Below are 72,089 nucleotides of genomic sequence, written 5' to 3'. Positions count from 1 at the left end.
AGGTGAGGGACAACCAGAAGAAAAAGTGGCTACCTTTTACAGGATATCCAAAGCTAAAACATCCTGGTTGACTAAGGATATTGATCAGAAAATAAGGAGAGAAAGGAGGCAATGACGCATACCGGAATAATAAAAGCAATAGAAATCAGGAAGAGAATTTCAAATACAGGAGAGTGGCTAAGGCTGGAATAAGGAAGATAAAGAGGAAGCATGAAGAAAGGATGGCAGGCTGCACTAAAACAAACAATAAAGTGTTCTTCAAACACTGATAGTAAAAAAATTGGTGAATGCTAGCGTGGGGCCCATAAGGAACAAGCAAGTTAAGCTGATCACTGAAGCAAAGGTACTCATAAAAACTTTTATTCTGTCTTTATCAAATTGGAAGATGGTGACAATGGCCTGGTTGAAAGTATGGGTATTGCACACCTGAACAGTAGGTAATAGATAAAGAAGAGATCCCATGAAGGCTGGCAATACTTCAAATAGAGAAGTCACAATGTCTGGATGGGTTACATCCTAGATTGCTCAGCGAAGTAAGGGAGCAAATAATAGAGCCATTGACAGAAATTTTCCAGACCTGACTGAACACAGGATTAATCCCAAGGGTCTGGAGGATTGTAGATGTGACACCATTATTTAAGAGCGAGGCAAAGGATAGCCCAGGAAACTACAGACCCATCAGCTTCACACCAAAAGTGGGAAAACTGATGGAGGCCGTAAAACAGGATAAGATAAATATACACTTAGAGAAAAATAAATTAGTACTAGACAGTCAACATAGCTTTGTCAAGGGCAGGTAATATTTGACAAATTTAATTGATTTCTTTGACAGCGTGACACAGGCAATGGTTAAGGGTAGTGCTGTGGATGCTGTGTGTTTGGACTTTCAGCAAGCATTTGATACGGTGCCACATGGCAGATTGGTTAAAAAATTTGAAGTTCTTAGGATTGATGGATCCTTGGCAGCGTGGATCAGAAGTTAGCTAAAAGATAGGAAGCTAAGTGTAGGTATAGATGGGCAATTTTCAGATTGGAGATGAGGTGAAAGTGGTGTTCCCCAGGGATGTATGTTGGGACCCTCAGTTTTTCTGATCTATATGAATGATGTGAGTTGGATGTTGACAGAAAAGTCTCAAAATTTGTATATGATACTAAGCTAAGGAGAATAGTGCATTGTGATAAAGATGCCAAGCGACTTCAGAAAGATGTTGACAAGTTGGCCAAATGGACAGACACTTGATCAATGAATCCTATGCAACAGCAGAATGTCTCTGACAGCAGCTTCAAGATTTCTAGATTTCTGTGTACTGCTGTAAATGTACAAATGCCAGCAATTTCAGTTTTATGCTGTTATAATGTTATTCATTGATGTTCTTGCCTTACTTAAAGCAAAAATCTGGTCACAATTTCTTTCCCATTCTGAAAATATCAGTCATAGTGTGGGATGGCAACCTCACGGAGGCTAGATCAGGTAAGTGGTGCCAGATTGTTTTTATCTGTATGATATCAGTAAACAAGTTGGGTATTCATGACAATCTGACAGTTAATGTTATTTGGTCTTACATTAGTGCATAATTGGTAAATTTGTTTAAATTGACAACTTAGCATGTCAGGAGTTAATGGAAGTAGGCCATTCAGCCCCTTGAGCCTGTTCTGCCATTTAGTGAGATCATGGCTGGTCTGCGACCTAAGCCGATATACCCTGCCTTTGGTCTATACCGTTAATACTTCTGCTTAACAAAAAAATTATTTATCTAAGGTTTAAAAATCAACAACTGATCCAGCAGCAACTGTCATTTGTGGAAAAATTTCAAATTTCTATATACTTTATTTGTAAAAATGCTTCCTAACATCTCTCCTGAACTGCCCTAATTTTTAGACAATGCCCTTGAGTTCTAGAATTTCCAGACAGTGGCAGCAGTTTATTTCCCTGTCTTCTCCTGAACTCTCAACTTTGGCCTAATGAATTGACTGGCTGGATTAATGGCTCATATGCTGACTTGACTCACAAGATGTATGTTTTGTGATTAAGCATAGAACATAGAACATTACAGCACAGAACAGGCGCTTCGGCCCTCGATGTTGTGCCGACCTGTCATACTGATCTGAAGCATGAGCTGCCTTTGTTAACCTTGTCACATAGAAGCTCTTAAAGTAGAATTTCCCTGCTCTAAGCAACTCCCCATGCCAATCATCATCTTTGGGCTGGATTCAATTGAAAGTTTTTTTTTAAATCTTGTCAAGAACAGCAGAATGCAGCACAGGCACATTTTCTCCCCACCTAGCTGCCATTGTGTCTGGTGATGCAGAGGTGTCCTATTGAGGTCTGGTGGAACTCTGCTGGAATAGATCAGAATTCATATGACACCAAGTTATGGTCCAACAGGTTTATTTGAAATCACAAGCTTTCGGAACGTTGCTCCCTCATCAGGTGAATTTGTTGGACTATAACCTGGTGATGTGTGACTTCTGACCTTATCCACTCCAGTCCAACACTGGCACCTCCACATTATGCTGGAATATTCAAGGAATATTGAGGCCACTGTATTCCAAGCAATTGTTGCCAGTCCTCCTCAGTTATAGTCACTATGTCAGTCTTGTGCCAAAGTTCTAAAACATTAGAATACTTAATTTCTTTACTTCTAATATTTCCTTATGTGACTTAATATCAAATTTTCCTGCACAATGTTCCTATGTCTCTTGGTATGTCCAGCATGTCATACAAATAAAATGTGTTATTTTCAAGTTTTATGAGCTCCTAGATTGTTGGCGACCAATGTATCTCATTATTGGTAATGTAAAATATTTATACCTTGCCTCCAATGTGATTTTTAAAACAGATTTCCTGTAGAACAAGAGGCCCCTGACTTATAAATATCTGACTTATGAATGCTCATATTTACAAACACAATCTCATGCAGGAGTATAATTTTACAGACCTAACATACAAACATTTACATGTACTGACAGATTGTTCCATTACATTGTTCTGCATTGTGTTCTGACCTCTGTACAAATCAACATGTGAACAGATTCCAGATGGAACCTTTCACTGACTGGGGACTACCCCTACTAACAGTTGCCACATAGGATTTTTTTTTAAATTACCCAAACATTAACTAGTTTAACAACATGTAAAATAAGCCTGTTGGATTTGCCAGTGTTAGTGTTTGGGATTCAGTTATTTATAATCTATGTTAAAGCTTCTGTGCTGTAGATTGTGAACTCGCCATGGAAAGACCCCATGTAATCCAAACACTATCCTGACCTGGAACCTTCATTGTCATCAGGTCAAAATCCTGGAATTCCCTTCCTAACAATACTGGGGGTTTACCTACACCCCAGGGACTGCACCTATTAGGGGGAACCTGATCATCACTGGCTTCTCAAGGATAATTGGTGATGAGCAATAAACGCTGGTCTAACCTGTGACACCCACTTCCTGATTCTGTATTATTGCTGGTCAATGGATGGGGCAATTCAGCAATGGTAATGCAATTGAATGCCATAGGGAGATGGTTAGGTTTTCTGGATGTGAGTTTGCTCGCTGAGCTGGAAGGTTCATTTTCAAACGTTTCGTCACCATTCTAGGTAACATCATTAGTGAGCCTCTGACGAAGTGCTGGTGTTATGTCCCGCTTTCTATTTATCTGGTTAGGTTTCCTTGGGTTGGTGATGTCATTTCCTGTTCTTTTTCTCAGGGGATGGTAGATTGGCTCCAAATCAATGTGTTTGTTGATGGAGTTCCGGTTGGAATGCCATGCTTCTAGGAATTCTCGTGCGTGTCTCTGTTTGGCTTGTCCTAGGATGGATGTGTTGTCCCAATCAAAGTGGTGTCCTTCCTCATCTGTGTGTAAGGATACGAGTGATAGTGGGTCATGTCGTTTTGTTGCTAGTTGATGTTCATGTATTCTGGTGGCTAGCTTTCTGCCAGTTTGTTCAATGTAGTGTTCGTCACAGTTCTTGTAAGGTATTTTGTAGATGATGTTTGTTTTGTTTGTTGTCTGTATAGGGTCTTTTAAGTTCATTAGCTGTTGTTTTAGTGTGTTGGTGGGTTTGTGGGCTACGCTGATGCCAAGAGATCCGAGTAGTCTGGCAGTCATTTCAGAAATGTCTTTGATGTAGAGGAGAGCGGTTATGGTTTCTGAGCCCGTTTTGTCTGTTTGTTTGGGTTTATTGCTGAGGAATCGGCGGACTGTGTTCATAGGGTACCCATTCTTTTTGAATACGCTGTGTAGGTGATTTTTCTCTGCTCTGCGTAGTCCCTCTGTGCTGCAGTGTGTGGTGGCTCAGGAAAACAACACACACAGACCAAATACGCCACCACACACTGCAGCACAGAGGGACTACGCAGAGCAGAGAAAAATCACCTACACAGCGTATTCAAAAAGAATGGGTACCCTATGAACACAGTCCGCCGATTCCTCAGCAATAAACCCAAACAAACAGACAAAACGGGCTCAGAAACCATAACCGCTCTCCTCTACATCAAAGACATTTCTGAAATGACTGCCAGACTACTCGGATCTCTTGGCATCAGCGTAGCCCACAAACCCACCAACACACTAAAACAACAGCTAATGAACTTAAAAGACCCTATACAGACAACAAACAAAACAAACATCATCTACAAAATACCTTACAAGAACTGTGACGAACACTACATTGAACAAACTGGCAGAAAGCTAGCCACCAGAATACATGAACATCAACTAGCAACAAAACGACATGACCCACTATCACTCGTATCCTTACACACAGATGAGGAAGGACACCACTTTGATTGGGACAACACATCCATCCTAGGACAAGCCAAACAGAGACACACACGAGAATTCCTAGAAGCATGGCATTCCAACCGGAACTCCATCAACAAACACATTGATTTGGAGCCAATCTACCATTCCCTGAGGAAAAGAACAGGAAATGACATCACCAACCCAAGGAAACCTAACCAGATAAATAGAAAGCGGGACATAACACCAGCGCTTCGTCAGAGGCTCACTGATGATGTTACCTAGAATGGTGACGAAACGTTTGAAAATTAACCTTCCAGCTCAGCGAGCAAACTCACATCCAGAACCTCAACCTGAGCTACAAATCTTCTCAAAACTGGTTAGGTTTTCTCTTGTTGGAAATGGTGATTGCCTGTTATTAATTGAACATGAGTATAATTTGCTATTCTGTGTCCAAGTCTGAATTTTATCTAGGTTCTGCTGCATGTGGCACAAACTCTTTCTGACGAGGTGCAATTTGTACTGAATACTGCAATGCTCTGCCAACATCCCTACACATGACTTTATGTTGGAGGAAAGATCATTTTTATGTAGGAAGCATAAAAGGAATGATGCCAGGAAGAATTTCTTTCCAGAATTCTCCCCATACTTTTTTTTTATTATTCACTGTGGGACCTGGGTGTGCCTGCCTGGGCAGCATTTATTTACTATCCATTGTTGCTGTTGAGAAGGTGATAGTGAGCTGCCTTCTTGAACCACTGTAATCCATTTGCTATAGGCAAACCCACAATCTCCTCAGGGAAGGATTTCTAGGATTTTGACCCATCAATACTGAAGGATTGACAAGATATTTCCAAGCCAGAAAATTGAGTGACTTGGAAGGGAACCTGCAGGTGGTAGTCTTCCCATGTATCTTCTGCCAAAGTCATTCTATATGGAAGTAGTTGTGGGTTTGCAAGGTGCTGTCTAAGGATTTTGACGAAATTTAATAGTGCATCTTATAGATAGTACATATAGATAGCTGCTGCTCTGCATTGGTGGTGGAGTGTGTGGATGCTTGTGAATACATTGCCAATCAAATGGGCTGTTTTCTGCTGGATGGTGTCAAGCTTCTTGAGCATTGTTCAAGCTGCATCTGTTCTGGCAAGTGTGGAGTATTCCATCATACTTCTGAAGTGTGTCTTGTATGGTGGACAGGCTTTGGGATGTCAGGAGGTAAGCTACTAGCCACAGTACTCCTAGCCTCTGACCTGCTCTTCTAGCTACTGTGTTGGCATGGTGAATCCCCATGATGTTGGTAGTGAAGGATTCAGTGATGTTAACACCATTGAATGTCAAAAAGTGGTAGTCAGATTGTCTCTCATTGGAGATGATCATAGCCTGGCATTTGTGTGATATGAATGAGACTTGCCGCTTGTCAGCCCAAGCCTGGATATTGTCCAGGTTTTGTTGCATTTGAATATGGACTGCTTCAGTATCTGAGGAGTTGTGAATTGTGCTGAACATTATCCAATCATTGATCAACATCCCCATTCTGACCTCATGTTGGAGAGAAGGTCATTGATGAAGCAGCTGAAGATGGTTGGACTCAGGACACTACCCCAAGGAACTCCTGTGGAGATGTCTGGACCTGAGATGACTGACCTCTGACAACCGCAACCATTTTACTATATGCAAGGTATGACTCCAGCCAGTGGAGAGTTTGCCTATAGATTCCACTTTTGCAAGGTCTCCTTGATGCCACATTTGATCAAATGAGATCATGATGTCAAGGGCTGTCACTCTCACCACTGCAATTCAGCTCTTTTGTCCATGTTTTAACCAAGACTGTAATGAGGTTAGGAGCTGGATGGCCCTGGCGAAACCCAAACTGGGTTTCAGTGAGCTGACTGTTGTTAAGCATGAGCCCCTTGATAGCATTATTGATGACAACAACTAACACGTTATTGATGGTCAAGAGGAGATTGCTGGAGCGGTAATTGGCCAGGTTGGATTTGTCCAGCTTATTGTGTACAGGACATATCTGGACAGTTTTCTGCAGTCAGGTAAATGCCTGTGTTATAGCTGTATTGGAATTGCTTGACTATGGGTGTAGCAAGTTCTGGAGGACAAGTACGGTTGCTGAAATGGTTTCAGGGCCTAGAGCTTTAGGAGTATCCAATGACTCCAACCACTTCTTGATATCACATGGAGTGAATTAAATTGACTGAAGACTGGTAGCTGTGATTGTGTGACCACTGGAGAAGGCCAAGATGGATCAATTACTCAGCATTTCTGGCTGAAGATTGTTATGAATACTACATTTCTTTCGCACTTATGATCTGGACTCTTCAATCATTGGAGATATTTGTGAAACGCCTTCCTCTGATGAGTTGTTTAATTGTCGACCACCATTCACCACTGCAGACCTTAGATCTGACCTGTTGGTTGTGGGATCACTTGACTCTGTCTGTCACTTGCTGCTTATGCTGTTTGGCACACAGGTGTTTTGTACCTTCACCATGTTGACACCTCATTTTCAGGTATGCCTGGTTCTACTCCTGGGCTCCCTCTTGCACTTTTCAGTGTATCAGGTTGGCTTGAAACAATTATATATTCAAGAGACTTTTTAAAGACATGGCATTTCTTTTTACTGTACCTGTCTGGGTCAAAATTTGTCTTGCTCCCTTGGTATCTATTCTATATTGATGGCTTTTAATTGGGTTTCTCCCATACGAGGAAACAGTTTTTCTGTATGCACTCTAGCAAATGCTTATGCAATTTTAAAAACAATGAGATCTTCTCCCAGCCTTCAGTTTTAAAGAGATGTACCCTCTGACAAACCAAATGATTTTTTGCTGCAACTTGCCTTTTCTGTTTGCTAAGGGAAAATATTTTGCCTCCTATTTGAAGTCAGGGAGTGGAAGATATATAGCAACCTTGCCACATGCAGCAAATCATGTAAATTCTTTTTCAATTGGGATATCTGATGTATGAGAATATGCATAGACATCTTTAAGTTGGAAATACAGATTAGGTTTCCTGATGTTCATAACATGGCTGGATCATTTGTATTAGGCAACCCCCATGTTTTATGCCCATCCAATGAAATTGGCATGGGGAAATATGGAGGGGTTCTGGAGTTTAATTGACTGCAATTTTTTTTTGGTGCTTACTTCCCAGCTTGTGTTACTATCAATATAGTGTAGGGCTTCAAATCTGGCTGTAAGTTTCACTGCAGTTTTGCAGCTTGTTTTGAGGATCAACATTACTTACAGCACTGTTGAAATTTACCTGTGGTCTTCTTTGATAATTATTGAATTCCCTACAGTGTGGAAGCAGGCATTCAGCCCATCTGAAGAACATCCCTCATCGACCCACCCCTTTCCATAACCATGGAACCTTACATTTCCCGTGGCTAATCCACCTGGCCTGCATACCCCTGGACACTATAAGCAATTTCATGGCCAATCCACCTGCCCTGCATATTTTGAATAGTGGGAGGAAACCCATGCAGACATGGGGAATATGTACAGACTCCAAACAGACAGTCACCCAAGGGTGGAATTAAATCCGGGAGCCTGGGTGCTTTGAGGCAGTAGTGCTAACCACTGAGCCATCATGTCATCCATAGAATAGAATTCTATAATTTTCTTCTGTGAGTATGTAGATGAGAAGAATTTTTTTTCCTGAGAAGGCAATGAGTCTTTGGTGTTCTGATCCCTTGGGTATGGTGGAGGGACAGTTGTTGAATATTTTTAAGACAGATATAATGAATTCTTGACTAAAAGGGAATCCATAGTTATTGGGAGTAGGCAGGAATGTGGTGTTGAGGCTGCAATCAGATCAGCCATGATCTTATTGAATGATGGAGCAAAGATGAAGAGCTAAATGTCTAAATCCTGCTCTTAATTTGTATGTTTGTACCACATGAATTTTTGTCTGAAAATGGACCATAAAGGCTATGTCCGTAAACTAAACAAACTGTATGGAAAAACAGATGTGATTAAAGATTTAGAATAGGAATCACTACAGCATAAAGGGAGAAAATTGACAGACTGTGTTCTATAAAATACAGAATGGACCTGCAGGAAGTGACAGAAAGAAGTAACCGTGTGGCCTCTGTAAAGCACAAAATCCGATATGGCCATCTGCACAAACTAAAAAGAACATTGGTTTCCAAGACTGTATCAACAGGAAGGTAGACAAACAGGAGGCCAGAAGATCACAACAAACCAGGCAGCATCCGGAGGAAATGAGCAGTCAATGTTTTAGGTATTATGCTTCTTCAGGACTGGATGTGGGGTAGGGGGATCTGCAGATAAGAAGGTGTGGAGGGGTGGAGGTGGAATGGTGGTGATAGGTAGACATTGGTAGTAGGTACAAACTGGGTTGGTCGATGGGAGATTTGAAACCAGTTGGTGGCTGGAAGGGAGGGTCAAAAGGCAGAATGGAAGAGAGGAGGTGGGGCTGGAAGGGAAGCCGGGGAATGGGTGGGAAGGCTATTTGAATTTGGAGAATTTAATGTGAGCTCTCCAGGCTGTAGGCCAGGCAGAGGATAAGGCTTTAAAACAAAGAACAAAGAAAATTACAGCACAGGAACACGCCCTTCGGCCCTCCAAGCCTGCGCTGATCGAGATCCTAGGTCGAAACCTGTCATCTGTTTTCTAAGGGTCTGTATCCCTTTGCTCCCTGCCCATCCATGTACCTGTCCAGATACATTTTAAAAGACACTATCATGTCTGCGTCTACCACCTCCACTGGCAACGCATTCCAGGCACCCACACCCTCTGCGTAAAGAACTTTCCTCCTCTCACTTTGACTCATGACCCCTAGTAATTGAGTCCCCCACTCTGGGAAAAAGCTTCTTGCTATCCACATTGTCTATACCCCTCATGATTTTGTAGACCTCAATCGGAACCCACTCAATCTCCATCTTTCTAATGAAAATAATCCTAATCTCCTCAATCTTTCTTCATAGCTAGCACCCCCCATACGGCAACATCCTGGTGAACCTCCTCTGCACCGTCTCCAAAGCATCCACATCCTTTTGGTAATGTGGCGACCAGAACTGTATGCAGTACTCTAAATGCGGCCAAACAAAAATCTTATACATGACCTGTAACATGACCTGCCTACTCTTGTACTCAATACCCCGTCCAATGAAAGAAAGCAGGTCGAATGCCTTCTTGGCCACTCTAAAGACCTGCTTTGCTACCTTAGGGAACAATGGACCTGAACACCCAGATCTCTCTGTACATCAATTTTCCCCAGGACCTTTCCATTTACTGTAAAGTTTACTCTTCTTCCAAAATGCATCACCTTGCATTTTCCCGGATTGACTTCCATCTGCCATTTATCTGCCCGACTTTCCAACCTATCTATATTCTGCTGTAATCTCTGACAGTCCCGTTCACTCTTTGCTACTCCACCAATCTTCGTGTCAGCTGCAAACTTGCTAATCAAACCACCTATACCATCCTCCAAGATAATAAAATGTGAGGCTGGATGAACACAGCAGGCCAAGCAGCATCTCAGGAGCACAAAAGCTGACGTTTCGAACTGTTCGCAACAAACAACTGCACCTCCCAGTCGCAAACCATTTCCACTCCCCCTCCCATTCTCTTGATGACATGTCCATCATGGGCCTCCTGCACTGCCACAATGATGCCACCCGAAGGTTGCAGGAACAGCAACTCATATTCCGCCTGGGAACCCTGCAGCCATATGGTATCAATGTGGACTTCACCAGTTTCAAAATCTCCCCTTCCCCTACTGCATCCCTAAACCAGCCCAGTTCATCCCCTCCCCCCACTGCACCACACAACCAGCCCAGTTCTTCCCCCCCACCCACTGCATCCCAAAACCAGTCCAACCTGTCTCTGCCTCCCTAACCGGTTCTTCCTCTCACCCATCCCTTCCTCCCACCCCAAGCCGCACCCCCAGCTACCTACTAACCTCATCCCACCTCCTTGACCTGTCCGTCTTCCCTGGACTGACCTATCCCCTCCCTACCTCCCCACCTACACCCTCTCCACCTATCTTCTTTACTCTCCATCCTCGGTCCGCCTCCCCCTCTCTCCCTATTTATTCCAGTTCCCTCCCCCCATCCCCCTCTCTGATGAAGGGTCTAGGCCCGAAACGTCAGCTTTTGTGCTCCTGAGATGCTGCTTGGCCTGCTGTGTTCATCCAGCCTCACATTTTATTATCTTGGAATCTCCAGCATCTGCAGTTCCCATTATCTCTTATACCATCCTCCAACTCATTTACGTATATCACAAACAGTGGTCCCAGCACAAATCCCTGTGGAACACCACTGGTCACAGGTCTCCAATTTGAGAAACCCCCTTCCACTGCAACTTTTTGCTTCCTGTTGCCTAGCTAGTTTTTTTTATCCATTTAGCTAGAAAACCCTGGACCCCATGCAACTTTACTTTCTCCATCAGCCTGCCATGGGGAACATTATCAAACACCTTACTGAAGGTGACATTTACAGCCTTTCCCTCATCAATCAATCTTGTCATGTCCTCAAAGAATTCTATTAAGTTGGTAAGACAAGACCTTCCCTGCACAAAACCATGTTGTCTATCACTGATAAACTCATTTTCTTCCAAATGGGAATAGATCCTAAGCCTCAGCATCTTCTCCAGCAGCTTCCCTACCACTGACGTCAGGCTCACCGGTCGATAATTACCTGGATTATCCCTGCTACCCTTCTTAAACAAGGGGACATTTAAGCATGCTGCAAAGATATCTGTTAAGGCTCTGGCTATTTCATCTCTCACTTCCTTCAAAAACCTGGGATAGATCCCATCCGGACCTGGGGACTTGTCCAGCTCAATGCCTTTTAGGATACCCAACACTTCCTCCTTACTTATACCAACTTGACCTAATCAAACATCTGTTCCTAACCTCAACATCCATCATGCCCTGCTCCTTGGTGATTACTGATGCAAAGTACTCGTTAAGAACGTCACCCATTCTTTGTCCTGAAGTGGGCCAATCCTTTCTCTGGTTATCCTCTTGCTCTTTATATATGAATAAAAGGCTTTGGGATTTTCCTTAACCATGTTTGCGAAAGATATCTCATGTCCCCTTTTGATGTCTTTGCAAGTTTCAGCAATACTGGAAGAGGCCAAGGATATTGGAGGGGGGAGTGGGATAGGGAGTTGAAATGGGCGATGACTGGGAGGTTAGATTGGCTGTTACGGGCCAGGTGAAGATACTCAGCAAAATGGTCATTTAGTCTACGGTTGGTCTCACTGATGTAGAGAACAATCTTTCTACCCAAGGACAATTCCACAATGAAACAAACTGCCAAATAAAACAGTCATAGTTCCATCTCTAGATTATTTCCAGTTTAAAATTTTTCATCATCAACTCTACCTGTTTGTAGGTCATCTGTGATGCTAATTGTATTCTGGACATGCAAATGCAGAGGGCTGCTTGAGCTGCTGCTGAAAATGAAGGTTGCTGTCACCATCCACTTTTGATGTAGTGCCTGGTCGATGTCATGTAGTAGAGGAAAATCACTTCCAAATCTTGTAGCTAACAACGTGCAATTTATTGCACATTAGCATTGAATTACAGATTTATTGGTAAGAAAAACACTGTTACAGAGACTTTGGGAGGACCAGATGTTAGTTCTCACGTCTTTGAGAACCTGAGCTGTTCTACCACAAAAGTCCACAAAACCTAAGTATCGTGGTTGAGGCACTCCTCAGTGTTAACCCTTCCAGGCCCATATACATTTAGCCCTGTGCCATTTTTCCTTATTATTATTAAGTATCTGTGTTTATAAATATATTTTCCACTATCCAAACCCCTCCCCTGCCATGTTTCTGACATTGCAAATTCAGGTGGTCTGGAAATCTCACCATTTTGCAGGAATATATTCTTTTCAGACTTGGAAGACTAGAGGTTTGTTGGATGGAAGACCATTGCCTTTAATGCCAAGGATGCGTAGACATGACCATAGATGTGCAGGTCAGGTGGATTGATGATGCTAAATTGTCCTATAGTGTCCAGGGATGTGTAGATTAGGTGAATTAGCCATGGAAAATCAGGTTTACACGGATAGGGTAGGGGGTGTGTCTGTGTGGGATGCTTGTCAGGGGGAGTCAGTGGACTCGATAGGACAAATGGGTCTGCGTTCACACTGTAAGGATTCTATGATTTCTATGATTAATATTCTTCCTGACATTTTGAGGTCTGTAGGTCCCTCTAAACTGGATGACATTTAATCCCTGGGATTTCCTTCATGAAAGAAGTTTTTTCCACTGAAGTAGGCAATTTCTCTTTCGTGGTATTAGATATTAGCTATTTGATGTTCCTCCTCAGTGATGGCTTCCACGCAGTTGTAGGCACCGAATTTTCAATCTATTTCAGTGGATTTTAATTTTCAATCCTCGTGAAGAATTATGCTGAAGCATTTAAACTTACTCTCTCTGTTATATTCAACAATATCATTATTGGCGTTCACCTCTTCAGGTCTGCTACTTGAATATTGCTTCTGGCTTGGTAAAATCTCTGTTATAATTACTGAAAATTCTAATTGAGAGGATAAGGAAGTCAAATAGTCTGCATCTGTGTCTTTTACAAGATACCTCAGCAGCTTTCATTGGACTTGAATCTATCATAGGTATTTGTTCAGCAACTGTATTCTAGTCTGATTTACATCAGTTTTAGATTCATTAATCGACTCAGTCTTCTGCTGCCTGATCACTGACCACTTGTTTCTTGACTGCCTGTTCCTTAATTTTATGTAGTCTAACTCATTTCATTGTTTGAAGTAGATTGTGGTCAAGATTTATCTTCCTATTCAAAAAGGAAGACTTTTGATTTATCATTGAATATATTATCATATTATATTATCATATTATCATTGAATGTCACAGCAGACTTGATAGGTTCAATGGCCAGCTTCTGCTCCAATACCTCATGGTCTAAATCCATAAGACCATAAGACATCGGAGTGGAAGTAAGGCCATTCGGCCCATCAGGTCCCCTCCGCCATTTAAATCATGGCTGATGGGCATTTCAACTCCACTTCCCTGCACTCTCCCTGTAGCCCTTGATTCCTTGTGAGATCAAGAATTTGTCGATCTCTGCCTTGGAGGCATCTAATGTCCCGACCTCCACTGCACTCCGTGGCAATGAATTCCATAAGCCCACAACTCTCTGGCTGAAGAAATGTCACCTCATTTCCATTTTAAATTTACCCCCAGTAATTTTAAGGCTGTGCCCACGGGTCCTAGTCTCCCCGCCTAATGGAAACAACTTCCTAGCGTCCACCCCTTCTAAGCCATACATTATCTTGTAAGTTTCTATTAGATCTCCCCTCAACCTTCTAAACTCTAATGAGTACAATCCCAGGATCCTTAGCCGTTCATCATACGTTAAACCTAACATTCCAGGGATCATCCGTGTGAATGTGAATCTCCTCTGGACACGCTCCAGGGCTAGTATGTCCTTCCTGAGGTGTGTGGCACAAATTGGACACAGTATTTTAAGTGGGGCCTAACTGGAGCTTTATAAAGTCTCAGAAGCACATCACTGCTTTTATATTCCAACCCTCTTGAGATAAATAACAACATTACATTCGCTTTCTTAATCACGGACTCTACCTGCAAGTTAACTTTTAGAGAATCCTGGACCAACACTCCCAGATCCCTTTGTACTTCTGCTTTATGAATTTTCTCACCATTTAGAAAATAGTCCATGCCTGTATTCGTTTTTCCAAAGTGTAAAACCTCACATTTATTCACATTGAATTTCATCAGCCATTTCCTGGACCACGCTCCTAAACTGTCTAAATCTTTCTGCAGCTTCCCCACCTCCTCAGCACTACCTGCCTGTCCACCTATGTTCATATCATCAGCAAACTTCACCAGAATGCCCCCAGTCTTTTGGATGGCATGGTGGCTCAGTGGTTAGCACTGCAGCCTCAGAGCGCCAGGGACCCTGGTTCGATTCCAGCCTCAGTTAACTGTCTGTGTGGAGTTTGCACATTCTCCCCGTGTCTGCGTGGCTTTCCTCTGGTTTCCTCCCACAGTCCAAAGATGTGCAGGCTAGGTGGATTGGCCATGCTAAATTGCCTGTTGTGTTCAGGGGTGTGTGTGGGTTATAGGGGGATGGGTCTGGGTGGGATGCTGCAAGGAGCAGTGTGGACTTGTTGGGCCAAAGGGCCTGTTTCCACACTGCAGGAAATCTAGTCTAATCTAATCTAGGTCCAGCAGATGGGATTGGTGCTGCTTGTCAGGCCTACAAATGGTTAGAAGAGAGGACAGTGGCAGAGAAGTGCAACATTCAGGACCTTCACTACTTTTGCATCAGCCACCAAATGCTTTGTTTAATTTGTTGCAAAGGATTGGAATGCTGTCACTAATAAAACTATAAGACAGTTACTTATGAAATTATCAACTGCATCAGAAAACATTCTCTATACCAGTAGTTCAATGGACAGATATTCAGTTTGCTCCGACTAGCATTATTCTTCTATTGAGGACAGTAGGGCTCATAATACAGTACTGGTTGCACTGAAATATCTCTTCAAAATTTTGAAGTGTTATTTAAACTTATTTCAGATACTGGAGATAATGATAAATAAGAGGGATATCATTGTGTAATAAAAAATTTCACTATGTTGCACAATGATTAGACTCTTTCATTTGTGTTTTCTTTTAGTTCATTCAGGGATGTGGGCTTCACTGGGCAGAATTTATTGCCCATTCCTTGTTATCCATGAGAAGGTGATGGTAACCTGCCTTCTTCAACCAATGTAGCCAATTTGGTGTACATATACCCACAGTGCTGTCAGGGAAGAAGTTCCAGAATTTTAACCTCGTGATGTTGAAGGAATGGTGATATAGATCGAAGTCAGGATGGTAAGTGTGTAGCTATGAACCTAAAATTTGCTGGGTTAGCTGAAATAAAATAAAATGAAATTGATGGAATGAGAAGGAGAATGACCTAATGATAAGAAAGGTCACCGGTTTAAAGTGTATTCGTATTATGCATACCCTGTTTAAACCAACCAAATGCAACATCAGAAACAAAAGGCATTTATACTCACCACTCACTACTATTGAGCCCAATAATATTAAACCTAGTCAAGGATTAGAGAGTTTGATCCCTACAAAAGCTGCAAATTTGATGTGGACCTGACTAGACCCCTTCCACCTATATAAAGAAGGTAAACTTGACCTTAATGTTTTCTTAGTTTTATAGGTAAATGTCAGGTGCTGTGGTCTAGATGCAATTTTATTGGTCAAACTATTCAATGTTAAGCAAAACACAATTTAATCAAACACAGTAGTTAAAATACAACAAAAGAAAAAACTTGAAATCACTCAACTCAATTAGAAAACTTAAAAGAATAATCGATTATTTTACTACTAAATAGTAACCATTCCAATGTAGTAACATCCCATAAACACACCTTTGACAAAAAAGGCACAGTCAGAAAACAGATCTGTCTCACATGCAGTTCTCCAATCCAGGAAGAAAGAGCATCAAGAGACAATTCTGAGACAAAACTCAGAGAAAGTATAACAGCCAGGAAAGATTTACTCCTTCCAACCCTGCTGAAACCCCAGCAACAACTGTCAAAAGCAAACTAAAAATGTTGGATCTGTGAAAGCTTGACCACAACCACTTGGGCTGCTTTTATTGTTCCAATTTTTTTTAAAAAAACAAGGCCTCAAGAAGGATCTAGGCCCGAAATGTCAGCTTTCCTGCTCCTCTGATGCTGCTTGACCTGCTGTGTTCATCCAGCTCTACACCTTGTTACCTCACAAGTTGTTTATCTTGTTGCACATTGCTCATCACCTGTTCCCTAATCTCTCTATAAAAGAAACCAGGTCCAAACACGCCTCTTAAAGCCACAGTATCATCACAGTATTTTGGCTTGTGTTTTCTTTACTCGCAAATGACATCTTACTGATAATTCATGTGCTACCCACAATATCTCTTTTTACAACCCACTGGGAATACAACTTGATGAACTTCTGCCCAGTTTTCATTTGCCTGAATATGTGTTGATCTTCATTTCCATTCTGGGATACACTCAGATTCCTCTTCAATGTATGCTTCTCGATACAATTGCATTTTGTTTTCATCTTTTTGTTACAATTCAACTAACCTTTCTGAGTTAAAATTACCCACTGTGTCCTCCACCTGTTCTTCCTTTTTTTCAAGCATTTGATCGTAGTTTCTGATAAATTGGACTTCAGCTTCTTTATCTTCATTCTTGGATTTATACTTCCGTTTCGACCTGTACCTTTGTGGCCCTGTTACTGCACAGTCAGGAAAAATCTCAGGGTATACTTCCTTTAACATGTCAGTTGCCTGATTTTCCACTGATCTTTTCCACCACAGTACGCACCACTCTCAACTATGATCCAGCTACATCATTACCAAAGATAAACTGTGTCCTATGAACACAGAATTTCCCTATTACCCCTTTCACCACTTCACCACTTTTCTCCAGACTCTCCAACCTTACCTTATATATTGGAATACTCCTCCTCTCACCATGAATTCGACATAGTACCACCTTTTCTGGCAGTACTCCTACTAAGTACTGACCTCCTCATCTTTCACCGTCAAAGATTGACTTGCTTTTGTATCTCTTAAAATTTTTATCTGTTTACCTACTTTTCCTGTTACACATGAGTAAATCTTAACCACATGAGTAAATTATTCAAAGAGATCTGGTACCAGGCTGTACATTCTTTTGCAGCTGTTTAGCATTCACTGGGAACTCCTTTACCATTTTAATACGCCTCACAGGCCTATCCTGTTTTACCACATCCATCCTCCCAATGCTTTTCTTAAACCACCAAATATTGAGACTTCATGTATCCTACTTTGTTATGTAAAAACACCTGATATTTTTTACTTCTTTTCCCCCTTTTAGGTTTCCATTTTTTAATTTATTCATTTTGTGGGATGTGGGCGTCACTGGCTGGCCAGCGTTAATTGCTTGCTCCTAATTGCCCTTAAGAAGATGGTGGCCTTCTTGAGCCACTTCGGCCCATGTGCTGTGGATTGACAATGCCATTTGGAAGGGAATACCACGATTTTGATCCACTGACAGTGAAGGAATGATGATATATTTCCAAGTCAGGTTGGTGAGCGGATTGGAGAGAAACTTGAAGGTGGTGGTGTTTCCATACATCTGCTGCCTTTGTCCTTCTAGATGGAAGTGGTCACGTGTTTGGAAGGTGCTGTCTGAGGATCTTTGGTGAATTTTCCACTCTGGTAAACTATGTTTATTATCTTCAATGAGATCTCCTTGTCCTTTCCTTCCTGAGGATTTCTCTTTTCTTCAATTTCTATCCCTCACAGATTGAAATGGATATCGGAAATCAAACTTTGATTTATAAATGAACTCATAATCATCTGCCATTTCTGCTGCTAATCTTGCAGTTTTGACTCTCTTGTTCTTCCACATGAGTTCTCACTACTTCAGGAAGTAAATTTTTGAATTCCTCCAAAATAACAGTCTCTGTAAGAATAACATGTGTCTGATCTATTTTCAGTGCCCTTATCTACCTATCAAAGTTGCTTTGTTTGATCCTTTTAGACTCTATATCCATTTGACCGTGTTCCATTTTTAAATTCTTAAAACATTGTATGTAGGCTTCTGGCACTAGTTCTTAAGATGGCATTTTTCACTTCATTACTCCCCCAACATACCTCCTCCAAGAGTGATGCAAATACCTCATCACCTCTGCCGACCGATTTAGTTTGAATCAACAATAGCCACATCGTCACTGACATTTTCATTTGTTTAACTTCGTTCTTGAACGAAATGAAAACTATTTCTACATCCTTCTCATCAAACTTTGGCAGGCTTGGACATATTTAAACAGATCCCCATTGGGCATTTGGTTACAATGGGTTTATTCTTCATCACTTCTTGATCGCTATATGTATCTTCTACCTTCACTTCACCATTTTAAGTTGGCTTTCCTCTTTCATTTCTATCTCAGTAGTTTGAAAAGTCTTCCTCTCTTGCTTTTAATCATAACTCAAACTGTTTCATTTCCTTTACATAGTCAAGCTGTTTTAATTCTTTTGCTCTTTGTTCCATTGTATTTATCTCTCTCTCTCTATTGCTTTCACCTCTCTTTTTGTTCAGCCAGGGCTTTTCTCTTTTTTTCGCTTTTTCCCTTGCTATTGCTTCTAATTCATGCTACTTCATTTACAACTGAATTTTAGCTATTTCAATGATTCTGAATGCAGTCCTGGCAATTGTAAATGTACAGCAATGGCTGTAAATATTTTACCTTTTGTCAGGCACAGGCAACTCCAACTTCAGCTTGTTCGCCAGTTCCAAAGATTACTCACTTTGTGTAAACTACCCAAAATAACTTTCTCCACCCCCAGCGTAACTCTAAGTGACTGAAAAAGCTAGTATTACAGAAGGCACACCCTGATTTTTTTCCCCTGTATTCATTCACAGGAAGAGGGTGTTGCTGGCTAGGCAGCATTTATTGCCCATCACTAATTACCAAGAGAGCAGTTAAGAGTCAACCACATTGCTGTGGAACTGGAGTCACATGTAGGCCAGACTAGGTAAGGATGACAGTTTCGTTCCCTAAAGGTCATTAGTGAACCACATGGGTTTTTCTGACAATCAACAATGGATTCATGGTCATCATTAGATTCTTAATTCCAGATATTTAATGAATTTAAATTCCACCATCTGCTGGGGAGGGAACCCAAGTCTCCAGAATGTTATCTGGGTCTCTGAATCAACAGTCAAGCAATAATACCACTAGGCCATCGCCTCACCAGTTTAAGCAATGCCCAAAAAAAACCCAGCTGCACTCACCACTCACTGTCTTTGAGTACAATACCCTAAACTTAAACTGAAATTCGATATTTTCTTCCTGACAAGCACCCTCAATTTGTTAGGAATTAGACCAAATCCTTGCAAATATATCAAGGAGATGGCCTACACCCTAACTTTTATCTTATTTTTACGCAAATATAACATGATATATTCCAGATGTAATTTGATTGGACACACTTGTCCGCTTTAAGCAAAACACTTTATTCTCAGACCGAGTTAAAATACAAACAAAAAAAAATAAGAACCACTACAACTTAACGGTATTGGAACACAATAGAATAGTAGATTATTTAACAACTAAACACCAACTGTTCCAACACAGTAGCATCCCATAAACACCACTTTGTCAAAGACAAAAGCAGTAAAACAGATTGTATCACATGCAGGGTGTACAGCTGGATGAACACCGCAGGCCAAGCAGCATCAGAGGAGCAGGAAAGGTGATGTTTCGGGCCTAGACCCTTCTTCAGAAATGGGGGAGGGGAAGGAGATTCTGAAATAAATAGGGAGAGATGGAGAGGTGGATAAAAGATGGATAAAGGAGAGGATAGGTAGAGAGGAGTCAGACAGGTCAAAGAGGCAGGGGTGGAGCTAGTAAAGGTAAGTGCAGGTGGGGAGTTAGGGAGGGGATAGGTCAGTCCAGGGAGGATGGAAAGGTCAAGGGGGCAGGATGAGGCTAGTAGGTAGGAGATGGGTGTGGGGCTTGAGGTGAGAGGAGGGAATAGGTGGAAGGAAGGACAGTTTAGGGAGACAGGGATAAGCTGGGCTGGTTTTGGGATGCAGTTGGGGGAGTGGGATGATTTTGAAGCTTGTGAAGTCCACATTGATACCATTGGGCTGCCGGGTTCCCAAGTGAAATATGAGGTGCTGTTCCTGCAACTTTTGGGTGGCATTGTTGTGGCACTGCAGGAGGCCCAGGATGGACATGTTATCGAAGGAGTGGGAGGTGGAGTTGAAATGGTTCGCAAATGGGAGGTGCAGTTGTTTGTTGCGAACCAAGGTGTAGGTGTTCCACAAAGCGGTCCTCAAGCCTCCACTTGGCTTCCCCAGTGTAGAGGAGGCCACATCTGGAACAGTCGATATGGTATACCGCATTAGAAAATGTGCAGGTGAATATGTTTGATGTGTAGGGTCTTCTTGGACCCTGGGATGGGGGTGAGGGAGGAGGTGTAGGAGCAGGTGTAGCCCCACCTACTAGCCTCACTGCCCCCTTGACTTGTCCATCCTCCCTAGACTGGTCTATCCCCTCCCTAACTCCCCACCTACATGCATCTTTAGTGCCTCCACCCCGCCTCCTCGACCTGTGTGTCTCCTCGCCACCTATCCTCTCCTTTATCCATCTTCTGTCCGCCTCCCCCTCTCTGTCTATTTACTTCAGAATCCCCTTTCCCTCCTCTACTTCTGAAGAAGGGTCTAGGCCTAAAACGTCAGCTTTCCTGCTCCTCTGATACTGCTTAGCCTGCTGTGTTCATCCAGCTCTACACCTTGCTGTCTCAGATTCCTCAGCATCTGCAGTTCCTACTATCTCTATATCACATGCAGTCCTGATAGCAGAGAAGACTTCAGCTTTTTGCTGTAGCTGAGAGAGAGATGTAACAGCTTCCGCCGCCAATTTCAAAATCCAACAACTGCTGAAAGCTTAAGTAAAGCCTTGTTTCTGTGGGAACCTGCCTCCATCCTTTCATACTGCTTCTTTTGTTTTAAATTTTAAAAAAACACAAGACCTCACAAGCCGTTTAATTTATTGGCTTGGACAAGACAGCTCGGTACCTATGGCTCAAAACTTCTCTTCAAAAACAAGAACAAAACACTTAAAACCATAGTAACTTCACAAAATATATGATTAATTAGATGATGTAAAAGTTGTGAAGAGCAAATGCAAACTAAAGTGTGAAGTCAGAGTTCATTAAAGGGAATAGATAAGCATTTGTCCAGGGAGAAACAAGCAAGTCTTAGTACTGCAACTGATTAAGCCGACATGGAAGACGTAACACGTGTGCAATGTTTACGAGTAGCCAATCTGATCACTTGCTTGAGACAGAAAATGCACAGAGCATGCATGCATAGCATTTTTGTATGGAAGGATACAAAACAAGTCTGCATCACAGCCAAATTAGTTAGCGCAGGGGAGAGTTTAACTGATCAACAGTTAGAAATTGAGAAAGAGCAGGCTGATCATCTGTTCTGATCTGATCTGATCTTCAGACAAGCCCACGTAAAAGTATTCACTTGTGATTTTAGGCATGGTGTGGTAAAAGTTTTGCAATAATTTTTTACAGTGTACTTTGTTTTAATAGAACATAGAACAGTACAGCACAGAACAGGCCCTTCAGCCCACGATGTTGTGCCGACCATTGATCCTCATGTATGCACCCTCAAATTTCTGTGACCATATGCATGTCCAGCAGTCCCTTAAATGTCCCCAATGACCTTGCTTCCACAACTGCTGCTGGCAATGCATTCCATGCTCTCACAACTCTCTGTGTAAAGAACCCGCCTCTGACATCCCCTCTATACTTTCCTCCAACCAGCTTAAAACTATGACCCCTCTTGTTAGCCATTTCTGCCCTGGGAAACAGTCTCTGGCTATCAACTCTATCTATGCTTCTCATTATATTGTATACCTCAATTAGGTCCCCTCCTCCTCCTTTTCTCCAATGAAGAAAGTCCGAGCTCAGCCTCTCCCTTTCAACCTCTCTTCACAAGATAAGCCCTCCAGTCCAGGCAGCATCCTGGTAAACCTCCTCTGAACCCTCTCCAAAGCATCCACATCTTTCCTATAATAGGGCGACCAGAACTGGATGCAGTATTCCAAGTGCGGTCTAACCAAAGTTTTATAGAGCTGCAACAAGATCTCACGACTCTTAAACTCAATCCCCCTGCTAATGAAAGCCAAAACACCATATGCTTTCTTAACAACACTGTCCACTTGGGTGGCCATTTTAAGGGATCTATGTATCTGCACACCAAGATCTCTCTGTTCCTCCACACTGCCAAGAATCCTATCCTTAATCCAGTACTCAGCTTTCAAATTCGACCTTCCAAAATGCATCACCTCGCATTTATCCAGGTTGTACTCCATCTGCCACCTTTCAGAAAATATATGATATATTCTATTGTTAGAACTGCTTTAGGTTATTCGTATCCAGAGTAAACCTTATAGACCAGGAAAAGTAGACTTAAAAGCCTGAGGGGGTTTGGGGGAGAAATTTCAGGCGGACCTGTTCGCATGTTTCTGTTACGCTTATCCTTGTAGGAGGTAGTGGTGATGCAATTGGAATGTGCTGTCTGAGTTGCTTTGGTGAATTTATACAATACATCTTGCAGATGGTTCACATTGCTGCTACTCAGTGTCAGTGGTAGAGGGAGTGAAGCCAAATCCACATTTGCTTCCATCTATGAGGACACGGGAACACTACCACCTCCAAGTTACCCACTAAGCCACTCACCATCTTGACCATCTTGACTTACCATTCCTTCACTGTTGCTGAGTCAAAATCCTAGAATTCCCTCTCCATTGTGATTCTACCTACAGCACAAGCAGTTCTTTTGGTTTTTACAAGGACTGTAGCTGTTCAGGTTGGCAGCTCACCATCAACTTTTCGAAGGCAACTATAGACGAGTAATAAATACCAGCCAACCAGCAATGCCCACATCCTATGAGTTGAAAAAAATGTTCTATCACATTCCCAACTTGTGGCTTGTAGATGATTAACAGCCTTCGTGGAGTGTGAGGGTAAGCCACTTGCTTCCTCTGACGTGAGCTTTGACCTGCTCTTGTAGCCACAGATATGTATATTGCCAATCCAGTTCAGCTTCTGGCCAATGGTAATCATCTTGATACTGATAATTGAGGATTGAGTGATGGCAATGTCATTGAATGTCAAGGGGTAATAGTTAAATTCTGTCCTATTGGAAGCACTCATTGCCTGGCATTTATGTGGTGTGAATGTGAGTTGCTGTTTGTCAGTGCAAGCCTGGACATCATCCAGGTCTTGCTGTATTTGAATATGGACTACTTCAGTATCAGAGGCTTTGGGAATTGGGAGTTGGAGCTGAATATTATGCAATTATCGATGAATATCCCCTCTTCTGATCTTATGATAGAAGGAAGATCATTGATGAAGCAGTTGAAGATGGTTGGAGCTAAGAAAATACCCTGACTACAGTGATGTCATAGGGCTGAAATCACTGACCTTTTTCTGTTGTGCTAGAAGAGACATCGATTAATGGATAGCTTTCACCAAAAATTGATTTTCTAGGATTCATTGATGTTTTGCATGGTGAAGTGCAGCCTTGATGTCAAGGGCAGTCACTCTAATCTCACCTGCGGAGTTCAGTGCTTTTGTGACATTTGAAGGAGAGCTGAAATTAGGTCAGCAAAACAGGAACAGAGCACGAGTGAATATATATTGCTAAGTAAGTGCTGCGTGATAGCATTGTTGATGATCCTTTTCATTATTTTGTTGATGATCAAGAGCTGCTGATGGGACAATGATTATCCAGTTTTGAATTTTTCCTGCTTTTTGTGCACAGAATATTCATGGCAATTTTTCACATTGTTCAGTAGATGCCAGCGTTGTAGCTGTGCCAGAACATCTTGGCTACATCTCCAGGTGTGGCAACTTCTGGAGGTAACATCTTCAATGCTGTTGCTAGAATATTGTCAGGAAACATGGCTTTTGCTGTATTGAGTGTCTCCAATGTTGACACGTCGATATCACACAGAGTGAATTGAATTGACTGAACACTGTCATCAGTGATGGTAACTTCTCTGGAAGGGGCTGAAATGAATATTCCACTTGGCATATCTGGCTGAGGATTGTTGTACTTGCTTCAGCCTTATGTTTCACCATGTGCTGAGTCCTTCCATCATTGGGAATGGGGATATTTGTAGATCCTTCTCCTCCAATGAATTGTTTGTTTGACCGCCACCATTAGCAACTGGATGTGTCAGTACTGCAGAATTTAGGAGGCTTAGATCTTAGTACTGATCTGTTGGTTGTGGAATTGTTTAGTCCTGTCTAATTCCCACTGCTAATGCTGTTTGGCATGCAAGCAGTCCAGTGTCGCAACTTTGCCAGGTTGACACTTCATTTATGCTTGGTACTGCTCCTGGCGTGCACTCTTCATTGAACCAGGATTTGTCCCGAGGCTTGATGGTAATAGTAGAGTGTTGGATATACCAAGCCACAGGGTTTGTAGATTGTTTGAGGACAGTTCTGCTGCTGACTACAATGCCTTATGGATGCCCCATCTTGAGTTGCTAGATCTGTTTGAAATCTATCCTAGTTAGCATAGTGATAGTGCCACACAACAGAATGGAGAATATTCTCAATATGAAGTGTGATTTCATCTCCACAAGGATTGTCTCAGAATTTTCAACAAGTTCATAACTGGAGAATAGAGAGAGCAAAGTCAAAATATAGTCCAGTCATGGAGCTTCTAAAGCAAAACATCTGCTGCCCAAAGCCCAGTCAGAGCTAGCTCACTTTGTTTTTTCCTTCTGTTTTTCAATATTCTCTGTGATTGACAACCTGCAGCAGCCTTCTTTTGATTCCAGGCAGTTCTCAACAGCAAACACCTATATTTTGTTCTCTCCTTTAAAAAAAATAGGCTGCTATCTCAAATTCAAAGTTCAGTTCACAACTTCAATTCATAGTTCCACACCAAAAATGAGAAAAATAGAAGAAAAAATAGTGATTGTCTCAACAGTCCCAAATAACTAGTCCCTCAGCCAGAGACTGTGCTAATGTACTTTAGATTTCCAGAGCAGTAAAAACAGTGGGCCAAATTTTCTGAGGAGTCAGAATCTCAACATTTTGGCTCTTCTTGTTTCTCAAAGAAGGCAGTTCCACATTTCTGAGAGGAGATTCTGTTGTAAGATTCAAGGGTATAGGCCAAGTGTGAGAAAGTGGCACTAGTATAGGTAATAGCGTACTCTTGGTGGTACAGATTTGATGGTCAAAAGGGCCCCTTCTGTATGATGCTGTGAAGAGCCCATTCAGAAATGCAGAACTTTCAATGTGCAGAATTGTCAGAGGAAGGAAAACAACCTTTTGATTCTTCCCTTTTGACAGCAGTCAGCTGCCATTTTCTTAAATTTGAATTTCCAGACACCACTTATACAGCTGCTATCAAAAGGTAAGTACATATGGGAAGTATTGTTTGGGAGCAGGAGCTTAGTGTGTCAAATGGCAAGGGTGTGGCTATGTAGGGTGCTGGTTGACAGGTCTTGGAGCCATCAGGTAAGTAGGGTGCAAAGTAAATTGGAAGACGAGTGGGAAGGAAGTAGGTTGCCAAGTGGGTAAGGTGCAAGTTAGCAAGTGGCCAGATAAGTAACATAGCTTTTAGTGTAATTTGGTTCAATAGGATTGGTTAGAAAAAACAGGTCCAGCAGGGTTAGGGTTAGGGTATGTTTCAGCTCAAGGGTGGATGTTGGTCTGCTGGTAGCGGGTTAGGCGATGGGGTTTGGGTGCTATTGCAGTAAAATACAGGTCAGGAATCAGTTCTGGCAGTGAGGGAGGTCAGGAGGTCACATCTAGTGTGACAATGGAGTGGTGGGGGTGTTTAGGGGTTGGGGCCCAGCAGTGAGAGTAGGGCTTGGTGTTGGATTTGGCGTCAGAGGCGGATGTTTGGGGGTTGTGTCTGGTGGCGACACAGCAATCGTTGTTGAGGTGCAGTGGGGGATAAGACATCATATCAGTGGCAGCAGAAGGTGTTGGGAGCGAGGAACAAAAACAAAATTGCTAGAAAAGTTCAGCAGGTCTAGCAGCATATGTTTCGGATTCTGGAGGGAGTCCAAAATTGAGAGTCAGGACTGACTCTGATGCCAAGGGGCGATGTGCTCAGGTATCAGGTCTGTTGACGTCAGGATTGGGCGTGAGGTATGGATCAGTGACAGCTGCCCGAGCAGGATGGGTGGAATCGAGTGAGAGGGTCCAGGGATGTGTGAGGCCGGAGGGAGCTGAGGTTCACAGAGTGTCGAGTCAGGGTCTGGGGGGTTTCAATGGACTGGGGGAGGCGTTTTTGTGTGTGTGTGAGGTAAGTGTGGAATCTGCTAAATAGTTACTTAGGAGCTAGATTTGTAGTCTAACTTGTCCTGAATATCTGTTTTACTTAATTTCATTAGAACCCTCCGAATTATTTTAGTGGGTTCCAGGCCTAGAAGAATTGCCCAGACATAGAAGAATCTTCACTTACTTTGGAGTATGCTACAATGGGGATTCCACAAGTGTTCCCATCTGCAACTGCACTGGCTTAACAACTATCTCACCATTGCAAAATCCAGGCCAAACCTCTCAGTGTCTACCCTACTAAGCCCCTTCAGAATCTTTATGCCTCAGTAAGACTATGTTTCAATATTCTCTAAGAATATATACTTTGGCTGCTTCATTATCTGAAGAATTTCAAATGTGGTTGGATGCTCCACAAAACACACGATTAAAAACCAACTACATCTCTGATATGTGTGGACCAGTCTAGTGTTCTAGTGCTAATGTGTAGTCTAATGTGCTAGTGTGGTATTTTAGTGCCACTGAGCAAGAGTGTGTTGTGAATGTTATAGCTGAGAATATTTTCTTGACACCCTTGCATTTGTAGGTAAGAAGAAAAAAAAGATGAAATCTCTCTCTGTCTGATTGCTGGAAGTAAATTACCAGTCAGAAGCCATAATCAAACAAGAAACTAGATAACTCATGTTGGCTAATTTTCAGAATGCAGAATCTCTAAACGAACAGCTCATCTACCAGAGTCAACACCACTGGCAGCTACCACCTTCTCAAGTGTAACTAGGGCAGTAAACGCTCATCCAGCGACATCACATGAGTGAATTAAAAAAAATTGATTTCCTAATTCTTCTTAACCATTATCTTTCACTTCTCATTTCTGATCTGTGATTATGTATATTGCATGTTATTTTCTCTTAGAATTTATTTAAATACCAAAACGTTTCTTTCATTAACTCAAGAAAGCCTCGGGAAATGGGCTCTTTTTAAAACAGAAATAAATTAGAAAGATACTGGGAAGGCATCGCTTGTTTTAAGTTAACTTTGTTGCAACCAACTGAATGATTGGTGGGTTTTGAATCATGAAAAGGAACTAGTTCCTCCATCCGGCTCATAACAGATTGTGGGCTCTTGCCGTTGACCAGTCAGAATAGTACCAAGATTGTGCAGCTAAGTTTATGATTTGCAGGAGGATATCTTCAATGGAATCCTGAAATGACTTTAGTATATGGCTTGAATTGTTGACATCCCCTAAACTACATCAACCTATGACCTGTGGTTTCTGAAACAAGTAAATCATGTAAATTTTGAACACTGATTTCGCTAATAATTTGTAAGAATGCATTATTTTCTTCAAGTGTTCATTCCTTGACAGTGTTTATGTAAAAGAATAAGTGTCATAGTGTTAGACTTCACAGTAGGTATCAAATAAATAATCATCTTTATTTAAACCCGTGAATAGCTTATTGCTGGTTATTCAATTGGTCAACAAGGGTTAAAAATTACATACATCTTCGTCTCAAAAGGTTACTGACTGCAGACAGTTGGGAAGGGAGCAGGGATTTCAGATGTCCTCTCATCCAAAAGAACTGCAGATGCTGTAAATCAGGAACTAAAACAGAGGTTGCTGGGAAAGCTCAGCAGATCTTGCAGCATCTCCCAAGAAAAATCAGAGTTAACCATTTCAGGTTTGGTGACCCTTCCTCAGAATTTCTCCAATCTGAGGAAGGGTCACTGGGCCAGAAATGTTAACTCTGATTTTTCTTCTCAGATGCTGCCAGACCTGCTGAGCTTTTCCAGCAGCCTGTGTTTTTGTTCTTTCTTACCTGTTCCTTAATGTCAGGAAAGGACAGGTGCAATAAGAAGTCTGCTAGGCAGAAGTTGCTTTAAGATACATCAAATCCACAACAAAATGAAAGCATGATATTGTCACTGAATAATTAACCTGCATTAAGTCTCCTCTCCTCAAATGTATAGCTCAAAACTTTGACATTGGAAATTTATAGTTTTGAAACCTGACTAGGTCAGGTGTAATTATAATAGTTTCACCAAGCCCCTAAGCAAATTGTATTAGCTCTTTGGAGGGGAACAAAGTTTTGAAGCAAACATTTTAAATATAATAGAAATTAGTTCTGATGTATAAACATGGGAATAAATTGTTCAAAGAATGTAAGGCACAAAAAGTCTTTTATTCATGAGCAATGAGCTGTGAGTTTACCTGGCAAACTCTTGTATCTGATGCACGGACATGTTACATCAACAGTAAGTACTAGATATCAAATTTTATTTTGGAGTAAATCATATTAGGAACTTTAGATATTGGGATATTTTGCTATGGTATCCATTCTCATGAGAAATGTAAATGTTAGCCAAACCTATTTTCAGAGTAACTGCTGCCATCAAATGAGAAATGCAGTTTCTGCATTCAAATTGGTTCGCAGATAACAAAACACTCTAAATAGTTTGAGAACAATTTAGCTTTCTTTTATCTGATTATTATTATCCAAAAAGTAGATTATTTTCCTACATTGCATAATTGATTTTTGTTTTAATTTAAAGACCTTACATTACAAGAATGGTTGCACTGGTACTCAATTAGTTGCACCATGCTCAGGAATATGCTGAAGTTCAGGGAAGTACTTTCTAAAAAAAGATCTTTTTCTTAATTACCGTAAGTGTGTGACATGGAAATTGCAGGTGGTGCTGTTCCCATGTGTCTGTTGCCCTTGTTTTTTGATATGGTAGGGGCTCACAAGTTTGGCAGATGCTCTCTCAGGAGTCTTGGTGAATTGTTGCAGTGCTTCTCTAAATTATATACACTGAAGCCTTTTACTCCAACTTGGGAGAGTTGCTGTTTTGTATTTAAATAATCTTTTGTTCTGCTAAGTTTTCCAATAGGGTTAAAGTTATACCAATTGTTCTTTCTGTTGTTTTTAGTTCAACTGGGTGTAAGATTAAAGTGTCAGAGATAATGGGAACTGCAGATGCTGGAGCATTCCAAGATAATAAAATGTGAGGCTGGATGAACACAGCAGGCCAAGCAGCATCTCAGGAGCACAAAAGCTGACATTTCGGGCCTAGACCCTTCATCAGAGAGGGGTATGGGGAGAGGGAACTGGAATAAATAGGGAGAGAGGGGGAGGCGGACCGAAGATGGAGAGTAAAGAAGATAGGTGGAGAGAGTATAGGTGGGGAGGTAGGGAGGGGATAGGTCAGTCCAGGGAAGACGGACAGGTCAAGGAGTTGGGATGAGGTTAGTAGGTAGATGGGGGTGCAGCTTCGGGTGGGAACCAGCCCAGTTCGTCCCCTCCCCCCACTGCACCACACAACCAGCCCAGCTCTTCCTCCCCACCCACTGCATCCCAAAACCAGTCCAACCTGTCTCTGCCTCCCTAACCGGTTCTTCCTCTCACCCATCCCTTCCTCCCACCCCAAGCCGCACCCCCATCTACCTACTAACCTCATCCCACCTCCTTGACCTGCCCGTCTTCCCTGGACTGACCTATCCCCTCCCTACCTCCCCACCTACACCCTCTCCACCTATCTTCTTTACTCTCCATCTTCGGTCCGCCTCCCCCTCTCTCCCTATTTATTCCAGTTCCCTCTCCCCATCCCCCTCTCTGATGAAGGGTCTAGGCCCGAAACGTCAGCTTTTGTGCTCCTGAGATGCTGCTTGGCCTGCTGTGTTCATCCAGCCTCACATTTTATTATCTTGTAAGATTAAAGTGTGTTTTGCTTAAAGCCAAGTGGCATGGCCGATTAAATTAGATCTGAAACACGGCACTTTACACCTGCCTTTAAGTAAAATAAATGTTCAAGTCTAGGCTATCTCCTTGATATATTTAAAGGGGGTTTGGTCTGTTCCATAACACTATTTATGATAATCTCTGATCCCTTTGGATTGAGACATGATGGGAAAAGACAACAGGGGCATGTTACTGCATATGGTTTGTAGTTAATAAATATTAATAATTTTCATGAACCTCAATTTCGCTTCTGTTCTCACCCAAGCTCTTAGAAACTGCTAATGACATTTCCACATGGTGACCGTGCCCAAAAAATGGCAATAAGTGGCATCTAAAGCCAAGCCCAGCGGCAGTGGAGAGCAGCAGTGAATTTCTTCGAGACCAGCCCAGCAGTCAGACCACCCAGGGTAATTTCTATTATATTTAAGCTGCTAAGAAAATCCAGCGACAACATCTGGAGAGACATCGACTTCAACTTTAAGAGCAATAAACTCCACCCTATCCCACTCAGGAACGTTCCAGAATTTAGACAATCACAGAGATGTTACAAAACTGACTGTTGAAGATTGATCTGAACTCCTGTGGCATAAATGAGAGTAGTTAAATGCTGATTAACTGCTGCTCTGGTACAGAATCAAAACTCCTTGAATTTGGTAAGGGGGAATTTGGTGAAATGAGGAGGAATGTGTTCATTTCTGTTTTTCCTTCTCTATCTTAAGTTAGAGTACTCGTGAATTTTTCATTATTTTTGTTTTTTATTTCTTTTATCTATTTTGGTTGGAGCTATGAAGTGGGAACCACTGAGTTAAAGATAACTTTTGGACTGTGGTTAACATTTTATGCAAAAAAAGATAGACAAACAAACTTGTTTATTCGATAAAACCAGGCCTGAAAGTTCATCATAGGTTGCTTGCTAACCAAGGTTCTGCATGTGCTTTGTCACCAGGGATAAGCATTATGTTTAGACAGATAGCCGAAGTTGGCTATTAATGAGGTCAGTACCTGGGAAGTGGATCCAGCAACTCAGAAAAAGCTTTATGTTCAAGCAGATGGCAGATGTTAAATGGTAACAGGGTCATCATGGAGAAGATGGTCAGTCTATCAAGGAATTGTCAGAGTTTGAATTGGGTTTTGGACTGTGTATTCTGTGTGAATGAATCTGGCTGTTGATTCTACAACATGAAAATTCAAAAGCTCCTAGCCTAGACTCCTAGGAGCAGCACAGGGAAGCTCAGAGACTAGAAAACTAAACATTGCTACCTTTATTAGGTGACTGTAAAGATGATTCTGATAGCCACCTTCAGAAAATCAACTAGAAACCAGCCTCCTTACCTTTGGTACAGCATATTATGAAAACCACTTAGGTAATCTGGCCAGTTTTGTTATTTTCTTTTATTTATCCTATAACTGTGCTTGTCTGCCTTTTCAACGAACGAGACTGAAAACAATCATTTTTGGTTTTAAAGCTTGGGCAATTACTTGGTTGTTTAAAGTTATTAAAGTTATTGTATTGTGAGCAAATTGCTAAGTCTTTTAGTTAAGCTACAAGAATTGTCCAGAAGTGTTTATTCAAAAGTCTGGAATTGGTTATTCAAAACGTCTGGTTAGGAACCGTTGAGGTCAATTTTGAGGGTCTTTGAAGTTTTTAATTTTACCGTGTTGCAAATACAAAGGTAGTCTGATTTCGTTTGGCTATACGCCTCCAAGTCATAACACTCAGCCTCAATGGGGCCAGGAGTTGAAAAACTGGACTACAGGATTAAGAGTGGCATTGCCAGGAAAGTGTGAGCTTATAAACTAGGACTGGGAGCCAGCATAAGTTGATTGGTGATGTTGGTCAGCCAAACCATTTGAGTATTTCTGGTTTTTGAAATAAAAATTGGTTTTCAGTTTAGACAAAGTTATTTAAACTATATAAATTTATCAGTTCCCTGTTGTACATTTAATATCCTTGAAACTCGAGGAATTTAGTAGAAAGACAATAATTTTAGGATAGATCATTGAAGGGTAACTGACAGTGTTGAATATTCCATCCATGCAAGGTGGAAAATCAGAGATGCTTCCAGTGTCCAGGGACCATGTGTGCAGAAAGTGGCTCCAGTTCAGCTACTTGCAATCTGCATTTCAAATGTAGAGTATCAGTTGGATACATTGCACAATCTCTACAAGGCTGAAACCTTCATGAATAGCACATACACCAAAATAGTTACATTACACGTAAAGACTGCATGGGCAGAAATGGTGACCACCAGACAAGATATAAAAGCTCTTAGCTGGTAGTGCAGGAATGTATCTGAGGACATCCTCCTCTCTAACAGGTTTTCCACTTTGGATACAGTGGATACAGCTGAAGGAGATGATTATTCAGAAAATGCAAAGAGAGCTAAACCTGTGGCAACAGGAATAATTCAGCTGCACAAGAAGAGAAATAGGAATGGGAAAGAAATGGTGATAAGAGATTTTACTATCAAGGAATAATTAGAAATCTCTGCACCCTGGTGGTATCTATGTTTCTAGCAGTACTAGAAGAAGACGGGTGGGTCAAGTTGCGGATAGTGCAGAGGGTTCTTCTAGGTTACAAAGAGATATTTATAGGATGCAGGGCTGGGCTGGGAAGTGACAGATGGAGTTTAACCCTGAAAAGTGTGCGGTGATTCATTTTGGAAGGACAAACTTGAAAGCAGAATACAGGGTTAACGGAAAGATTCTTGACAGTGTGGACGAGCAGAGGGGTCTTGGGGTCTATGTCCACAGTTCTCTGAAAGCTGTCACCCAGATGGACAGAGTTGTTAAAAAGGTCTATGGTGTGTTAGATTTCATTAATAGAGGGACTGAGTTCAAGAGCTGTGAAGTTATGCTCCAGCTATGCAAAAGCCTGTTTCAGTCACATCTGGAGTATTGTGTCCAGTTCAGGTCACCTCATGACAGGAAAGATGTGGAAACATTGGAAAAGGCGCAGAGAAGATTTACCAGAATGTTGCCTGGAATGGAAGGAAGGTGTTATGAGGAAAGGTTGAAAGAGCTAGGGCTTTTCCTTCAGAACGATGAAGGATGAGAGATGACTTGATTGAGGTATACAAAATGATCAGACGTATAGATAGAGTGCACAGCCAGAAACCTTTTCCTCAGGTGGACGTAGCTATTAAAAGGGGGCATAGTTTTAAAGTGAGTGGAGGTAGGAATAGGGGAGACGTCTGAGGTATATTCTTTACATGGTAGGGATGTGGAATGCATTGCCGGAGAGAGTAGTGGAGTTGGCCTCAATAAGGGCATTTAAGCAACTATTAGATAGGCATATGGATGATAGCATAAGGTAGGGGTGGAGGTTAGATAGACCTTAGGTTTACAGTAAAAGTTCAGTACAACATCATGGGCTGAAGGGCCTGTACTGTCCTATGTTCTACGACCTATTAGGGAGAGAGTTCCAGGATTTTGACCGAGCAACACTAAAGCAACAATAATATGTTTTAAAGTCAGGGTGATGAATGGCTTTGAAAGGAACTTGCAGGTGGTGGTGTTCCCATGTATCTGCTGCTTTGTCTTTATAAATGGAAGTGAGTGTGAATTTGTAAAATGTTATCTCAGAAGCCTTGGTGAATTTCTGCAGTGCTTGTTGTACATGGTACATATTGCTGCTACTGAGTGTTGATGATGGAGGCAGTGAATGTTTGTGGATGTGTTGCCAATCAAGTGGGCTGCTTTATCCTGGATAGTTTCATGCTTCTTGTGTGGTTTTGGAGCTGTACTCATTCAAGCAAGTGGAGAATATCCTTTTTTTTTAATCAGAGGGAGGAGAATTCTTTGTGTTTTTGCTCCAGAGAACTGTGGAAGCTCAGTCTTTGTATATGCAAAGCATATTTAAATTAGAGGTTGATAAATCAACCTTGATATCAATGATGTAATTGTAATAGACTGGGTTAGAAGTTTTGAAGTATTGAATCATACTAAATCATACGAAAATGGTGGGCTGAATGGCCTACTCGTGCACCTATGTTCCAGTCACACCCCTGACTTGTGCTTTGTAGGTGGACTTGCTTTTGGGAGTCAGGAAACATTTTCCTAGCCTGTTACTACATGTGTAGCTAGATTACATATATGTCTAGTCAAGTTAAGATTTTGGTCAATTCTAAGCTCCAAAATGCTTTATAGTTGGAGATTCAGCAACAGTGACACCATGGGATATCACAGGGAAATGGTTAGATTCTGTCTTGTTGGCATTCTGAAGAGGACGGAGAAAAGGAAGAACAACCAACCCTGGTTCAGGTAGGTATCAATGACTTGTGTATGAAGAGGAACAAATGTCTGCAGAATACAAGGAGCTTGGAAATAAATTTAAAAAGCAGATTGTGATCTCAAGATTACTCCCAGAGCCACATGTTAGCAAAATCAGAAGTTGCAGAATTGACCTGTTGAATGTGCACCTAAAGAAATTGTGAAAGACAGAAGGATTTGGATGCTTGAAGTATTAGAACTGATTCTGGGGAAGATGGAATCCGCACAGTCTCTTGATAGGTTGTACCCTAGGATCAATGTCCATTCATGAACATTTACTACAGTGAGTGAAGGATTAAGCTGGTGGCTGGGAATAAAAACCTGACCAGGAAACCAATGGGGGAAACAAAAATGAAAATGAAAGATAGAGAAGTAGAAAACAAATGTGGAAGGCAGCAAATGAGGTAATGGTACAAGAAGTGATAAATAATGTCAAAATGACAAGTCTAAAGGTACTCGATTTGTTTAGATGAATTAACAGTAGAAATAGTTGTAAATAGTGCAATATAGTTATGGTTAGTGCCATGCTGCATGATGACCATTGCTGATAAATGATTATACGATGATATTTAATACTTAGGAAGGATAGGTAAGAAATGGAAAATGAGGTGGTGTGGCATTGTGAATAAAAGAGGACATCAGTACAATAGTGAGAAAGGAAATTGGTGCTACAAGTCATGACGAACTAAGAAGCAACAAGAGGCAAAAAACATTCATGGAAGTTGTTTATAGGCCTCCAAAGTGGTATAGTAGTGATGGCATTAAACAGAAAATAAGAGGTGCATGCAACAAGCATGACAGGACTACAGCAATCATGGGTAACTTTAAACAACATATGGATTGGGAAAACTATGTTTGCAACAATACTGTGACAGTTAATTCCTCGAATATGTACTAGGTATTTTATTAGATCAGTAAATTGAGGAACAGGCAAGTTTAGTTTTGCATCATGAGAAGAAGCTAATTAATAATCTGTTGTGAGAGGTTCTTTCGGAATCAAAGGAACCATAACGACATGATAGATTTCTTCAATGGAATAGAAATTGAAACAGTTTGCACTGCTGCCTCACAACACCAGGGACCTAGGTTTGATTTCAGCCTTGGATGACTGTCTGTGTGGAGTTTGCATGTTATCCCTGTGTCTTTGTGGGTTTTCTCTAGGTGCTCCGGTTTCCTCTCACAGTCCAAAGATGGGCATGTTAGATGGATTGGCCATGATAAATTGCCCCATAGTAACGAGGGTTGTGTAGGCTAGGTTGATTAACTACGGTAAATGTGGGTTGCGTGGAGAGAGTGGGGGTCGGGGGAAGGTGGGATAGTGTTTGGACGATGGTACAGATTTGATGGACCCAACAACCTCTATCTGCACTGTAGGTTTTCTATGAAACTCGGACTCTAAAACCAAACAACGGAAACTACAAAGGCACGATAGGTGAGTTGATTGCAATATTAGGTAACTTCATTAAAAGCTGCGACAGTGCTTATTGAATGAATAATGTTTGAGGAACAACAGCATGCATTGCAACAGTTGTCCATTCATTTTGTGCGTAAACAACCAGCAGGAAAAGTGGTCCAATCGTGGCTAACAGAAGAAATTAAAGATCGTGTTGGATCCAATGTGGAGTTGCATAAATATGCTAGAGAAAGTAGTAACCCTGAAGCCTTTAGACAGTTCAAAACAGTTCTTTCTTTCAGGAATCACTAGAGTCGGCAGGGGTGGCAGGGGGGGAGTCCCAGAGGACTGGAAAACCGCTAACATGATACCCCTGTCTAAAAAGGGAGTAAGGCAAAAGTACAGGCTGATTAGCCTAACTGGTTGTTGGTAAGAATTTAGAGTCCATTGTGAAGGATGAGATTTCTGACTACTTGGAAGTGCATAGTAAAATAGGGCAAAGTCAGGAACAAAAACAAAATTGCTGGAAAAGCTCAGCAGGTCTGGCAGCATCTGTGGAGGAGCAAATAGAATTAACATTTCGGGTCCAAAGACCCTTCCTCAGATGTACTGAGGAAAGATGTACTGGCCATGGAGCAGGTTCAGAGAAGAATCACGAGAATGGTTCCAGGAATAAAAAGTTTTAACATACGAGGAACATTTGAGAACTCAAGGTCTATACTCGATGGAGTTTAGAAGGGTGAGGTGGGATCTAATTGAAAATTACAGTATACTGAATGACCTTGACAGAATGGATGTTGAGAAGATGTTTCCATTGGTAGGAGAGACTAGGACCTGAGGACACAGCCTAGAGTAAAGGGAAGACCTTCTAGAACAGCAATAAGGAGAACCTTCTTCAGCCAGAGAGTGATGAATCTATGGAATTCAGTGCCACAGAAGGCTGTGGAGCTCAAGTCACTGAGTATGGTTAAGACTGAGATAGATATGTTCTTGATTATCAAGGAGATCAAGGGTTGTGGGGAGAAAACAGGAGAATGGGGTGGAGAAACTTGTCAGCTATGATTGAATGGCGGAACAGACTTGATGGATTGATTTCTGCTCCAATGTTGTATGGTCTTGTGTACTTGAAAATTAAACAAAGAAAAATCAAAGATGATTAAGAGGGGAAAGTTGACTATTAGAATAAATCTACAAGGACTGCAAATGGACTGTAAGAACTCCTATAAGTATGTAAAAAGAAGAGATTAGCAAGTCAGAAGAATTGATTATGGAGAACAAGAAAATGGCAGAGCAATCGCACAACTACTTTAGTACTGTCTACACAGAAGAAGATACAAATAATTTCCCAGAAATGCTAGGTTGGTAAGCAGGAATTGAAGGAGATTAGTGTAAGCAAAAAGTGCTGGTGAAATCAATGGGACTGAAAGCTGATGAATCCCCTGGATATAAGAATCTACGTCTCCGTGTATTAAAAAAGTAGCCACGCAAATAGCTGATGTCATAGTAGACATTAAACAGTCTCAGACATTGGAAGGTGACAAATGTAGCCCTATTGTTTAAAAAAGGAGAGAAACAGGGGAGAAACAGCAATTAAAGACTATTTAACCAAACATCAGTAGTATAGAAAATCCTGGAGTCTATGATAAAGGATGTGATGACAAGACATTTGGGAAATACCAACACGATTTTCAAAAAACTGTTGAGGATGTTCCACGTAAGAAGTTATGTTCAAAATCAAAGCCTGTGGGCTTGGGCTTTACACTGTCATGGATGGAGGATTGTTTACCAGATAGAAAAAAGCTTAGGAATAAATGGATTGTGTAAAAAAATAAATGGGGAAGGAATGCAATGATGAGAGGCGTACTGCTTGGATCACTGTTTGAGCCGAACTATTCACGATGGGTGAAACTTATCGGACTCTGAGCAATGTGGGCTACAGCAGATTTATGACAGTATCACTCAAGATATTTGGTCAGGCCCATCTTAATGTCAAATTCATCTTGCCATATCTTGTACATCTTCCTCCAGTAGTAGAGCAAGATTCTTACTAGGCAGCACTAGTTTCCAATTACAAATGTTTTTGCTTCTTAAAGAGCTTCTAAAAGCCCAACTTGCCACATTTGTGATATTGCCAAACTTTCGATACAAATTAGCCTCAGGAAACCCCAACATGGAAACCAGAATGGGTTCTTGGCAGGTTTAATTCACCGCCCGGTATAAAAAGCCCTCCAACCAACAACACATGGACTGCAGCAGTTCAAGAAGTCATCTCACCACTGCTTTCTCAAGGGCAACTAGTGAAGGGCTAAAAAACCTAGCCAGCCAGCAATGCTCACGCCCCATAAATAATTTTTTTAAAATGTTGTAAACTAGGCACAAACATCTTGGCACTCCCCTCATGCAGCAGCAAACATGTACCCCATGCCCACAGATAAGCATCCAACATGCTTCAGCCTCTAACAACTTTCATGTCACAAGTCCCATCCACTTAAAGAATGCTTCTGCATTTTAATGCTGCATCTTGAGCTGCACTGGCACCTATCATTGTAATGCTGCAGCAAATACACTTTCTGTGCAGCCACATGCAAGCAGCCCATGGATTTGTCCAGGCTATATCTCCAGGCTCTTCGCTTACTGTAATAATTGCTCGTTCACTTTGACCTTGTGGATACTTCTGTTGCTTTCTCAGCCAGAGACACCAGGCTTGTGTTGCTACTGTTTTGCCATGCCATTTAGTGCGGACATAATGGCAGGAAGTTTGTCATGGTTGTCAGCAGACCTTAGCCAAGTAAAGGGGATGACCTTCAGTAAGGATATCTGGCACAGTAGATCAAGGGCAGTCTTGATAGCAGTCCTGGCCCTGCATGGAATGTCAGGTCAGGATCCTCTCCTCATAAGGGGTGAAGAGCTGAAAGTCATGCGGCACACGACACAATTTAAGTCTTTCAGCCCTTTGATGGAATGCTTTGCTCCTTGAATGAAAGAGAGCAGGTATTATGGAAAATGATAGTGGGTAGGACAGCTATTATTGTTAGTGCAGGTGGGGAGATTTCCTCAGTGAGTAGATTTGATGTTAGTGTGCCTTTAAGAGACCAGGCCATACAGCATCATGGGAGCAGGAAAGCTGACGTTTTGAGCCTAGGCCCTTCATCAGAAATAGGGGAGGGGAAGGGGGTTCTGAAATAAATAGGGAGAGAGGGGGAGGCAGATCGAAGATGTATAGAGGAGAAGATAGGTGGAGAAGAGACAGGCAGGTACGAGAGAGTTGAAGTGGGAGAAGGATCCCCTGAGGCTTGTTCAGGGTAGGCATCCTTTGAAGCAGCTTCGCAGTGGGGTTAAAATTGTATCAGAGATGGGGATCTCTCTCCCACTGCAACTCTCTTGTACCTATCTGTCTCCTCTCTACCTATCTTCTCCTCGATCCATCTTCGATCTGCCTCCCCCTCTCTCCCTATTTATTTCAGAACCCCCTTCCCCTACCCCATTTGTGATGAAGGGTCGAGGCCGAAATGTCAGCTTCCCTGCTCCTAAGATGCTGCTTGGCCTCCTGTCTTTATCCAGTTCAAACCTTGTTATCTCGGATTCTCCAGCATCTGCAGTTCCTATTATCTCCGATACAATTTTAGCCCCACTGTGAAGGCTCTTCTAAGGATGCCTAACCTGAAGAACCTCCTCCCTCCGGACAAACCTCAGGGAATCTCTCTCCCATTGCAACTCTTTTGTACTTGTACCTATCTCCTCCTCTCTCCCTATTTATTTCAGGACCCCCATTCCCTCCCCCATTTCTGCTGAAGTTCCAGGCCCAAAACGTCAGCTTTCCTGCTGCTTAGATGCTGCTTGGCCTGCTGTGTTCATCTAGCTCTACACCTTGTTATCTCAGATTCTCCAGCATCTGCAGTTCCTATTATCTCTGCCTTTAAGAGAGATTTGTTTTGTGCTGTTCCTCTCGCAGAGAGACATTGCCACGGCGGTCTTGGAATGTCTGCTTTAGAAGCAGTGGGTAAACAGCTTTGAGCTCGCAAGTGAATATTTTAATATTGGGCAAAAGAAGCATGAGTAAGTAGAGTCAGGCTCGCACAGGGACAGTGTGTTAGTTTTGCTTTCATCTGCGATTGGACTTGGCTTCTGTACCTGGTACATACAGCTCCCTCTCTCTGTTGAGTTCTCTCACTGTTGCTAGATTTAATCTTCTAGTGTTCCTTTCTCCTGGACTGGAAGGGAAATAGTACATGAGGAAAATCTGTTTTGCTGGCCTGGTCTTGCTAACGGTGTGTTATGGGATGCTGCTGTGTTGGAATGGTGGCTGGTTAAATGATATGTTATTTAATTAATTATATCAATAGAGTTAAAGTTATGCCAATTCTTTTCTTTGTTTGTTTGAATTTTAACTGTGTTGTAAGAATAAAGGATGTTCACTTTACTCCTAGTAGTGGACCATCAAATCACATCTGGAACACAGCACCTCACACTTGCCTTGAAATAAGATAAACAGTAAAGGCCTAGGCTGTCACCTTGATATATTTTGATGAAGTTTGGTCTTGTCAGTAACATGGACTTTGCAGAGGACATATTGGTTGGGTGGATATGGGTGTGTAGGGATGTTATTGCATGCACATGAGAGTGGTAGGGCATGAACCTTGGTGAAAGATAGGTGCAGGAGCAAAGATATAATGAGTGTGAGGTATCAGAGTGGCACTTTTGCTGGGAGAACAGCACTGACCTTTTTTCTACTGTTCTGGGCATTTCTCCAGATGGCTCTGATTGCTCAAAGCTCAGACCAAGCTAGCACAGCCTGGTGTTGCAGCTTTCACTGCTGGTCCTAGGAGAAAAGGAAATCCTATCTGTGCGCCATGTCATCCAGCAGGACCTCCAAGACGATGCTTAAAAAGTGCGGTGCCAATTTTCCCATTTTCCATGAACGCGGTGAACTTCAGGAACTGGACAGGACACCCCAGATTGACGATGCTTGTCCAAACAAACAGCCACCTTGTAAATATTGCACCAGTGCCTGGAATGCCAGTCAATTCCAGGATCTCGAGTGATTAATGAGTTGCATGTGATAAGATGGAACAGAATGAGTGGTATTCTTGCCAAAAGGGTTGAAATGCCAATTTATGCTGCAAGCCTGGTAAAATATGGCAAATATTTGCTCAGCCTTGCAATCAAAATCAGTCCACTAACATCTCACTGTGCACAAACTTGGGCAGGATTAAAATCATTGAAGCCCCACAGTGCAGAAAGAGGCAATTAGGTGCATCGAACCTACAATGACCCTCTGAACAGCATCCCACCTAGACCCACCTTTTCCCCATAAACCTGCATGGGTTTTTGTTTACTATGGCTAATCCATTTAAATCTGCACATTCTTGGAAACTACACAGTAAGTTTTTAGCATGGCCAATCCACTTAGCCTGTGCACCTTTGGACTTTGGGAGGAAATTGGCACAGAAACGGAGAGAACATGCAAACTCGACACTGACAGCCACCTGAGGCTGGAGTCAAACTCAGGTCCCTGGTGCCATCAGGCAGTACTGCTAACCATTGTGCCACCATGCCACCCATGGAATAGGTGATTTTAGACTGAGAAGCAGAGAAATGTCTTCACTCAGACGCTGGTAAACTTGTGCAATTCTCTACCACATAACACTGTACTGGCAAGATTGCTAGATATGTTTAAGAAAGAAATGGATAGATTTCTAGAGACTAAAGTTGTCAAGGGATATGAAGAGACAGTGGGAGTATGGCATTGTGATTAAGGATCAGTCATGATCACGTTGAATAATGGAGTAGTCCTGAATGTACTGTTTCTGTGAAGAAGGCCCCATCCAAACCTTCTAAAACACAGGAATATGGCAAAGCTACAGAAGCAAAATACTGTGCGTGATGGAGATCTGAAATAAAAGTAAAATTCTGCAGCAGCGTAACAGATCTGGCAGCATTTGTGTAGCAAGAAACAGTTAATGTTTTGAATGCATTAACTGAAGAAAAGCCACTGGACTGGAAATTTTAACCTAGCTTTCTCTCGTCAGATGCTGCCAGACCTGCTGAGATTCTGTTTTGCTACCTCACTTTCTGTTTTTAGTTTTCGTAGTTCTAAAACATTGGGTGCCTCAGAAAACCCTGTATTTATGAAGCACAGGGCGAAAGAATTTTAAGGATGTCGCAAATAGGAAATCACTTTTCTTGAAGAGTTTTGAGACCCATGACAGTGAGGAAGTGTTTCTGAATTTCTCCAGCATGAGCTGTTTTAATTATATGTGTGGTAAAGCTAGTTGTTTTAAAATGTAACAAAGAATTGCAGATGCTGAAGATCTAAAACAAAAACAAATTGCTGGAGAAACTTAGCAGATCTGGCAGCATCTGTGGAGAGAAAGAGTTAATGTTTCGAGTCTATCAACTGAAGAAAGGTCACTGCCAGATGTGCTCAGTTTATCGAGCAATTTATGGTTTTTGTTTCAGTTGTTTTAAAACTTTGTGTGCCACAGAAAACACAGTTTTCCAGGCACAGGACATAATTTTAAGGATGCCTCTCACACATGAAATCATTTTCTCAGGGAGATTATGGAGAATAAAAATAAACACTAGAATGTGTGTATTTAAAATCAATGAATATTGTAGACTTTAAATTTCATGCAGGATCTGGAGTCACAGCTCTGCCTGATGGATGTAAATAACTGTAACCTGTAGCCTTCATCTATAAAATTTCAAGATTCGGGATATCACCCTCAAAGTTAAAGGGTGGCTTCATGCAACATTAAAGTATAAATCTTGAAAATACACTGTTGTTCAAAGCGAGCTGTGCTCACTGCTCAGCTAAAAACTTAGATAGGTCTCAACCTTATTGTTAAAGCTGAATAAGTAAATGAATTTCAAAGGCAATTTCCAAATTACTTGAGAATCTACGAAAACTGAACATTGTACACATTACCACAATAAAAATAGACACCAAATCCATTCATTTGTTACCACCCACTTCCAAAAAGAGTTACAATATGATGTTTCAAAAAGAGGTTATTTAATCCGGAACAGAATTTCCCTTATGATGTCCTACTGTGGTATTCATTTCCAAATTAAGCAGATCCATTAGAATTTGCATTACGTGACACATTACTTGAACAAAGGTTGTGCAACCAGAAGTACTTCTAATGGCTAGAAAGTGTAGCTAAACTTGTAAACAGCACGATCTTCAGTAAGCTGGATGCAAACAGTGGACTCTGACTATTTCCACAAAATGAGAAATCCAAACTTTTAACCACCTTCGTAATTCCCTTGGTACGCTGTTGTTTCAAACATTTCTCATTTAGGATCACATTCGCTCTGGAGATTTTCCAAAGGATGGGGCCCAACATTCTGTGAGATAGCAAAACCATGATGGATCAACAAAAGTGCAACACGAAAAAACATTTGGGGAGCCTCGAAAATGTTACAAGGTGATGGCCATGCACTTAATGACATGTTGGATTTTCAAAACCATTGATAACATTTTTGGGCCATACTGTCCAGGTTACAGCGATCGCTGCAGATGGTAGAAGATAGTAGCCATCGTGGAATTTCCATCACGTGGGAATATTACAATATGCCAACAGTTTCTGGATATGGTGAAGCATGCGGGAAAATTCCTACCCCACTTGGACCATTTAAGATGAATCTGTAAGATAACTTCTGAAACCAGATTAGACATGGTGCTGGACTCCACATCAACTGCAAATATTCAATCTAATCAAAAGCTGATATCTTTGAAGATCCTAGCACACTGACCTGAACTGTCAATTCTTATACTGAAAACAACAAACGCCGGAGATCAGAGTGGGTCAGACAGCATTATTGGAGAGAGCATGCTCACGTTTCAAGTCTAGATGACTCCTCATAAGAGCTGAACTGAAGTGTGGAGAGGATAGCATTTATGCTACAGTTGGCGGGGTGGAGTGGTGGGTGTGGGGTGCTGGTGGAGAAAAGATGTTGATAGTTCAGATTAAGTGAGATTAGAATGTTCCTCCAGTTTGCACTGTGATTCACTGAAACACTGTGGCATGCCATGGTCAGACAAATGGGCATGCAAACAGGAGACTGTGCTAAAATGACTGACTATGGGAAGGTGAGAACCTTGTTCATAGAATTCAAAGAATCTGTACAGTGTGGAAACAGGCCATTTGGCCCATTAAGTCCACAATGCCCCTCTGAAGAGCACCCCATCCAAACCCAATGCTCCTGCATTTCCCTTGTCTAACCCACCTAGCCGAAACATCCCTGAACACTACAGGCAATTTAGCATAGCTAATCCAACTAACCTGCACACCTTTGGACCATAGGAGGAAACCCACGCCCGAGGCTGGAACCAAACCCAGGTCCCTAGTGCTGTGAGGCAGCAGTGCTAACCATTGAGCCACCATGCCACCCCAAGATTGGAGGTGTTCCACAACGTGGTCACCCATTCTGTGTTTGTTGCAGTGTTTCAGTGAATCACAGCACAAAATGGAGGAACAACATCTCGTCTTCAAGCTAGGTACTTTACAGCCTTCCGCACTTAATATTGAGCTCAACACCTTCAAATTGTGTACCAACTCTGATTTCTTCCCTTTATTTGAGCTTTACCAGTTACATTCTCCCATTTCTTTCATTTATTTTAGCTTCTTACGTTCACTGTTAGCATGCCCTCTTGTCAGGAAGGGTCACTGGACCCGAAATGTTAACTCTTTTTTCTCCTCCACAGATGCTGCCAGACCTGCTGAGCTTTTCCAGCAACTTTGTTTTTGTTCAGATTACAACAACTTCAATTTACGGTTACACCACACTTGAAAGTGCACTTGTGCATAACGCGCTATGTAAACAACCCCATTTAACCAAGACGGGACATTCTATTCAAAGGTGCAGTCAGACGTGACGGCTAACAAAGCTGCATAGACGCTACAGGATGGAACCTCTTTGCACCCCCACACGAAAAAAGCGTTATTGATATTAAAATCTAACTGAATAGCTGCTATTACCAAGTCATTTATCTTTCCCCTCCAGCAAGAGTAACTCCAAGTTTCAGTCAAAGGTGATAATTAGATAGCTCTGGAGACTTATGTAGCTAGGTACTTGTCCCAAGCTTTTATTCAACATGTATATAAAACTTTACCCCACTAATAAAGTAAGGTGCACAGGTCAGGGATGTCTCAGATCAACTGTAGGACATTCTTAAAGGGTAAGGTGAACAGCCAGCTGGCATGGTGCATATAGGCACTCGTGATATAGGTAATAAACAGGATGAGATTCTACAAGCAGAATCTAAGGAGTTAGGAGCCAAGTTAAAAAGTAGGACCTCAGACGTAGTAATCTCAGGATTGCTACCAGTGCCCATGTGCTAGTCAGAGTAGAAATGAAAGAACAGGCAGAATAAATGAGTGGCTTGAGAGATGATGCAGGAGGGAGGGGTTCAGATTTTTGGGACATTGGGACCGGTTCTGGCAGAGTTGGGACAACTACAAATTGGACAGTCTACAGCTGGGCAGGACTGGAACCAATGTCCTAGGGAGTGCTTTTGCTAATGCTGTTGGGGAGGGTTTAAACTAATGTGACAGGGGGGTGGGAACCGAATGAGGAGGTTAGTGGACAGTAAGGAGATAGTAATTAAAGCCTGTAAGGAACTAAATACTGAAGTCAGTATGACGAAGGGGGAGAGTAGGCAGAGAGCAGATGATGAATGCAAAGAGGCAGGTGTCTGAGGTGCATTTGTTTTAATGCAAGAAGTGTAGTTGTTAAGGCAGATGAACTTAGGGCTTGGATTAGTACCTGGGAATATGATGTTATTGCTATTACTGAGACTTGGGTGAGGGAAGGGCAAGATTGGAAACTGAATATCCCAGGATATAGACGCATCAGGCAGAATAGAGAAGGAGGTAAAAGGGGTGGAGAAGTTGCATTACTGGTCAGAGAGGATATCACAACTGTGCTGAAGGAGGGCACTATGGAGGTCTCGAGCAGTGAGGCAATATGGTCAGAGCTCAGAAATAGGAAGGGTGTGGTAACAATATTGGGGCTGTACTACAGCAAGTGTGAGATAGAGGTACAAATATGTAGACAGATTATGGAAAGATGTAGGAGCAACAGGGTGGTGGTGACGGGAGATTTTAATTTCCCCAACATTGGCTAGGATTCACTTGGTGTTAGGGGTTTAGATGGAGCAGAATTTGTAAGGAGCATCCAGGAGCGTTTTGTAGAGTAATGTGTAACTCAGGAAGGGGCCATACTGGACCTGGTGTTGTGGAGTGAGCCCAGCCAGGTGGCTGAAGTTTCAGTAGGGATTACTTTGGGAATAGTGATCACAATTCCGTAAGTTTTAGAATACTCATAGACAAAGACAAGAGTGGTCCTAAAGGAAGAGTTCTAAAAACTGGGGAAAGGCCAACTATAGCAAAATTCGACAGGAGCTGGGGAATGTGGATTGGGAGCAGCTGTTTGAGGGTAAACCCACATTTGATATGTGGAAGGCTTTTAAAGAGAGGTTGATTAGAGTGCAAAATAGACATGTCCCTGTGAAAATCAGAGATAGAAAGGGCAAGATGAGGGAATCATGGATGTCAGGTGAAATTGTGAGACTAGCAAAGAGGAAAAAGGAAGCATACATAAGGTCTAGGCAACTGAAAACAGATGAAGCTTTGGAAGAATATCGGGAAAGTAGGACCAGTCTGAAACAAGGAATTAAGAGGGCTAAAAGTGGTCATGAAATATCTTTAGCAAACAGGGTTAAGGAAAATCCCAAAGCCTTTTATTTGTACATAAGGAGCAAGAAGGTAACTAGAGAAAGGGTTGCCCACTCAAGGACAAAGGAGGGAAGTTATGTGAGGAGTCAGAGAAAATGAGTGAGATTCTTAAGGAGTACTTTGCATCGGTATTCACCGAGGAGAGGGACATGACAGATATTGAAGTTAGGGATAGATGTTTGATTACTCTAGGTCAAATTGGCATGAGGAGGGGGGAAGTGTTGGGTATCCTAAAATGCATTAGTATGGACAAGTCCCCAGCGCTGGATGGGATCTATCCCAAGCTACTGAGGGAAGCGAGAGAAGAAATAGCTGGAGCCTTAACAGATATCTTTGCAACATCCTTGAGCACAGGTAAGGTCCCAGAGGACTGGAGAATTGCTAATGTTGACGCCTTGTTTAAGAAGGGTAGCAAGGATAATCAAGGTAATTATAGACCAATGAGCCTGACGTCAGTGGTGGGGAGACTGCTGGAGAAGATACTGAGGGATAGGATCTATTTACATTCAGAAGAAAATGGGCTTATTAGTGATAGGCAGCATGGTTTTGTGCAGGGAAGGTCATGTTTTACCAACTTTATATAATTCTTTGAGGAAGTGCCAAAGTTGATAGATGAGGGAAGGGCTATAAATGTCAAATACATGGACTTCAGTAAGGCGTTTGATCAGGTTCCCCATGGTAGGCTGATGGAGAAAGTGAAGTTGCATGGGGTCCAGAGTGTACTAGCTGGATGGATAGAGAACTGGCTGGGCAACAGGAGGCAGAGAGTTGTCGTGGAAGGGAGTTTCTCAAAATGGAGAACTGCGACCAGTGGTGTTCCACAGGAATCCGTGTTGGGACCACTGTTGTTTGTGAAGAAGGCCGAAACATCAGCCTTCCTGCTCCTCTGATGTTGCTTGGCCTGCTGTGTTCATCCAGCTCTATACCTTGTTATCTAAGGAGCTAGTGCATCCTGACAATGCAGATTGTGGAATGTGTACGAAGTGAGATATGAAAAGGTGGCAGCAAAGTAATCACACTAGGGCTTCAGCTGCTATTAGCCTCAGTGATGGGCCATACCAATCATTTTCAGCACAATCACTTCATAGGGATAGACAGATTTAGCTGTGCCTTTCCAATGCAGTTTGACTATTGTTGCCACCTATTCTGAGTTAACTTGTCTTTTAAGGGAGTGTTTGGATGAAATGGATGAATATTTGGCAATGTAAGCAAGCTGTGCGATGCAAACGTACCATTGCCAGCAGTGTAAAGTAGGTGAGGGGAAGCAGCCTGGGAAAAAAATGGACGCCATCTTTTCACATCCTCCAAACTCATAAAACATTTTACAACTAATAAAGTAATTTTGAGTACAATTAAAATATAGGAAATCCTGCAGTCACGTTGCATATAGAAAGATAAAAATGACCAGATAATTTATCTTTGTGATGTTATTTCAAGGATAAGTAACGAAGATGACAGAGATAACTTCCCTGCAGTTCTTTGAAATTGTGTTGTGGGATCTTATATGTCCACCTGAAAGAATAACCGGGCTTCTTTTCATTGTCTGTTTGAAAAAAGGGACCACAAACAGTACAACACTTCACTTGTACATCATCACAATGTCAGCTCACATATTGAGCTCAAGACCTGGAGTAGGATTTAACCCATTATCAGAGTTGAGAGTGTTATCTCTGTTGACATAATTTACTTTTAAAAATATACAGAGGTACAGCTTTGTTATACATTCTGCAGGCCAGCTTTAAATAGTGCTAGTATGACGTGACCTCAAAACCCATGTTGGGATGTGCAGCTGCTGAAAGTGTTCACTGCTGGATTACCACCCCTATAACTAGTAGCCAGCATGAAATTTGCATGCTGCCTGTAGTACTTTAAACAAGTGGTTGTTGCAATATGTTGCAGTCTCCACACCTAATTTAAAGACTATCCAATTAGACTGTTTAGTTCCAACAATCATCAAACAGAACCCTCTATAGTCCACCATTCATCTTTTCTTTTTGTTTACAGTGATCAATTCATCATACAAATCAAAATACAGTGATATATGAATGGCACACAACACTGTTAGAAACGTCCCAGATGCAACACTTAGTGATAATTTGGTCTCATCCTTGTGGATTGAATTTGTTTGCCCATAATGAATGTGACATTTTATACTGGGTAGATTTGAAGTAACTAGTAATTTGAATGTTTTGTTTCCTGCTTCGTCACAAGGCTGTAAAACCTATGTAATACTGTCTATTGCCCTTCGCAACCGTAACTTTGAATTTAATGACTCCTTTTCAACATAGTACAACAATTCACAGCATTTCAGAGGTTGCCTGCAACCCATGTACCCTGTCAAAATTATCCCACTTTATTGCTGAAATCTCATAAGTGTAGAATTCCAGGGAAATGACAAGTAATTGTTCTCTGGCAAAGTTAACCATAAACATCAGCACTGTTTTTTATTGATTCGCTGGATGTGGATGTCACTGGCAGGTTTTATTCCCTAATTGTTAAGAGTCAGCTACATTACTGTGGCTGTGGAGTCAAATGTCGGCCAGGCCAGGTAAGAATCAAAGAAAGTCTAGCAATAATACCGCCATGCCATTACAAATGAATCAAAAATCAAGCATAAAATTTAGGGAAGCAAAAGGTCCATCATAGACCATATGATATTCAGGCACTTTTTAAGTTGTTAATCTCTTATAAGTACTACCCAATGCACTGATCAGGAACATTGAAACCCATGGTCTTTGAAGTGTGATGGCTAGCAGTATTTCAGTTTTCATTACTCATTCATTGGATGGTGGTGTTTCTGTTAAGATCATGATTTACTGCCATCTGTAATTATTCTCGAAGCTGGTGACCCACAGCAGTTCATTTTGTATTGATAAATACACAATGTTGTCAGATAGGGAGTTTCAGCAATAAAAAGGGGAGGCTTCAGCTTCAGGCTCTTAAAGGTAATGTTCTGGGGACCTGGGTTTGAATTCTTTCACAGCAGATGGTGGAATTTGAATTCAATAAAAACCCAGTATTAAGAATCTAATGATGATCGTAACGTTACCAAGATGGCATTGGATTAATGCTCCTGAGCCTGGGTTCATCCGCTCTAATTGCTTTTCTTTCTTTTCTATTTTTTTCCTTTTATCTGTTTTCCTTTATTTACCTCTTGTACTGAGCTCGGATGGCATCGGGGGCAATGATGGGTCCAGTGCGGACTTGTAGCAGCAGTGACTGAACCTAGCATGGATTAAAGTGAGCCCAGAGTGGACTTGAATTGGCCCACCCCAACTTGTGATGGTGAATGAGCCCGGAGCTGACTCAGGTAGGCCCAGCGTGGACCTCGTGATGGTAGTGAGTGCGTGCAAACCAGATTCAAATGAGCCCTTACTTACTTTTCCGGGGCAAGCACGAGACCAGTCATCACAGCCAGTGGCTGTTACATCAGTGGAGGTGAATTTGGTGAGATAAGCCCAGTGGTGAAAGATGGCGCCTGAGGATCGATGACTTCATCATTGGTTGGGTCTGGTGTAGGCAGTGGCAGAAATGCATCATGGTGACATTGAGGTGGAAAAGCCAGAGGTAAAAGCAATGGTCTTCAAACTATTGTAGGAGCTAAAATGTATAAGCAATTGGAAATGGGGATATTCTGCTTACTTCGACATCATCATGTGAGGATGGCTGGTCCCTGGTAAATAGCCATAAACTATTTGAAAGAAAGAATATTAGAGGATGCTGGAGGTGTTTCCATCTAAGTGCCTGCTGGTATGCAGAATCAGCAAACAAATAAAATCAGTATAGATAGTGGAAGTCATTGTAAGATCCAGAAGTGATAAAGAAACAAACTATAGCACAGACCATTCAATACTTAATCAGGAAATGTACTTTAGCAAAAATAACATAATGAACTAAATCAGAGTTATGTGGAATTACCGATAGAAAATATAGACTTAACACTTACATTCTGACGAAATGCATTCTACCTAAAATGTTAACACACTTTATCTTTAAAGGTACACCTGACCTTCTGAATATTTCCATTATTTTTAAAAAATCATGATAATTAAGTAGAATCCACAATGTTTTGCTTTTGAATGCATAATTTATGTTTAGAGAATAGAAGCCAGACCTAAGCATGTTTTGGGCACAAGCACCATTAAACTACATTGACTTTAGAAAAAAAAGTTTAAGTGGAGAATGACTTAAAGATAAACAAAGATTGATTTCAACAGTTAAGGACCACACTAGTGCAACAGCCATACAACCTCAAAAATAACATTAAGAATTCTTAAATATACGATGAAGGGTAGTAATGCAAAAGTATACTTTGTAGTAAAATGAGTCTCTTAAATGAGCAGTACAGAATCATGTAGATTGGTGTAGGGTCCTGGTTTGCAATCAGTTACTTACTGATTTTTAAGTGGTTCAAATCACCCCATGATCCCTGGCTCTAGACGCTGGACTTATTTCAGGAGTGTGAAATGAAGGCAGTAGACAGATGTTTCAGGGCAAAGAATCTTTTGCATTTATTTAAAATACAACGGTAAATATAATACAAGAAATATGGGTACATGCAATAAACTGGGAAATTGACATAATCAACAATGCACTATTAGTTAGATTGAACAGTATTGGAATGTAAGAAGAACAGTTTTTAATCACGGAATCCTTAATCAGGCTTCCTACCCTTGGGGTCCCAATGCACTGTCACTGCCTGCCTTCTCCTCCCTGCTAACTAGGTTGGAACTTTGAGGATGTGGGAGTTTCAGCTCACCACTGAGGAACATGTGGTTTTAAAGTGCACCTGGTTGCTGAGATTCTTGCAATTGGTTCTTTTGATTTGGAACAGGCCGGTGTCTGGTAGCCATTTTTTGGGAATCTCTAGTTGGCTTCCCCATCTTGGATGTCTTTTGTTCTGATAAGGCAGTTGGTTTTATGCTCCTGTTCTTGGTTCTGAAACTGCTTGTTGGGGCAGGAAGCCCTGTTTGTGCTTAAACTTAGAAGTCACACGACACCAGGTTATAGTTCCATGGGTTTATTTGAAATCACAAGCTTTTGGAGTGTAACTCCTTCAATGATGAAAGGGCTACATTCCGAAAACTTGGGATTTCAAATAAACTTGTGGGACTATAACCTGGTGTCATGTGACTTCTAACTTTGTCCACCCAATTCCAATACATTACCTCCACACTATGCAGAAAATTGTTGCTGAAAAGGCTCTGTCTTTCAGGTGAGATTGAGGCTGGCAGTTATACAGACTGAATGCCCCATCATCACTCTTCAAATCTGTGTTTGTGTTTCTGGTATTTCTTTCTGAAGTCAATTGGTTTCTTGATCATTAAGAGTGTGTGTGAATGGATTTTGATTGAAGCTAAATGCTCGGTATCTCTGTGAATGGATTTTGATTCAAGTTGAATGTCTTGTAAGCGCCATACAGTCTGTACTGGGTAGCATGAGGTGTAAGAGCTGTCCTAAGTCTTTCAGTTGATTGTCCTCTTGGAGAGGAGGTGCAAATTGGAATTGTGTTTGTGTATTCTCCACAGAACTCATTCCAGCTTCCATTTCATTGTTGAAAGTTTGGAAGAGTCCAGGGCTTTGTCCAATATTTTAGATAATGGAAAAATTCCAGGGTTTTCAATGTTGGAGATTTTTGCTCAATCCTTCACTGGGTGATAGAAAGTGAAGATTTAGACTTGGACAGAGGATGGACCGTGCTTGAAGCCAGATTTAAGTATGGTCTAAGGAAGGCAGTGTAACAAATGTAACTTCCTCTGCCTTCAATAACAACTTGATCATAAGCTTAACAGTACACGGGAGGTGATTATGGGATAAAAGACATAATATGAAAAAGGATAAGCAACATTTGATATCTGAAATGGAGCTGTATATTTCACAACAGCATTAAAAATTCTGCTTGCTAAACAATCACCACAATGGTTGTTGAATGTGCAACTACTTAAAGCTACATTCCCAGTTTAGAAATGTTTCCTGCTTTCTGGACTGTCTCTTGGTGGAGCATGTACCAGGAAGTGCGGCAGGGTTGATCAGTGGTTAACACTGCTGCCTCACAATGCTGGCAACCTGGCTTTGATTCCACCCTCAGGCGACTGTCTGTGTGGAGTTTGAATATTCTCCATGTATCTGTGTGGGTTTCCTTCCACAGTCCAAAGATGGTTAGGCAAATTGTCCATGCTAGATTGCCCATAGTGTTCACGGATGTGTAGCTTAGGATGGTTACAGGGGAATGGGTCTAGGTGGGAAGGTCAGAGGTTTGGTGTGGTCTTATTGAACTGAAGGGCCTGTTTCCACACTGTAAGGATTCTATGATTATAAGATGTTAAAGATTGTGGCAAATATGAATAAATATGCATCCTTGCTGCTGCCAAATGTGAAGCTAGGTGTATCTGACGATGTCACAGTGCACAACTGGAACCACATAGATGAAAGATGGTTGGCTGTTTTAGTTACATGGGGAGTCAATCTGGAGGTTTTTTCAAAGAATGATGTGTGAAATAAGCAATGTGGGTGGAACTGTACAAAATAAACTTAAGAAATTCAGCTAGTATCTGTGTGCACAAATTTGCACGTGTACAAAATCAATTTCTGGTGCATTAACAGAAGTCATTCTATAGAAAGGATTCCGTGATATATTTATGATCAACAATTTATGTAATTTATTTATCATTTTGAAAATTGGTTTTTCACAAAACCTTTTAATGAATGATTGTTCATTTAAATAATGCAGAAAAAAATTAACAGAGAAATATTTGCTAATTACAGTGATGCACAATAGTTAAACTTCTTAATGAATTAAAAGAATTACTCAAAAATTTTCAAAACGTAGCAGTTACAATTCTGCAACAATATTTGTCTTGAGGCAGTGTATGAAGGAAATGTTTTAATTGATTCAAAAGTCTGTGGAATCTGTTTTTACAAATGTTTCAAGAGGACTTTTAAGAGTCTGATTCAAGGAGAACTACATCAGAAGAGTTGGAGGGTGAAGGTGATTAGCGCATAGCTGCAGTCAAAGAGAAATCTGACAGAAACAAAGGTTAACACCAATAATTCTTGTCAGAAGAAGTAACAAGTAATTCCCAAGATGTGGTCAGTTTTACTATTTGGCAGAACAGGATCCAGGAGCTCTCGAAGGTGCTGTGTGAGCTCGCTAAAAGGATATAAAACCTGGAAAGGTCAGAAATGACACTGAAATTAAAGAGCCAAGTGATTCCCCAGTAGTGACCAAATAGTAAATCATCATGCCATTGGTTTATAGGAACTCTGGACAGTTGCAAAATCAGCACTTTCATGTCCTGAAGGTAACATGGATCATAGAAGTGTATTTTGTTGATGGTAATTTTACCTGAAAAATTCAAAGGAGAAATGTATTGCTGATAGGAGTCCTGACCTACCCTGTGTGAACGATTGTGAATGCTTGTGGTCACACAACATGCATCTTTTGTGTATCGGCCTTGTATACTCAAATTCTCCTTTTTATTTCAAGTATCGATTGCCTGTTAATTCACGAGTAATTTGCATTAGTTTTGATTTTTGCTTAGGCAAAAGCTGCAAAATATGGAAACTTGTTGGTAATTTCTCCATTGGTAATCATTCAGTAAATTTTGTTGTTTAATTTTTTTTGTTACAATTTCCCAATCAATCACAGAAACCTGATCGGGATTTACCTCAATTGGTAGTCTATAACCAGTAAAATAAAAACAAGTTGACTTATACATCACTAGCCTAGCTGTTAACCTCCTTAAAGGAATAGCTTCTGGGAATCAGATTATCATATCCATAATTGTTATGACATTCTGATATCCTGCTTTTATGTTTAGCAACGACCTCATACAATCTACTAACTATTAAATGAATCGTCATTCACAAAGTTGGTATAAGTATCAAAGTTGCTGGTCTGATTATATATTGACATTTTTCCCCCACTTGATAAGTATTGTTATATTTTAATGAAGTGCAGTACATCCTTATGAAGTCTTGGCAGTTTAAAAATGCTTGCATTTTCTGTATACATTTATGGTTATCATTCTTGCCAACTCAATCTCCCAAAGAAAATCAAATCCATCCACAGGTAGTCTCTTAAACATCCCAACTATCATGAGAACAGACAACAAGTCACAGTCCAGTTGGACTTTGCGCAATGGAACAGGGCTATACTCTTCACTTATCCCATTTACCAATACTTTGGTTTTCATTGAACTCTCTGGAGGGCAAACTAAATAATTCTTTAAGAAGAGATTTTGAGTTACTGCTAGAGCAAAGAGCAAAGAAAATTACAACAAAGGAACAGGGCCTTCGGCCCTCCAAACCTGCACACATTCAGATCCTCTATCTAAACCTGTTGCCTATTTTCCAAGGATCTGTATCCCTCTGCTCCCTGCCCATTCATGTATCTGTCTAGATACATCTTAAATGACACTACTGTGCCCACCTCTACCACCTCCACTGGCAACACATTCCACATTCCAAATTTCCGCATTCCAAACAACTTTCCACACATATCTCCCTTAAACTTAAACCTAAATTTAACTGCTGTTATGGCATAGATGCTTCCTTTGATAAAAAAAATGTTATCGTTCTTTTAGACAAAAGCTCTTCTTATCTCTCTCTTCTGGACTCATTGTGGCCTGAGTTTCCATTTTGGAATAACAAGGTGTAGAGCTGGATGAACATAGCAGGCTTTCCATTTTGGAAACCTTCTTACAAACTCCAGTTAAGCACCATGGGTTTCCCTCGCAATTTCCAATATTGTGAATGAATGTCTAACACCTTGTTAAAATGGAAACAGTTTCATTTCTGAATTTGACCTCCATGCCTAATACTTTCCCTTTTGATCTGAGAAAGAGGCCTTGGGCATTCCTAGCTATCCATTTCTTACCTTGGCTACTGGCCTTCTTTACACTTTCCCATTTTCAATCACTCTCTTTCAAATATATGGGGGTGGCAGAAAAATATTTAGCAGTCTACTTTAGAATGATTAGCTATTATGACTACCTGTTTAAGGGTTGCAATATGAGTTCTCATTATGGAAGGAAATGAAGTTTTAAATTATTCTAGGAGAATAATTTCTCTGAGAGCTTCATACGTGGATTCTAATGCTTGTTTCCACCTGTCAAACTTGCTTTGTTTAACCCCTCCAACTTCAATATAAGTCTGGTCCCAGGTCTTTCCTTAAATTCTGGAACCTTTGCCTATATGCCACTAGCACTAATTCATTAGCAGCCAATACAGTTTACTTTACAGCATTGTAATCCTGAGAAACCTTATCTGACAGTGAGGCAGAAATTTATTGTGCTTTACCCGTCAACTTACTCTTCAAGAGCACTGTCCAGTCCTAGTTTCTCCAATTCAATTGTCTAGCCACTTTCTCAAATGAAACGAAGAATGTCTGTCCTTTTCTCCCTCAAATTTTATAGTGCAAATTATGTATTTCCTTACCAGACTTGCTTATGACTTGACTTGACTTACTACGACTTTCCTTACTGGTTGAGGGTGGCAGTGTGGCTCAGTGGTTAACACTGCTGCCTCACTGTGCCAGTGACCTGGGTTCGATTCCGTCCTCAGACAACTATCTGTGTGGAGTTTGCACATTCTTTCTGTGTTTGTGTAAGTTTCTGCAGGGTGTTGGGGTTCCCTCCCACAGTCCAAAGATGTGCATGTTAAGTGGATTGGCCATGCTAAATTATCCATAGTATTCAGGGATGTACAGTTTAGGTGAGTTAGCCAGGGGAAATGCAGTTTACGAGGATGGATCTGGGGAGATACTCTTCAGAGTTTGGTGTTGACCTGTTGGGCTGAATGGTTTGTTTCCACACTGTAGCGATTCAATAACTTCAATAATTGCTCTGATTCTCCCCACCAGGGTGTGCATCAGTATCAGATGTTTCCTGTTTCAACTACATTGTATTAGGCTTATATTATAAACTTTTGATTCTTATTTATTATTTGTTTCCTGTTCTTTTTATTCAATTTCCCTATCTTTATCTTTTTCTGCCCTTTCCTTGTCTTTTTCCACTTGTTCCACACCTTTTCCTTAGTATCTCAGTTATCTTTGTCTCCCTTGCTCTACTAAGCAATGCTACCTCCAGTTTACCTTCCAAGTCTATCAAGCTAGGTTTTAGAAGTTCCCTTAAGACCGCAGGACAACTCTTTCATGTGTAGGATTTTTTAAAAGAGGCTTTAAAAACTTGCTCATAGGATGTGGGTGTCATTTGCTGGGCCAAATGCTCGCTGCCATTGAGAAGTTTGTGGTCAGCTGCCTTCTTGACCTACTATAGTCCATTTGGTTTAGTTACACTCACAATGACATTACATAGGGAGTGCCAAAATTTTGACCTAATTATACAGAAGGAGCAACAATATATTTTCAAGAAAGGATGCTGATGCCTTGAAGGGTAAATTGCAGCTGGCAATGTTCCCATGTATCTGCTGCCCTTGTCCTTCTAAGTTATGACATGGGTTTGGAACGTGCTGCCTAAGGAGCTTTAGTAAATTTCTGCAGTTCGTCTTGTAGATAGTACCCACTGCTGTTGCGACATGATGACAACTGGCTGAACCAATCTATCTTTCTACCTCTTTATTAAAACGCAGTAAATTAAAAGTTTCAAAGATCCTCAAAATTGACCTCAGTGGTTCCTAACTAGGTTTTAGAACAACAAATACTAGACTTTGCAAATTCTTGATACCTGTCTTTAGATTTTTTTCTTTTCACAGATGCTGCCTGCTGAGCTTTTCCAGCAATTTCTGTTTCTGTTTCTGATTGACAGGATCAATATTTCTTTTGGTTTTTATTGAAAATCCCAATACATCTGACTTGTGCCTTATAGATGATAGGCAGTTTTTAGGGAATCAGGGGTGAGTTACTTAGTGCAAGGTTCCTAGCCTGTCATCTGCTGTATTTATATGGCAAGTCCAGTTTAGCTCCTGGTCCATGGTAACCCTCTGAATGTTGATAGTGGAAGATTCAGTGACAGTAACGCCAACTGAATTTCAAGGGGTGATAGTTATACCCTGTTTTGCTGGAAGTGATCATTGACTGACATTTATGTGGTGCAAATGGTACTTGCCATTTGATAGACTGAGTCTGGGTATTATCCAGATGTTGTTCCATTTGGGCCTGGGCTGCTGGGCAAATCTTGTGTCATTTCTACTATATTGTCTTAAATGCAAGACAGAGGTTAGTGTTTTCTTATTAATGTTGCAGCCAAATCTGTTTTTTGCCTCTATATCAAATCAATCTATCTTGGATAAACCCTTAAATTTTTTTGCATCTCATGATGGTAGAATGCTGAAAACTGAGCCCACTTTTCCTAAAGTCACTACAAAAGTTAAACATTTTAAGAAGTATGGAGAATTCCCAGTTTAGTGGAATTTTTACACCACATTTCTATACTTAACAAGGATTATAAATATATTCTCTCTCTCAGAAAATGCTGTATTTTCAGAGGTGTCATCTTCTTGACAAGATGCTAAGTCAAAGCCAGGTAACTAAGCTGAGTGTGAAAGTTACCAAGACACTATTGAAGAAAAGCAATAAGGTTAGCCACAGTGCCAATTTTTAATTGATTCATGGATGTGAGCATCAACACAGTGCCTCACTCAGCGCTAAGTGATCCCACAACCAACCGCGCAGATGTAAACTCTGCGGTCTTGCTACAACCAGTCATGAATGGTGATGGACAATTAAACAACTCACTGGAGGAGCAGGCTCCACAAATGCCATTATCCTCAATGGTGGAAGAGTCTAGCACATCAATGCAAAAGATAAGGTTGAAGCTTTTGCAGCAATCTTCAGCCAGAAGTGCTGAATGGAAGATCCATCTGGGCCTCCTCTGGTGGTCCCCAGCATTACAGATACCAGTGTTCAGCCGGTTTAGTTCACTTCGTGTGATATCAAGAAATGGATGGAGACACTGTATACTGCCAAGGCTTGGGCCCTGACAATATTCCGGCAATAGTACTGAAGGCTCACACTCCAGAATCTGTCGCTCCCCTGGCCTAGCTCTTTCAGTACAGTTACAACACTGGCACCTACCAGACAATGTGGAAAATTGTCCGCGTATGTCCTGTACATAAGAAGCAGGACACATACAACCCATTCTTATTGAATGACGGAGCAAGCTTCAACTGCTGAAAAACCTACTATTGCTCCTTGTTTGAATGTTCAGCCAATCACTTTACTGATGATCAAGTTTTCTGTGCAATTTCTGTTTTGATTCTGATTTCCAGCATCAGCAGTTCTTTGTACTTTTTAGTTCACAAGGTGGGGTTAAGGAGGTCATTTTGAGCAAACACTCAACGTTATCCCAATTCATATAATTTACCTAGATCAATAATAAATGAATGAAATGATGTCACCAGAGTAGACTCGAATATGTTAACTATCACAACTCAATCAAGCCTGCACATCTCATCAGTGCTCTTTGAACGATGATTGTGTGATATGATTAGTTGCCAGGTTGGCAACTCCCAAGCAGCAAAGTGTATAATGGGGCCTCCAACAGCAGGTTAGGAGAGCACATCAGTTACTCAAAGACTTTCATCCAGGAAACAGAGTCTTTGGCAAGCTGAGGAAGGTGTGAAAAGCCAGGGTTTGTGAGTATTAAATTTCGGTGGCTTTGGAATCAGAAAGGGAAGTTGGAACATGCACACAACTGCTAGATACCCAGTCAAACAAAATACTAGATCTCTGACCTGAAGAGGCCTTATGTAGAGAGTGAGAGCCATGCAGTATCCAGCAGTTGAGCAGAACTCCAGACTGTAGCACTGAAGAGCAAGGCCATGAATAGTGCAGACCATAGTGACCGATAGTGGTTCAAAAGCTAGGAAGCGAGAGTAGAGTGTACCAACAGTTATGTGACAGGACTGAGGAGGCAAGTCGCTCTGAGTGGGTCAGGACGGAGGGGGCAAGTCACTGTGTGCAGGTCACAACGGAGGGGGCAAGTCGCTGTGTGCGGGTCACAACGGAGGGGGCAAGTCGCTGTGAGCGGTAAGGACTGCAGGGGCAAGTCACTGTGAGCGGGTCAGGACAGCAGAGGCAAGTCACTGTGAGCGGGTCAGGACAGCAGGGGCAAGTCGCTGTCTGAATTAGTCTTTTAGGGAATATTCCTGACTCCAACAAACCATGAGTAGGAAAGGATCCCCTCTCTGCCCAGGAGTTAAAGTAATCAGTATAATGAGAAACAGAAAGTTAACAGCAGGAGCTATTCCAACTGACCTCATTGACCAGCTGATTAGAGATGAGGGGTTGAACTGTGCAACAATAATGGTTTTGTAATGTTGGTGAATATCCATTGTAAATAATTTGTTCCTTGAAGCTTTACTTTTTCATTTATGTTTATCAATATTTGTTGCCAGTGCAATTGAGAGTACCTTTTTTATATTGTTACGTAATACATAAGCTTAAGTCATCTAAAAACCAAAAGAACTACGGATGCTGCAAATCAGGAACAGAAACAAAATTGCTGGAGAGGCTCAGCAGATCTGGCACCATCTGTGAAGGAACAAACAGAGTTAACATTTTGGGCCCTTCCTCACACAGCGCCAGACTTTAATGGATTTAAAGGAATGGGACAAGGACAGAAACATTTTCATCTTGCATTTTTTAGTTATAGCAAACAGGAAACCCATTTTCCAAGAAGACTAGAAGTCTTTAAAATTTCCTTCTTCCTAAGGCAATGGATGCAGAATCCTTAAATATTTTAATGCAGAGATAGACAGATTTTCAGTTACCAAAGAGCTGAAAGATTACTGGGATATGCAAAAGTGTAGAGTTGAGATTAAAATCAGACCACCCGTGATCTTATTAAATGACACAGCAGGCTCGAACAACTGAAAGACCCACTGTTGTTCATATGTTCAGCCAATTACCACCCCATCAGTCTATTGTCGATTATCAGTAACATGATGGAAGGTGTCATCAACAGTCCTATCAAGCAGCATCTGCTCAGCAATCACCAAGGCCACTCAGCTCCTGGCCTCATTTTCGCCTTGGTTCAAACATGGGGAAAAGAATAGAATTCCAGAAGATGACGTGAGAGTGCCTGCACTTGACATCAAGGTCATATTTGGCCAAGTGTATTATCAAGGAGCCCTAGCAAAATTTGAATCAATTGGAATCAGGGTCAAACTCTTCACTGGTTCATACCTGACATAACAGAAAATGGTTGTGATTGTTGGAAGTCTCTCATCACAGTTTCAGGGCATCTCTGTTGGAGTTCCTTCCCTCCAGCATGAGATCAGAATAAGGATGTTTGCATAGTGTTCAGCACCATTTGCAATTCCTCAGATGTTGAAGCAGGCCAAGTCCAAATACAGCAAGAACTGGACAATATCCAGGCAATTGGCAAGTAACAATCGTGCCACACAAATGTCAGATATTTACTATCTGCAATAAGAGACAATCTAACCAACGTTCCTTGACATTCAGTGGTGTTATCATCACTGAATCCCATACTATCAACATTCTGGCAGAAGCACTGACCAGAAAGTGAACTGGACTAGCCACATTAATGCACTGGCTACAAGATCAGGGATGAGGAATACTGCAGTGTGTAAGTCACCGACTTAATTACCAAATAAAAACCAAAAGAACTGTGGATGCTGTAAATCAGGAATGTAAACAAATTTTCTGGAAAAGCTTAGCAGGTCTGGCAGAATCTGTGACGGAGAAAACAGAAATAATGTTTAGGGTCCAGTGACCCTTCCATAGAACCCTTAACTTAATTCCCAAAGCCTGTCCACCTTCTATAAGGCATAAGTCAGGACTGTGAGGGAATACTGCCCACTTGTCGAGTTGAGTGCAGCTCCAACAACACGTAAGATGCTGAACACATTAAGGATAAAACAGCCTGCTTGATCCACACCACAATCACAAACATCCATCTTCTCCAGACTCTCAACAGCAGTGTATATCACCTTTAAGATGCACTACAGATATACACCAAAGATCCTTTGACAGCACATGTAAAACTGATGACCACTACTGTCTAGAAGGAAATAGGCAAGTTATACTTGAAAACAGCACTACCTGCATGTTCTCAACATCCTGATTTGGAATCACTGGGACAAAATCCTGGAATTTCCTCCCGAACAGCATTGTGGGTCTAGCTAAAGAAGACAGCTCACGCCATTTTCTCGAGCCACAAGCAGGGATGGCTGGAGACATAGTGTAATGCAAAGGTTTCGGATTCCTGTAGCATTGGAACAGGATCTGGGAGAGATGGGACCAGTATAAACGGAATCGGTTGCACCTAGGCAGGACCAGAATTGGTGTCCTGGGGTAAGTATTTTCCAGGGAGTTTGGGAGGGTTTAAACTAAAATGCCAGAGGAATGGGTACTGATGTAGGGAGATGATAGAAAAGAGGGAATCAAGGGCAATAACAGATGACAGAATTGAAAATAAAAGATGTTGTCATTTGCTATTTACACAAATGATCTGGATGTGAATGTACATGACATGATTAGTAGGTTTGCAGATGATGCCAAACTCGGAGGTATTGTTGATAGTGAGAAAGGTTATCAAAAATTAGAGAGGAATCTTGATCAGATGGAGAAGTGGTCTGAGGATTGGCAAATGCAGTTCAATGCAGACATGTGTGAGGTGTTGCACTTTGGAAAGTCAAACCGAGGTAGAACTTAAACAATAAATGGTAAAGTCCTGAAGTGTGTTGTGGAACAGAGGGGCCTATGAGTAGAAGTAGTTCGTTGGAAGCAGCATCACAGGTAGACAGGGTGGTGAAGAAGTCATTTATAATGCTGGCCTTCATCGGGTGAGGCATTGAGTGTGAGAGGTGGGACATTATATTACAGTTCTATAAGTAATTGGTGAGGTCGCTCTTGGAATATTGTGTATAGTTTTGGTCACCCTGTCATAAGAAAGACATAGTTAAACTTGAAAGTGTGCAAAGAAGATTTACGAGGATGTTGCCAGGACTAATAGGCCTGAGTTATAGGGAGAGGTTGGACAGGATAGAACTTTACTCCTTGGAATGTAGAAGAACGAAGGATGACCTTATTGACAAGCATAAAATCATGAGGGGCCAAGACTGCATGAATTCATGCAGTCTTTTTCCCAGGGAAGGGGAACTGATAACTAGAAGGCATAGGTTTTAAGGTGAGAGTGGAAAGATTTACAAAGGACCTGAGGAGCAACTTCTTCACGCAGAGAGTGGTGCATACACGGAACAGGCTGCCAGAGAAAGTGGTTGAGGCAGGTGCAGGAGCAACATTTAAAAATAAAATATGTATTGTTACATGGATAGGAAGGGTTTACAGGGATATGGTCCAAATGCAGCCAATTGGACCCAGCAGAGTGGGCACCATAGTCAGCATGGACCAGTTTGGGCTGAAGGGCCTGTTTCCATGCTGTATTACTCTATGACACTACGTGATGTGCAGACATTTCAAACCGTACTGCAAAATATTTGAACAGGCGTAAAATGTTAAGGAGTCTTAATGCTTTGTGTCTTAAAGCATGGAGCATTCAAAATAAAGTGGATAAATTATGCAAATAGATTTAAACAAATATGATATAGCTGGGTTTGTAGAAATGTGGCTGCAGGATGATCAAGGGCAGAAGCTGAATAGATATTCACTTTTGCAGAAGGACAGAGGAGGTGGAGTAGTATTTTTGTTTAAAGAGGACATTAATGAAACAGTGAGAAAGAACACAGACACAGAAATTGCTTTAAGAGCTCAGCAGGTCTAGCAGCATCTGGGGAGAGAAATCAGAGTTAATGTTTCGGATAAAGTGACCCTTCCTCAGAATGGAAAGGAAGGTTACTTGATCCAAAACATTAATTCTGATTTCTTTCCACAGATGCTGACAGACCCGATGAGTTTTCCAAGTCATTTCTGTTTTTGTTTCTGATTTCCAGCATCCGCCGTTCTTTTGTTTTTTTTTGCTGAGGAAGAATACTGGCCCCAATATAGTGGAATCCGTAAGGGTAAGGCTTAGAAACTGCAAGAGGCAGAAAACAATAGGTAGGGTTGTATGTAAAACACTCAAACTGTAAATTGTACAATTAGGGAAGGCATTAAACTGGAAATAAGAGCCAAAAGCAATAAATATACACCTGTAATTATGGGTGACTTTAATCTATATACAAATTGGGCAAATCAAATCAGTAATGATACTGTTGAGAAAGATATCCTGCAGTGGGTATGAGATGGTTTTCTGGATTGATACATCAAGAACCCAGCTAGGGGATAGGTCATCCTAGACTGGTTATTGTGTAATGAGAAAGGAATAATTGGTAGTGAGCTGTGTGAGGCCCTTTAAGGAAAGGTGACCACAGCATGATAAAATGGACACAGTAATACAATTAGGATGGACAGTTGATTCTGAGAATAGGATTCTGAATCTAAATAGAGGAAACTATGATGGTATTATGGGTGTGCTGGCTATAATAAATTGAGAATGTTACCTAAAGGAATGACTGTGGGTAGACAATGGCAAACACTTAGAGTGCATTCGAAACTGAAGCAATGGTTCGTTTCTGTCTGACACAAACATAAAATGGGGAAAACGGCCTGGATGTGCCAACAACCGAACTTAGAGATAATAATAGGCCCAAAGAAGGGGAATAGAAATTGGCCAAAAGGAGCAGTAGGCCCGAGAATTGGAAACTCCTTAGATTTCAGGAGAAAAGGACAAAGGAATTTATCAAGAATTGAATTTCTCAAAGAGATGAGCAGGTGTGTGGATGAGTTGAATGCACTTGACATGGTCTGCTTTGCCTTCATCAAAGGTTTTGATTAGGTCTTGCTTAGAAGATGGATAGCAAAGGTAAGAGCCCATGTGATCCAAGGAAATTTAACATTTTTTTTTGTCTTTTTGTTCATTCATGGGATGTGGGTGTCGCAGGCTAGGCCAGCATATATTTCCCATCCCTAATTGCCTAGAGGGCAGTTAAGAGTCAACCATGTTGCTGTGGATCTGGAGTCATATGTAAGCCAAATCAGATAAGGATGGCTTTAGTGCATTAGTGAGCCAAATGGGTTGTTCTGACATGGTCAATGTTAGACTCTTAATTCCAGATATTTATTGAATTCAAATTCCACCATAGTGGGATTCGAACCCACGTCCACCAGAGCATTACTTGGGCCTCTAGATTAATAGTCTGGTGATAATACCACGAGACAATTGCCTCTCCCCATTGGATTTGGAACCAGAATTGGCTGAGAGACAAGAAGCAAAGGATGATGGCCGAGGGGTGTTTTCGTGACTGAAAGCCAAAGGATTGGAAAATGGCTAATGTAACGCCCAAGTTTAAGAAGGGAGGGAGGCAATAGACAGGAAACTATAAGCTGGTCAGACTGACATAAGTCATTAATAAGATTTTAGACTCCATTATTAAATGTAGTACTTGAAGTACCTGATTAAATAGGGCTGAAGCAGTATGGCTTGATCAAGGGTAGGTGATGCCTGAAAAATCTGCTGGAATTCTTTTGAGGTGTTACAAGCAAGTTAAACAAAGGACAACCATTGGATGTCATCTATTTGTATTTCTAGAAGGTATTTGATAAGTTCACACACAGGAGGCTGCTAAATAAGATGAGCGTCCTGGTGTTAGGAGTAAGGTACTGGCACAGATAAAAGATTTGCTGACACACAGAATCAGAGACTGCAGATAAAGAAGTCTTTTTCAGATGGTAGCCAATGACTAGTGGAGTTCCAGAGGGATCAGTGTTGAGACCATAACTACTCATGCTATAAACTAACGAAATTGACATAGGAACAGGGCATTGTTGCTAAGTTTGCAGATGAATGAAGATAGGTGGAGGCACAAGTTAGCTTCAGGAAGAGGGGTGGCTGCAGAAGGACTTGGACAGCTTAGAAGAGTGGGAAAAGAAATTAAGTATGTCATACAATGTGGGAAGGTGAGAGGTTATGTACTTTGATAGGAAGGGCAGAGGTATAGACTATTTTCTTCTTCAGGCAATGCTTCAGCTATCTGAAGCACAAAGGGGCTTGGCAGTCCTAGTTCAGGATTCTGTTCAGGTTAGCATAACAGAATCCTGAACAGATTCAGTTGGCAGTGCGGAAGACAACTGCAATGTTGGCATTCAATTCAAGAGGACTAGAATACAAGAGTACAGATGTACTACTGAAGCTATATATGGCACTGGTTCGACTGAATTTGAAATATTGTGAGCAGTTGTAGGCCCTTTATCTAAGGAAGAACATGCTGGCATTGGAGGATGTCCAGAGGAGGTTCACAAGAATGATCCTGGGGATGAAGGGCTTGTCATTAGGAGCATCTGAAGACTCTGGGTCTGTACTCAATGGAATTTAGAAGAATGAGGGGCTAAATCTACAGAATACTGAGAGGCCTGGTTGGAGTGGATGTGGAGAAGATGTGTCCAATAGTGGATGTGACTAGGACCCAATGGCACAGCCTCAGAATGAAGTGATAGCACTTTGGAACTAAGATGAGGCGAAGCTTCTTCAGCAGAGGGTGGTGAACAGAAGGCTGTGCAGGCCATAAAATTGACTGTCTTTAGGAGAAATAGATAATATCTAATATGATTACTAAGGTGATCAAAGAATGCAGGGAGAAGGTAAGAGAAATAAGAAACATATCAGTGCTGAACAACTGATGGCGTGGATGCAACGGGCCAAATGGCTCAATTGTAACCATTATCTAATGATCATATGCTCATTGTTAGAACCCTTGCTATTTGTGGCGTATCTATCAATAATTTAAACATGAATGTGGAAGGGTTGATCAGTAAATATTCAGATGATACAAAATTTAGTTGGGATGCTAAGTAGAGAGGAGAAAGCCTTGGGTTACAGGGGGATATAGCTGGGCTGGTCAGATAGACTGATTGGTAGCAAATGGAATTCAATACAGATCGATGTGAAGTGATGCAGTTGGACAGGACAAACAAGGCAAAACACGATGAACAGTAAACACCAAGAATCAGAGAGGTCTTGGGTTACACATGTCCACAAGTCCCTTAAGATATTGAGACAAGTAAATGGTTAAGAAGACATATGGAATACTGACCTTTATGAGCTGAGGCATGGAGTTTAAGAGCAGGAGGTTGTGCTGTACTGTTGATTAGGTTACAGCTAGAGTATTGTGTGCAGTTCTGGAATCTATATTATTAGAGGGATATGATAATATAGAAGGAATAGAGGAGATTTATTGCAATGTTGCCTGAGCTAGAAAGTTTTTGTTAGGAACAGAGGTTGGGGTTGTTTTCCATGAGCAGGGAGACTGAGAGGGTCATGTTTGAGATGTTTAAAATTATGAGGGGCATAGATAGGATAGACAGGAAGGAATGTTTCACCTTTGTGGTGAGATCAGTGACCGGGGGCATCAATTTAAGATCAGGGACGGGAGATTTAGAGGGCATGTGGGAGCAAGTTCTGAGGGCCTGCAGTAGCAGCCAGAAGCAAGATTCAAGGGCCTGTGGTGGCAATAGGCGTGAATTCTGAGGGCATGTGGTGGCAGTGGGAGCGAGTTCTGAGGGCATGTGGTGGCAGTGGGACTGAGTTCTGAAGGCATGCAGTGGCAGCGGGAGCATGTTCCAAGGGCTGGTGGCGGTAGGGGGAGTGACTTAAGGCTTTGGGGAGGGTGGCCCACTTACGTTACGAAGATAAAGTTAGCTCTTGGTGATAAGACTTTTAGATCTGAACATTGCCCTTTCTTCTTAGCTGTTTTTTGTTTGTATTTCTGATTTTTTTTAAATTCTGGCTTTTGTATCTTAGATAGTTATTTTGGTTTTTGTATCAATAATTTTTTCTTATTCTGGTTTTCGTACCTAAGATGGCGCTGGTAAATAGCAACTTTGTACACTTTCACCGTACTTCTGTACTTGAGTACATGTGCCAATGAAACCTAACTCTTAACTATATATTCTACATTTACAGGAGCACACCATGCTCTCCTGAAATGCACAACTCTCTGATGAGTTAAAATAATGATTTCTAAGGGGTTTTTGCAAATAACATTCTAGGCTCACGATTGGTAAGCCGACAAAATCTGTTGCACTTGTGAAGTTAAATTTGGATGGTTACTCAGTATTCTAGATGTCTAAGGAAAGATGACAGAAGGGTTACCAAACCCAAAACGTTAACTCTTTTTTTTTCTTAAAAGATGCTAGCAGGCCTGCTGAGCTTTTTCAGCAACTTCTATTTTTGTAGCAGTGATAATGGGAACTGCAGATGCTGGAGAATCCAAGATAATAAAATGTGAGGCTGGATGAACACAGCAGGCCCAGCAGCATCTCAGGAGCACAAAAGCTGACGTTTCGGGCCTAGACCCTTCATCAGAGAGGGGGATGGGGTGAGGGTTCTGGAATAAATAGGGTGAGAGGGGGAGGCGGACCGAAGATGGAGAAAAAAGAAGATAGGTGGAGAGGAGAGTATAGGTGGGGAGGTAGGGAGGGGATAGGTCAGTCCAGGGAAGACGGACAGGTCAAGGAGGTGGGGTGAGGTTAGTAGGTAGGAGATGGACGTGCGGCTTGGGGTGGGAGGAAGGGATGGGTGAGAGGAAGAACAGGTTAGGGAGGCAGAGACAGGTTGGACTGGTTTTGGGATGCAGTGGGTGGAGGGGAAGAGCTGGGCTGGTTGTGTGGTGCAGTGGGGGGGAGGGGACGAACTGGGCTGGTTTTGGGACGCAGTGGGGGAAGGGGAGATTTTGAAGCTGGTGAAGTCCACATTGATACCATTAGGCTGCAGGGTTCCCAAGCAGAATATCAGTTGCTGTTCCTGCAACCTTCGGGTGGCATCATTGTGGCACTGCAGGAGGCCCATGATGGACATGTCATCTAAAGAATGGGAGAGGGAGTGGAAATGGTTTGCGACTGGGAGGTGCAGTTGTTTATTGCGAACCGAGCGGAGGTATTCTGCAAAGCGGTCCCCAAGCCTCTGCTTGGTTTCCCCAATGTAGAGGAAGCCACACCGGGTAAAATGGATACAGTATACCACATTGGCAGATGTGCAGGTGAACCTCTGCTTAATATGGAAAGTCATCTTGGGGCCTGGGATAGGGGTGAGGGAGGAGGTGTGGGGGGCAAGTGTAGCATTTCCTGCGGTTGCAGGGGAAGGTGCCGGGAGTGGTGGGTTTGGAGGGCAGTGTGGAGCGAACAAGGGAGTCACGGAGAGAGTGGTCTCTCCGGAAAGCAGACAAGGGTGGGGATGGAAAAATGTCTTGGGTGGTGGGGTCGGATTGTAGATGGCAGAAGTGTCGGAGGATGATGCGTTGTATCCGGAGGTTGGTGGGGTGGTGTGTGAGAACGAGGGGGATCCTCTTTGGGCGGTTGTGGCGGGGGCGGGGTGTGAGGGATGTGTTGCGGGAAATGCGGGAGACGCGGTCAAGGACGTTCTTGACCACTGTGGGGGGCAAGTTGCGTTCCTTGAAGAACTTGGACATCTGGGATGTGCGGGAGTGGAATGCCTCATCGTGGGAGCAGATGCGGCGGAGGCAGAGGAATTGGGAATAGGGGATGGAATTTTTGCAGGAGGGTGGGTGGGCGGAGGTGTATTCTAGGTAGCTGTGGGAGTCGATGGGCTTGAAATGGACATCAGTTACAAGCTGGTTGCCCGAGATGGAGACTGAGAGGCCCAGGAAGGTGAGGGATGTGCTGGAGATGGCCCAGGTGAACTGAAGGTTGGGGTGGAAGATGTTGGTGAAGTGGATGAACTGTTCGAGCTCCTCTGGGGAGCAAGAGGCGGCACCGATACAGTCATCAGTGTAACGGAGAAAGAAGTGGGGTTTGGGGCCTGTGTAGGTGCAGAAGAGGGACTGTTCCACGTAACCTACAAAGAGGCAGGCATAGCTTGGGCCCATGCGGGTGCCCATGGCCACCCCCTTTATCTGTAGGAAGTGGGAGGAATCGAAAGAGAAGTTGTTGAGGGTGAGGACAAATTCGGCTAGGCGGATGAGGGTGTCGTTGGAGGGGGACTGGTCGGGCCTGCGGGACAGGAAGAAGCGGAGGGCCTTGAGGCCATCTGCATGCGGAATACAGGTGTATAGGGACTGGACGCCAATGGTGAAAATGAGGTGTTGGGGGCCAGGGAATTGGAAGTCCTGGAGGAGGTGGAGGGCGTTGGTGGTGTCATGGACGTAGGTAGGGAGTTCCTGGCCCAAAGGGGAGAAAATGGTGTCCAGATAGGTGGCGATCAGTTTGGTGGGGCAGGAACAGGCTGAGACAATGGGTCGAACAGGGCAGGCAGGTTTGTGGATTTTGGGAAGGAGAAAGAAACGGGCCATATGGGTTTGGGGAACAATGAGGTTGGAGGCTGTGGGTGGGAGGTCCCCTGAGGTGATGAGGTCATGAATGGTGTGGAGATGATGGTTTGGTGCTTGGGGGTGGGGTCATGATCGAGGGGGCGGTAGGAGGTGGTGTCGGAGAGTTGGCGTTTGGCCTCGGCGATGTAGAGGTCAGTGTGCCATACTATCACTGCGCCACCCTTGTCTGCGGGTTTGATGGTGAGATTGGGGTTGGAGCGGAGGGCTGCCCGTTCTGCGGGGGAGAGGTTGGAGTGGGTGAGAGGGGTGGAGAGGTTGAGGCGGTTAATGTCTCGATGGCAGTTGGAGATGAAGAGGTCGAGGGAAGGTAGGAGGCCTGGGGGTGGTGTCCAGGAGGAGGACTTGTTTTGGAAGCGGGCGAAGGGGTCAGTGGAGGGAGGGTTAGGTTCTCGGTTGAAGAAGTAAGCGTGGAGGCAAAGACAGCGGAAAAACTGCTCTATGTCCAACCGTGACTGGTATTCGTTGATGTGTGGTTGTAGGGGGACAAAGGTGAGCCCCTTACTGAGGACTGACCATTCGTCCTCAGTCAGTGAGAGGTCTGGGGAGATGGTGAAGATGCGGCAGGGCTCAGTGTGGCTGTCTTCTCTGGGGTTGCTGGCTGTGGAAGTTGTGTAACCTGTTCTTCCTCTCAACCATCCCTTCCTCCCACCCCAAGCCGCACCTCCATCTCCTACCTACTAACCTCATCCCACCTCCTTGACCTGTCCGTCTTCCCTGGACTGACCTATCCCCTCCCTACCTATACTCTCCTCTCCACTTATCTTCTTTTCTCTCCATCTTCGGTCCGCCTCCCCCTCTCTCCCTATTTATTCCAGAGCCCTCACCCCATCCCCCTCTCTGATGAAGGGTCTAGGTCCGAAACGTCAGCTTTTGTGCTCCTGAGATGCTGCTGAGCCTGCTGTGTTCATCCAGCCTCACATTTTATTATCTCTGTTTTTGTAGCTTGACTGCAAATGTTGCTACACTGGTGGGTATTGTGCCTCTAGGTGGCAGAATGAACTAGATAATGCATAATTGCAGTTATATAACTTACACATTGTGGTTTCATTCTCAAGAGAATGGAAGTTCCGATATGTTTAAATAGTGTACTAATCAACGTACTAAGTTATTTTTCCTTTACAAAAATTTTAAAATATTAATTGTCGTAATCTGCATAATGTTGATGTTGTAGGGATTGCTTCAAAAGTTCTTATTCTGCAATCTGTTGTATGTTTTGTGATTGTGCTGACATGACAACATTATTTACACCAGGAAGAATAAACAGGAGTGTCCGATCAATTGGAAATATGATTTTGATTGGGATGTGACATACACAGAAAGAAATGAAAACATCTATCGACACATGGTTGAAAACCAAGTTGGGATTCAATTTGAAACTTTTTAGTCAATTACAGGCAACTTTTGCAGGTGTGAGAACATTCAGGGCATGGCTTTCAATCTAATTCTGCATGATTTAATTCATGTTAATTATTATTTATTATTTATTATTATGGCTTGGATGTTCAGGAATGCTGGGCAATATTTCTGATTATTTGAAACATATGCAATATGATATCAACAAATTTCCCATTGAAATACCCAATTGTAAAGCTTTTTTATGAGAAACACCAGAATGCAAATTATTCCTCACTGGAAGTGGTGAGAACAGTGGCAAGAAAGGTGAAGAAAAGGGAAATTGGCCCAGAAGAGATACTGGCTGCCCCCTTCACGCTACACCAACAGCAGTTAAGTGTTGTTAAGATGATCTTATTGGGGACTTATACAGTTGATGGTCAGGCCCTGGGTAGTGTTGTCGAACAGAGAGGCCTATGGGTTCAAGTACGAAGTTCTTTAAAAGTTGCATCACAGGTTGACAGGGTGGTTAAGAAGACATTATTGCATTTGCCTCCAGTGCACAGATCATTGAGTAAAGGAGCTGGAACGTCATGTTGAGGTTGTACAGGATGTTGCTGAGGCCAATTTGGAGTACTGTTTACAGCTCTAGTCATGCTGCTTTGGAATGTTATTATTAAATTAAAGAGAATTCAGAAAAGATTTACCAGGATGTTGCCAGGACTGGAGGGTTTGCGTTATCAGGAGAGGC

Source organism: Stegostoma tigrinum, chromosome 17, assembly GCF_030684315.1.
Source record: "Stegostoma tigrinum isolate sSteTig4 chromosome 17, sSteTig4.hap1, whole genome shotgun sequence".
In the NCBI taxonomy this organism is placed as follows: domain Eukaryota; kingdom Metazoa; phylum Chordata; class Chondrichthyes; order Orectolobiformes; family Stegostomatidae; genus Stegostoma; species Stegostoma tigrinum.
Note: the sequence above shows the minus strand (reverse complement) of the source record.